General features: G+C 37.9%; 2 protein-coding genes across 3 annotated transcripts; both read right to left on the minus strand.

Moving 5' to 3' along the window:
- Positions 1-2,930: 2,930 nt before the first annotated feature.
- Positions 2,931-13,235, minus strand: LOC106087080 (ornithine decarboxylase 1). The gene is made up of 7 exons (XM_013251987.2): positions 13,021-13,235; positions 12,427-12,676; positions 12,240-12,363; positions 11,995-12,168; positions 11,677-11,925; positions 3,184-3,255; positions 2,931-3,116 (listed from the first exon to the last, which is right to left on the minus strand). Exons 1-7 carry the CDS (start codon positions 13,193-13,195, stop codon positions 2,970-2,972), a joined length of 1,191 nt encoding a protein of 396 aa, XP_013107441.1. The 5' UTR covers positions 13,196-13,235; the 3' UTR covers positions 2,931-2,969.
- Positions 13,236-18,707: 5,472 nt separating this feature from the next.
- On the minus strand, positions 18,708-55,768 carry LOC106087084 (chondroadherin-like protein). 2 transcript variants are annotated; one of them, XM_013251990.2, is made up of 9 exons: positions 55,255-55,768; positions 32,313-32,994; positions 32,013-32,235; positions 31,818-31,954; positions 31,472-31,624; positions 31,210-31,390; positions 25,157-25,296; positions 24,838-25,050; positions 18,708-24,773 (listed from the first exon to the last, which is right to left on the minus strand). In XM_013251990.2, exons 2-9 carry the CDS (start codon positions 32,743-32,745, stop codon positions 24,751-24,753), a joined length of 1,503 nt encoding a protein of 500 aa, XP_013107444.1. In that variant the 5' UTR covers positions 32,746-32,994; positions 55,255-55,768; the 3' UTR covers positions 18,708-24,750. The 2 variants fall into 2 exon arrangements, with proteins under 2 accessions (XP_013107444.1, XP_013107443.1); XM_013251989.2 differs by having other exon boundaries at positions 18,708-25,050.
- Positions 55,769-72,089: the final 16,321 nt, after the last annotated feature.

The raw sequence follows: 72,089 nt of genomic DNA on the forward strand, positions 1-72,089 counted from the left end.
GAGAAAGGTTTTTTATTTACCAAACTAGTACCACTGATTTGTCATACAATTTACATAATTTTCAACATGCGTCCCGAACTTTGTATCCATAATACTTTTTTACAACGCTGATATTATAAATACCTCCAAATTGCTACCGGAAAAAGTATTTGTGCATGCTTATTTCGGGGAATCCCGTATTGAGCCAAAAATAAGCTTCGTCGTAAAATGCAAGAAGCGTGCGACGAACTTTCTTAACAGACGCATTTCACATTTCGATAATGAAATTCAATAATTTGCAAGCATTTTTCGTTTGTAAAACGATTCATGGTTAAATTATAGACCACTGAAGATGTTTGACAGTGAAAAAAAACGAAACGTGCGTGAGCTGTTTGCACCAGTGTTGCCAAAAAGATAATAGCTAAAAGATCACCCTTTAGCTTCCATTTAAACCGATCTCTCGATTTCACGTCTGGATCCCATGGAAGCCTCAATATTTATCCGATTTGCTAAAATTTTGCACGTGGTCTTCTTTTACGACTTTCAACAGCTGTATCAAGTACGATCCAAATCGGAATTAAACCTGATGTAGCTCCCATATAAACCGATCTCTCGGTTATGCTTGTTCGGTTCCTAGAAGCTTTCAATGAAGCTGAGAAGCATGAAGTTAATATTCTTACTCCTCTTGGTAACTCCGATCACTGTATTGTTTCAGCATCTTTTCCGTATTCTGCTCTTCGTACTGCTTCCTCCCCAGTCCCGAAGCGGTCAATATTTTTGTACGAAAAAGCACGTTGGGCTGAGCTCAATGGATTCTTTCCGCATTTTAATTTGAAACTGTGTTTTCTAGATGACGATATAAATGCTACTGCTGAAATGATTTTTATTGGAATCCGGACATTTATTCCAGTTAACACTATAACGGCTAAATCAGATGACAAAAGTTGGTGTAACCATGCATGTAGAGATGCTGTCAGATCGAAAGAGGTGGTGATGGATAAAAATGCCAATACTGAACTGCTGCACAAGCAGGCAAGATCTTCGTGTGCCTTATTGCTTAGGCGCGAAAATTTTCTTTACGAACAGTGCCTACGTACTAAGGTTCTTGCTTCTACACCTGGAAGTAAGAACTTCTGGTCGTTCGTGAAAAGGGTAAAAGGTAGTTCTTCATTTATCCCAACTCTTGTTAAGGATGATCAAACGATCATTGACCCGGTCACTGACTGGGTCAAACGTTTACTGACCCAGTTGGCTGATATATTTGCAGGGAACTGTTCCCTGCCGGATAGCTATCAACACTCCCCTTAATCGAAAATGTATCTGGCTTCATGCCCCAGATTTTTTTTCGAACTCGTGGAGTTGAAAGGGTTCTTGAGAATCTAGACGTAAATAATTCCCCGAGCCCGTATGGCATATCAACACTTGTCTTGCTCAAGTGTTCTTCTACTCTTGCTCCTCCATTAAACAAACTTTTCAAACTTGCCTACCGTGCGATTCTTCCCGGCGCGTTGGAAGGTTGCAAACGTTCAGCCAATACCCAAGAAGGGTGAGGCCAACAACCCTTCGAATTAGCGGCCAATTGCGATATTGAGGTTAATCACCATCTTGTGAGGTATTTAGAGTCTAATGGCCTTCTTAGCGAGCAGCAGTATGGGTTCCTCATGGCGCTTCTATCGGATCGTTGGAGTCGCTCAATCTACCAGTCTGGTGAGATTGTGGCTCCGGATATCTCCAAGGCATTTGATTGGCTCTGGCATGTTGCACTATCTACTCATTTGCGAACGACAGTAATCTCTGCCATTCGTACTCATTCAACCATAGGCCGAGTCTTCGAGAGATTGAGGACAAGAGGCGGGTTATGGACGATACACTCTAACAGGATTTGCTGACCATTTCTGAGTGCACGGAGGACTCAATGCTGTTTGTTGTTACACAAACGATTCGCTGACCCATTACGATAATCTTTGTCTATCAACGGTATAGATGTTGAGCAATCAGAAGCTCTTGATGTTCTGAGCATAAAAATACTTAACATGTATTTAAAGTGTCGAAAGAAGCGTTTAAGTGCTGAGGTTTTCTTAAACGGTGTAAGAATAACTTCATTTCTTCTGATCTTCTTAACATCCATACCACTTTCATAAGGCCAAAAATGACATGTATGGCCTGGAGCTGCAAAATCTTCCCTGAAGCTACTGGACCGTGTACAGAGAAGAACAATGACGTTGATTGGGGACTGTAGGGTATCCAACTCTTTTGACTCCCTTGATTATTGTCGCAATGTGGGTTGTTTGGCGCTGTTCTTTTGTACTTTCATGGTGCGTGTTCGTCTGATATTCGTCTTCTTATTCCTGATGTAAGGATGTTTGTCAGGGATACTAGACATTCCAAGAACTCACACCCGTTTGTAATTGATTGGCCAGCGGACCGCACAATGCATTATAGAGAGAATTCTTATTTCGCTCGAAACGTTCGTATGTGGAATCGACTTCCGGCTAATGTTTTTCCCACTCACTATGACATTCAGAGATTTAAGACAAATGTCAATAAACACGAAGTCCACCGTAGCGCAGAGGTTAGCATGTCCGTCTATGACGCTGAACGCCTGGGTTCAATTCCTGGCAGGAATGCTGGCGACATTTGTGAGGTACTTTGTAATGTAAAAACTTCCCCGCAAAGAGGTGTCGCTCTGCGGCACGCCGACTCGGCTATGAAAAGGAGGTCCCTTATCATTGAGCTCAAAATTGAATCGGACAGCACACCTTGGTTTGTGAGAAGTTTGCCCCAGTTCCTAAATGGAATGTTCATGGACAAATTTGAAATTTTTCAAAAAACACTACATCCTTTCTTGTCTATATTTCATGCATTACTTTAGCGGTTTAATGGGAGTTTTAGAGGCACGAACGGGTTGCACGAATACTTTTACTGGCAAGTGTATATTAAAAAAAGACAAATCCTCTTGAAATGCACATTATATTTTCGTTTTGTTTTAGTCATATTTTTGTTTTATCAAAATAAAGAACTTTAGGTAATGCAAAACCATTGAAAGGACTAGCTATGGGTAAGGTGTATGCTCCCATATTAGGAAAGGCCAAAAAGTCACCACACTTCAAATCGGGAAGTTGTACATCTTCAGCAATCTGTAACATAAGTTAAAATATTATTCATAGGAAGTACTAGATGCCTTTGACTGTGAGTGCTCATTACCTTGTCCAGAGCATCGCAGGTGGGCCCCCAAATAAGCGAGTTGAACTTAGGCACAATTGCATCTTCTTCGTTCTGAAAATATATATCGAAAATAAGTATTAAAATATTTTTTTATCTAAAGGGAAAGGTTATGGAACAAGGGTAATATTTTACTTTAGTGAGGAACTAAAGTAAAAAAGTCTTCAAAAAATAAAGTTTCAATTAAATTGTCTATAAAACGCAAACTATCAATTAAATATTTGTAAAGACTAAATTCAATGAACCAAGAATTCTGTTTAAAGTCTTTTTTGACATGATGCACTGAAATCGAAATTTTGTGTTCGTTTGTCCAAAAAAATGTAACCCCACCACCGGGTGTATTGTTCGTTTGTAATGGTGTTACCTACAAAGAGTGGAACAATGTTGCTATTCTTACGCCGTGCCAAGTCTACGGTGGAGAATGTCGCACTTAAAATCAGCATATATCATTCAAGTATTTTTTTTTTTTGAACAAGAGAAGAAGAAGTGATATTTGTTGAATGTTTGGAAAAAAGCTGCAAAATATTAAAAAAAAGTATATAAAAATGGGAAAAAGCTAAGGGCATATTAGATGCATTGCTAGAAAGTTCTTCATCCGAAGACGAGGATGCGATTTTTATCGTATTATTTGGTCGAAATGACAACATAGCACATATGAACATGTTCGATTAAAAATGTAACACTATGAGACGGTTGAGACGAAATTTTCAAAATGTTGTCCCGCAAAGGTGTAACATTAGTGTAACATTTTTTCAGAATCAAAATCACCATTAGATTTACTTGCAATATTCAGATAGTTTAACGTGATCATTTGACGAAAATAGTGCACTTTATATTTCATTATCAGAAGGGGGTTGCGTGAGGGATTGCCCTGTCATTGAACACCAAACCCGCATGTAGCGCGATCTGGTAATATAGGGTTTCAAATGGAAGGCAGAACGAACATGAAATAAAAGTAAGACGTCAAGTGTTTGGGGGTCATGCCTTTTTCTTAAACCACCTATCATGACAATGAGGGTTTTACAAGTAGAGTACAAGTAGTAGAGTACGAGCTGGATTCAATCAAAAGACAACAACCGACATGTAGCCTTACTATCAAAATATGGGGCAAAAATTCAAGGTAGAGTAGGAATTTTGGCGAAATTTTGTGCCAACAATCTCAAGGGCCTCCAAACATGCTTGAAAAGACATTTTGCCGATTTAAAAAAAGCTGGTGTAAATGCGTCAAGTTTCTAGCGCTTGCCCCTCCTTCAGTTACCACCAAATAAACATATAACCAGATAATAACAATATGGGGCATAAATTAAGGAAAGAGGCGTACGAATCCCACAAATAATAAATGGAAATAAAAAAAAAAACAATTGAATGCTAAACATTGTAAAAGTCATTGCGTAATATTTCAGTCCGTTCGTATGCCCATTCGCCTTGTAGGGGCTCAAGAAGCAAAATCGGTAGATCGGTTTATATGGGAGCTGTATCAAGCTAAAGATCGATTCAGACCATATTAGACACGTATGTTGAAGGTCATGGGAGAAGTCGTTGTGCAAAATTTCTGCTAAATCGGATGAGAATCTGCGCCCTAAAAGTCAAGAAGTTGTGACCCATGATCGGTTTATGTGACAGCTATAACAGGTTAGGAACCGATTTCAACCATACTTAGCACAGTTGTTGGCAGTGATACCAAAACACCACGTGCAGAAATCGGACAGGAATTGCGCCCTCTAGAGGCTCAAAAATTCAAGACCCAAGATCGGTTTATATGGCAGCTATATCCGGTTAAGAACCGATTTGAACCATATTACACAGTTCTTGGAAGTGATACCAAAACACCACATGCAAAATTCCAGTTAAATTGGACGAGAATTGCGCCACCTAGAGGCTCAAGAATTCAAGGCCCAAGCAGCTATATCAAAACATGGATCGATTTGGCCCATATATAATCCCAACCGATCTACACTAATAAAAAGTATTTGTGCAAAATTTCAAGCGCCTAGCTTTACTCCTTCGAAAGTATGCGTGCTTTCGACAGACGGACGGCCGGACATGGCTAGATCGACTTAGAATGTCATGACGATCAAGACTATATAAACTTTATGGGGTCTTAGACATATATTTCGAGGTATTACAAACACAATGACGAAATTAGTATACCCCCATCCTATGGTGGAGAGTATACAAAAAAGTAAAAACGTGTTAAATTTGGATACCCACCATCATGGATAAATTACCCATCCTGTTTCATAACAACTTCACTACCATATCCATAGTAATATGCAATTTGGGGCTAGTCGTGATCATATTTGCTTCATGTCCCGAGAACTCTTATGCAAGAAATCGGACAACAAATCCGTTTTTTGTGGGATTAAGATCCTTAATTGGAAGATCGGTCTATATGACAGCTATATCTAAATATAGACTGATCTGGACCATATGTTGGTTGGATGACGACAGGCTTAATACAAGTCACTGCGTCAAATTCCAGCGAAATCGGATAATAAATGCAGCTTTTATGGGTTTAAGACCCTAAATCGGCAGATTGGTCTATATGGCAGCTATATCTGAATAAAGACCGATCCGACCCATATTTGAGTCGGATATAGGGAGGCTTTAATCAATACACTATTTCAAATTTCAGCGAAATCGGATAATAATTGCGGCTTTAATGGGCTTAAGACCATAAATCGGTAGATTGGCCTATACGGCAGCTTAAAAAAATATATGTATCTAAATATAGTCCAATCTGAACAATATTTGAGTTGGATGTTGGGAGGCTTAAAACAACTCACTGTTTCTAGTTTCACAAAAAACGCAACTCACTATCGCTAGTGTCAACATCGGAAAATAAATGCTCCTGTTACGGGCTTAACACCATAAAACGGTATAACGGTCTTTATAGCATCTCTTTGTAAATATGGTCCGATATGTGCCATATTCGCCTTGAAAATCGGGATCCTAGTAAAACTTCCTATTTCAAATTTAGGCGAAATCGGATAAAAAATGTGGCTTTTACGGTCATAAGACCCTTAATCGCAAGGTCGATCTATAGCTATATCCAAATATAGTTCGATTTGGCCCATTCAATAACTTATCCTGCGTAAAGAAGAAATACGAGTCTGCGCAAACTCAATATCTCAACTTTTAAAGACTCTATCGTGATTGCAACTGACTGAAATGGATATTTCGATGTGTTGCAAACGGAATGGCTAAATGGATAAACCCTTTATCATTTGTCCCATATCCTATCAACCCGAAGCCTTTCGTGTCGACGCAGTCCGAGTTAAGGGAGTGGGTGACGAATGTGCATGCAACATTAAGTAACAGCGATACGGTCGGTAGGACGATAAAAGTCCTATGGGGGATCCAGATCCTGAGAAGACGAGGCTATTGCTGAAAGGAAGTAAGAAGGAGGTCAGTATAGCTATTGGTATCATAACGGGACACATAGGACTACGAGCTCATGTAAAATCGGTGCGGCAAGTGATAGCATGTGTAGGGCATGCGGAGAAGATGATGAGACGTTAGAGCATTTCCAATGTCATTGCCCGGCTTTCGCGTCTAACGGATACCGGCACTTAGGTTGGACACAATACCAGACATGAACCAACTTAGGGGAGCGGTATTGAAAACAATAAAGGATTTTTTAAGTAGCACGGAATTCCTAACTTAAAATTATCTTTTTGGGGTTATTTTACACTTTTTATAGCGCACAACAAGCCGATTATTGGCTTAGGTGTATGCCCATAGTGGCATGGGCGAATTAATATCTGCACCCTCTTTTCAACCTAACCTAACCTATGGTGGTGGGTATAAAAACATTTTGGGCTAAGTGCCTGGGCGGCTGCATAATCTTAACCTTTTGAAATATGCATTGCATTCAATCGAACGGTATTGGCAAGTTGTGTATACCAAAAATGTGAAGTATATTTGAAGTCAAGATACACCCACGGGAACCTGAAGATTAGATTGTAAATAAAAATAAATTTGTATTCTATGTATTGTAGAAGGCACAGCGGAGAGTGCTTGGATGGGCTAGTGATGTGTGAATTTCTCTTTCCAAATGAGCTTAATGATAGACAATTTTATGCAATGAAAAAATGAAAGCCACAGGATATTCACCACACCAACCATGATTTGACGCGTTTCAGTCGACAACCTTTGGGATTAGATTACCACCCGTGAATCATAATTCATTCATGTGAATACGTTATTTTTTCGATTTTCAGGGTCATATTGACTTGATATTGCGTTTTCGTGCCGGTTTAAGAAAGTGGGTCAATTGGCCATCAATTGCTGATAAAACCTATTAATTTGCACTACGAAAATAATGGTCTAGACGTTATTTTTTGGCAACTCATGGCATTTATATTGTATACGACTAAATTTGAATGCTACTAGAAAAAATGAAAGGACCAAGACAGGTGTTTTTACTGATAAAATCTAAATCTAAAGTGGCGAAAAGTATAATTGCAGTTTTGAAACGTAGTAAACAAAACAAAAAAACATCATACCAAAACAAAACAGTCCAAATATAATCAAACAATCGAAACTGAATCAATAGCTGAAACCAATTTAAGTAATAAAATTAAAATGACATAACAAAATATTCCATATTTCTTAGAGATTTTTGTGAATAAAATTCTTAACTTTGCAAAATATTTTTGGTATTAATATAACCTTCACCATAGAATGGGGGTATACTAATCTAGTCAATCCATTTTTAACACCTCGATCCCTGTTCCTAACTCTAATACTTGGTTTACGGTGGTATAAAGTTTGACTCCACAAAGTTTCACCACCAAACCCATATAGAAAATATGTCCCAAACAAAGCTTTTGGGGCCTATTTCTGTTCTTTTGGGATCAAGCCCTCATTCTAAATAAGTTTCTACTAAAGTGAATTTTTGAAAATAATTTTGCCAGCGGCGCTTACTGGCATCTCCCAAAATAAAAAAAATCAAAAATCGTCGTTTTCTGCAACGTGCAATAAAAATGAAAAATTATATTCAGAAAATTAACTGATGCACAGTGGAATAGAATCGAAAAAACTAGTAAAAAAAATATGCCATTTGAGAACGGATAGAGACAACTCTTTCAAATTTGAAGTAGTGAGTGCTCAGCAGTTGACGCACCACGTTTCCTCAATAAAACGATTTCCATATCTGACAAGGTCAAATACTTAGAAGTGATTTTGGATAGGAAATTTAATTGGGAGTGTCACATTCAGGAGCGTACTGAGAAGGCTCACAGATGTTGGGCACTATGTAGACGGGCCGTAGGCTCGAAATGGGGCCTGAATCCAAACTACGCCTCAATAATTTGGTGGACTGCTATGGAGTAAAAGTTCAACATAAGGACAATACAACTGGTTCAGAGAACATGTTGTCTTGGCATAGGCGGAGCGATGATGAGACTAAAGGCGATGAGAGAATGGCTGCATACACAACAAATGACAGCGGCATACTCCAATCGGCTGACCCAACTGCTTCATGAAAGCACTCCTTGTTCCCATGATGGCGCAGTGGAAAACTATTGCAATGCAAATTTTGCCCATGAAGATTCCACTAAGGAACAGGGGCAAACTTCTCACATATCAATGAGTGCAGTCCGATTCAAGTTTAAGCTCAATGATAAGGGGCCTCCTTTTATAGCCGAGTCCGAACGGCGTGCCGCAGTGCGACACCTCTTTGAAGAGAAGTTTTACATGACATGGTCTCGGCCTCGCCAGGATTCGAACCCAGGCGTTTAGCGTCATAGGCGGTGGCATCCAATCTATTGTCCAGTCCATGCAAAATTCCGCGAAATTCGTACTTGGTTACCGAAAACTTCCCCCGGAAACCCATGTTGCCAGCATTAGGAGGGGAAAACCACCGCTGAAAATGTTTTCTGATGGTCTCGCCAGGATTCGAACCCAGGCGTTCAGCGTCATAGGCGGACATGCTAACCTCAGCGCTACAGGACATCCAAACTATTGCCCAGTCCATGGAAAATTCCGCGAAATCCGTACTTGGGTACCGGACGCCTCCCCAAGAAACCCATGGAACGCCAATTGTGTGGATATGCTACTGAAGCCTAGAATGCGGCATTTGGATCAACCCTGCAATCAGTAGCAACGCTCTAGATAAAGGAGAGGTATCGGGAGAAAAGGAGAAAGGAGAAACGTCTATTCCGCAGAAAGAAAAAGGAAATGGAAAGACGTGAGTGTGAGCGAATTGAAATGTACAGGAGTCAGAATGAAGTCCGGAAATTCTACCAAAGAATTAAACATCAAACCGATGGCTTTGATGCAGGCACATCCTCCTGCAGAGACAAACTAGGAAATCTGGTAACTGACACAGATAACATGCTGAGGATTTGAAAAAACATTTTACCCAACTGCTAGTGTCCGACGTTGGCGGCGACGAGGATACCGCAGAACCAATCAATGATGATGGTACAGAAAGTTTACCTCCAAGTCAGAATGAGGTCCTAGTAGCAGTGACCCGACTAAAGAACAACAAGGCAGCACGAGCCCATGGGTTAACCGCTGAACTATTTAAGACCGGAGGCGACACTCTGATAAGGCGTATGCATCAGCTTATCTGCGCAATCTGGCTAGAACAACGCATATCTAATGATTGGATTCTCAGCATACTATATCCCGTACACAAGAAAGACGGTATGTGCCAACTACAGAGGAATAAGTCTCCTCCCCCTAACATAAAAGATACTCTCCAACGTACTGTGTGAAAGATTAAAACCTAAAGTCAATGAGATGATTGGGCCCTATCAATGCGGCTTTAGACCTGGTAAATCCACCCTGGACTAAATATTTACACTGCGCCAAATACTGGAAAAGAACCGAGAAGGACAAATCAACACCTACCAACTCTTTGATGACTACAAAGCCGCTTTCGATACCCTTTAATAAGACTCTCCAGGATGACACATGCTACTCGCCTATGCCGACTACATCGACATCATAGGTCGGTCACTGGGAATCGAAAGAGAGTCAGTCAAAATGCGTCTGGCAGTAAATGGAGATAAGACGAAATGGATGGTTTCAACTCAAAAATCACCATGTACAACTGAGCAGATAAAGAAAATGGAGAAAGTTGAGAACCACAACTTTGAGATAGTCAGCAACTTTATCTATCTCGGCATCGCCGTAACCGAAACGAATGACACCAGTTTTGAGATAAAGCGAAGAATAATGCTGGCAAACAGATGCTAATTTACATTAAGTAAGCAGTTTGGAAACAAGGCCACCTCTCGACTGACGAAGATTACACTGATACTCCCCGTGTTGTTATATGGTTCTCGGGCATGGGTACTTATGAAACCAGATGAGGCAGTGCTTGGAGTATTTGAGAGAAAGATTCTTCGTTTGCCTTAATGGAGAATATAGGCGTCGTATGAACCACGAGCTGTATGACGACGAAAGCATAGTCACACGCATCAAAATACAACGGTTGCGTTGGATAGGTCATGTTGTCAGAATGGATAAATAAGCTCCAGCAAAGAAGTCTTATCAAGGCAAAGATGGTGGTACACGCAAATCGGGAAGACCAAAAGCCAGATGAAAAGATCAAGTGGTGTGAGACACCTCGAAGCTTGGTGTCAGAGATTTTAGAATGAGCGCAGATGTATCTACGTTTGTAATTGTTTTCTTGTGTCAAAATTTCTACGTCCTTAAAGTGTGGAAAGTCCTGTCAAACTGCAATGAGCGGCAAGTGCCGTCTTTTGTTCTATGGGTTTGTAAGACAGTTTTTTATCCAATTTGTGGGCCGAAATTCGATATTTTAGTTTTGTACTTGTGGTGTCTACATATGCCATTGGGAATGAGTTAGATTAGGTTAGGTTGAAAAGAGGGTGCAGATATTAATCCGCCCCATGCCACTATGGACATACACCTAAGCCAGTAATCGGCTTGTTGTGCGCTCTAAAACAATAAACTAACATCTAAAAAGAAAAATTTAAGTTAGGAATTCCGTGCTTCTTACAGAATCCTTAATTGTTTGCTTGAGTTACCTTCATTTCCATTGCATTGTATCTTATAAACTACATTAGACTTATTTTCTATATCTATTTTAGTCTTTGTACTGCTAAAGAGATTGCCTACGGTGATGTTGCTTTTAAATGCTAATCTGTAGTTATTCTCGTCATAAGTATCCTAGTTTTCTAGGCGTTCCGAAAAACCAGGGATGTAAGTTGTAGATTTGAATATCTTTGGCAATTTTTCCTTCTCTATGTTGGAAGATTTTTCCCTTATGTGTTTGATAAGACTGTTTATGGTTTTGTTTGGAAAACCCTTTAATATGAGGACTTGTCGTATTTTCTGCTCGTTCTCGTTGTAAAAAATGGTGTCACTGATTTTAAAAAACCTCTCTATGAAATTTGTTGCTGTATTAATGTTTATCCGTTTCTGTTTTTGGTCGTTTTCGTAATCCCAATTTTTGTTTTCTAACACTTGGTAAAACTTACTTTATGTTTTACTTACCACAAAGTGTACCACCTCCGCATGTTGGTGGTCATAGAGAATGCAATTAAATGAACCATAAACACCATCATTTAGGTAATACATTTTCGTCAATAGCTTTCCGTTAGGTAATCTGGCCTCACGCTTGGCATGAATCTTACAAATCAAAGTGTATGCCGCGGCAACAAAATATCTGCCGGGTTCGGCGATAATGTTTACTTTATCATCGGGAAAATGTCGCAATACTGATTTATTCACTATCTCGGCGATCTAAAAGAGAAACGAATGATTGGAATTAATAATGAAATGTATTACGAAGTAAGTGCTTGAGTTCAATACTCTATAGAATTTCTTATCATCACTGCCTGGAAAGCCGCCACCAATGTCCAACAGATTCATATTGTAGCCGAGCAATGAACCGAATTTGAAAAGATTCTTGGCTATAGTTATAGCACGATCATAGGCAGGCAAATCATTGCAGCCAGAGCCCACATGGAAACTTGTGCCAATGACCTTGATCGATATATAAGCACAAGAGTTAGCAGAATATAATTGTTAGTTCAAAATGATTTTGAAGGAATTACCTTTAAATTCAAACTCTTGGCCAGTAAAATTAAAGCGGTGGCATCTTTCTCTGCATCACATCCAAACTTATCACCCAAAGGGCATTGGGCATCTTTGGCCTCACAACGAAAACGTATAACCAAGCTTGAAAATGTTATAAATGTTTTTAATATTTTTTTATAAAATTTTCGGAAACACTGGACTTACTTTGATTCTGGGAAATTTTTATGCAATTTATAAATTTCAAATTCTGTATCGACGGTACTTGTCATTACCCCCATCTGTTGGGCATATTCCAAATGTGATACTGGTTTGCAAGGTTGGGCAAATATAATGCGATCTGGTGAGACCCCTAGATCCAGTATTTGTTTTATTTCTCCCTTGGAAGCACAATCAAAGTTGGTGCCCAAATCTGCCAAGACCTTAACCACGTGGGGATCATCATTGCATTTCACCGCTTTGAAGAAAAATTACCATCAGTATCATCATCAAAAATATTGAAATTTCATCTTAAGGGAAAATTTCACAGAAATTTTGTCTTTGGAGAAATTTCACTAAAATAAGATATTTTTCGAGAAAATTTCAATGAAATTTGTCTTAAAGAAAGTTTCACAGACATTTTGTCTTTAGAGATAGTTTCACTGAAATTTTTTTCTTTTGAGAAAGTTTCACTGAAATTGTGAAAATATGGGTCTGGGTTTGTCTGTGAGTTTATTTAATGTTGGTAGTTTATAGAAAAAAAAACTAAATTTTTTAATAACTTTTCCTCAATCCTATAGCTTTAGTGTATTTTATATATACCATAATAGGGTTTGATGCGCGGCATTGCCCTATTCCACATTTCATATTTCTCTTTTAACTTATTGAGATCACATATGAATAAAGCTTCATCTTTATTTTGCAAATTTTGTTCTTTAATCACTTGTTTCAAACTAATATCGTTTTCGTACACATTTATTTCATTTTCTTTGAACATTTTGTCCGTTTGCGCTATTCGTATTGATGCTCTTGGTCTACGATTTGTTAAAAGACTATTTCGAATATGTTCAGATTACCACAAAGTGAGATTTTCACCATAGAGATCAACAAAGGTTATCACTTTGACGCGTCTAAGCTGAGCTAATGTAGTTGTGTCGATCGGCCAACTAAGTCAATCCAAAGGTTTGCTTGACTAACTGATAAATTTAATAAATTGGAGCCCTACATTGAGAAAAGAAGTTTGTAATTGAGTCATTGTTTTATTTTAGTTTTGTGTTATTGAAATTTTGCAATTAAACAGGGTAGATGGCACGAAGTGTAATCAATTGAAACGACAAAATTTTTTGTGTGAGAATATTTTTTTAGTGATTTGTAGTGACGAAAATGTGTAAATGCAAATAAAATTTCAGAATCCATTCACTTGTGTTCGATTTGACACCCTTGACTATTAATCTGAGTCGGTCAAAAAACGAATGTAATCTGCCGGTATTTTGGTCCATTCCCGTACAATGGCTTGCTTTTTAGTCCTTACCGTGCTCTCTAAAATGGTCTCAAATAGGAAAGACCATCAGATTGACATCTGGCGAATTTGGCAGTCACTCTGTGGACGAAATAAAGTGCGGAACATGATTTTTTTGAAAATACATTCTTATTCTATTTTAATTCAACATAATTACTTTGATTAAGTTACATTAGCAATATCGGGTTTTCCAATAAGGACTTGAAAACTTTTTTGTAACGCTTGTAACGTGTGCTGTGTGACTTGTGGTACAGTCCTGCTGAAACCACATGTCGTTTAGGTTCATATCTTCCAATTCAGGCCGTAAATAATCAGCGAGTATGGTGTGATAGCGTTCTCCATACACGGCAACGTGGCGATTGTCATCGACGTCGAAGAAGTATGGCCCAATGATGCCGCCGGCATACAAACCACATCAAATCGTTATGTTTTGTGGACGCATATTTTGCAAAACCAATAAGAAAAAAAAATAGAGTTAACACACAATGGAGTTAGTAGCGGTCGCCGACTAGGAATTTCAGTAGTAAATTTTTATGATTTGCAGACGTTGGTCGTTCGCGTGCATTCACAAACTAAATTGTGAAGTCCCTATTAGAAAGTCCTTTATTTGTTTGTTGGGAGGCAACGTTAGCGCAAAGGTTTGCATGTTCGCCTACGACACTGAAGGCTTGGGATCGAATCCTGGCGAATACAACAGAAGCAAAATTTCAGCGGTGGTTACCCCTCCTAATGCTGGCAACATTTGTGAGGTATTTTGCCATGTAAAAACTTCTCCCCAAAGAGGAGTCGCACTGTGGCGGCCCTTATCATTTGCTCATGAAGATTCGATTTAGGAGCAGGGGGAAATTTTTCACATATCACTGAGTGCTGTCCGATTCAAATTTGAAGCTCAATAATAAGGGGCCCCCTTTAGCATTAGGAGGGGATAACAACCTCTGCAAAATTTTTCTGATGTTCGAGGATTCCAACCCATGCGTTCAGCGTTATAGGCGGATATGCCAACCTATGCGCTACGGTGGCCTCGATTATACAGGGATGGTATTATCTGCTGTCATTCTTTACACGCAAAAAAATAATTCTTTTGACGTAAAGAAAATGTTCGCAAAGTAAACTCTTTTCTGAAAAACGTTGGACTTTGTTAACGATAAAAGTACATGTTTTTTGCGATAAATTCTTGCAAGAATTTGTGACAAATATAAAGTTAAAGTTACGCTATAAACTATTTACTTTGTGATAGATATTTCTCTATCGTGCAAATGTTACTAAACAATATATGTGCCTTAGAAATTCTTGTTGTGTTTTCTTGTGCCTGGCAGCCATTTGTGTGTTGCTCTAATGATTTTTGTTATTGAACATACCAAAATTTTTGCACCGAAATTTTAAAAATTGTAAATTTCTGAGTTTACCATCCGCAGTCGTCCGAGCTGCTCAATATACTCTTTGCTCAGTTAAAACAAAAAACTAAAATGTTGTGTGTGAGAATGTATCTATAGCAGTGACGAGCACATAATTGCAACTATTTTCAAATCTATGGGTCTGCTTGGGACTATTTTCTGTGTATGTACAAACAATTTGCAATAGAGTGAGTATTTTTGTCATCCTCTGATCTATACGCTCAAATCTTACCCTTTCTCTCCAGTAGGAGAGACACATGAGAATAATTTTTGGTCCAGCGCACGAATAATCGTTTGCGGCTATCAAGACACTTTTGCAATTAAAGGATTTTTGGTTCTACAATAAAAGGAAGGTTCTTTTGCCGTAGACAAAGCTATCAATAATACAAGCAGTACCTGCCTCATTCTTTATCAGCATGGCTATAAGTCGGATATCTACAGTATCCTTCAGTGCCCTAGTAAGCGTTGTCTCTGAACGTGTTGTAATGTCCTAATGTTAAATTTTTTCTCCATAGCCGTCCACCCAACTACTGAGGGGTAAGATAGTATTGCTGATGGTAATGCTCCTATAAAGCCGGTAGACTATTATGCATTTTAGGCCTCCTTTTGTCCTGGCACACTTCCTATATCACTTTCAAGTATTTGACCGAGTCGTATATAAAAATATTTCTCAAAGAAATTAGAACCTAAAGTGGAACTCCTTCTGACTGTCAGTGCGGAACATACACTGATAGGAAAAATATGTTGAAAAATCATGCACTAATGTTGGCATTATCATACACAGACGTTGTTGGAAATATCGTCAAAAAGTGGGCATGATTTGTGAAAACGCCTTGTTGTTTCATACACCGACTGTTGTGAACATTATCCCTGCGGAATGTATATTTATAAAAACTTTAAGTTTAAACGACTGTTAAAACATTGCGTGTGTATAGGCGGCAGTGGAGCAATGTGGTAAGGCGTTTATAAACACGCAATGGGATTAATGGAACACAGGTTCGATACTCAGCGACACACAAAAACTTTTTGCAATCTTCTAAAAAATGGTGCACTAGAGGTTGTCAGAATGTGAACGACTGTGGACGTTTTCTTCAACACAACTGTTGTTGGCTTATAAACATTTGTGGTTGATCTAATAGCATCTGTGTGTTGATTTACTTTTATGAATGTGGCAACGTTGTCAACGCCATGCTTGATTTTTTCTATGGGTGTACACACAGCAGATGTTCTATAGTCTTCCTCTTCAACTTCCGCACAACTTCTCCAAAAGTCCTTACTTGTAACCTTCAGTCTGTCAGCATGTTTCCCAACCACAAGACTGACTGAAACGTCTGTTCTAGACAGCAAAGCGGCAAACCTATTAAATTCTAGAGAGGACCACATAATTTCAGAGTGTTCACAACCCCAACTTTTGTGACTATCTGTCAATCGTAGACCTTCGGGTCTAATCCTGAAGACTACGCTCACATGTCGCTAGAGGCAAACCCACAAATTCCGGTTCTCCTGAAATGTGCAAAGTAGTTCTTAGTCACGCAAGCTCGTCTGTTGTACAATTCCTTGGGCTATCTCTGTGGCAGCACCCAAAACAGGTGAATTTTGAGCTGCTCAGCTGTCTCGTCTTTAAATTAAAGAAATATATTCCCCATAGATTTAATGGATGCCTGGCAGTTTGAGAAGATATTTATGCCAGTGTCGTTATAACATTATATTTAAGCCATTCCACTGTTTCTTTAATTGAAACGATCTTCGCTTGTCTTATCGATATGACCAGTTCTAGCTCGTTAGAAGTCAACCAAAGCCCACCTGGCCGTCTAATTTGAATCTATCCGCATAGGAGTCTAAATAACTTTAATACCAGGGATATCGTAGTTGAAATCGGTTCTATCAGGATAATGGTACAGCACTTTGTTTTATCCAAAAGCAGGTCAGGCAGTGTGTAAACTATACTGCCTGGAACATCGGGTATTGTATCAAGGATAACACAGTATCAGCTTCCTTTCCCTCCCTTTCTCGCAGCAATTTGTCTAGCCACAATGTTCAGAGGCATTAGGTGTAGCATTAAATTCAGTGCATCAGATGGTGCCGTCCTCAGTGTGGCTGTGATGCACAAACAAGCCATACTTAATATATAACATTAGGTTGAGACTACAAAACCATATATTGTTGCATTATAGGTATAACAACTGCAGTATATACCCAGATCATGTCACACGGTTTAAACCCCCAAATTTTACCAATGTCTCTCTTGAAGGTGTATAAAGGCAAAGGTTGTCTTTCTTGCCCTTTCCAAAATGTTTGTTTTGAAGTTCAACTTCCTGTCCCGCAAAACACCCAGGTATTCTGTCGTGTGTATTAAGTAAATCGTCCTTGGTTAACTCCCCAATTCCAAATGAACATAGTCCTCCAGAAGTGGCAGGTGAACAGAGTCATCCCGCTTCATTTCACCATATTTCTGTTCCAGGACAGATTCAACTGAAGAACTAGCGGTCTTAACTCCGGTATCTTATATCTCCAAGTGAAAAGCAGCCTTTAACCCATTTCTCGTAGCTAATTTTCACACTAAGAGATTACTTTATGATGGTATCTGCCAACTTACCTTCCAATGAAACTCAAATGAAACAATTATTTTTTTTTACTCCGCTCTAAAGTTTATTGGATTTACTCATCTTCATCACTTGCAAGATTCCGTTTTAATATATATTTGGTGTATATTGTTGTAATAATAATAAAAAAGGAATATTTTATAAAGTACATACTTAATATCAAATAAAATTTTATAAAAACATCACTGCTGACTGTGTATGTTAATATAAAGCGAGATTATAAACTCTCAACATGCTGACCCAATTGATATATGCTTGAGTTGAGTAATTTCGGTTTATATTAAATATAAATAAAGTTATATTAGCTTAAATTTAATTTAAAGCTTATAGAGTTAAAACTAAATTATATGAAAAAACAGAAATAAAACACCTATCAAAGGAATATAAAGTAGGAATATGAGTTTCTTTTGTAACAACTAAAAATTTATATAGAACTTATTTTTTAAAAAGTTGATGAAAAACTTTGTACAATCATTTGTTCGCTTTGAGTATTATTTGCTGACCCTTTTTTGTTAAAACAAACAAATGATTTAGCAAGTTTTTTTTTGATAATTTATAACTTAAAAAAAATCTTAACAAAAATAAATAGCTCTAATATGTATATATGAAAAATAAAAAAATATTTTTTTTTTGTTTATAAAAATTTTATAAATTTTAACAATACTCGCTTGTATTTGCTTGAAAAATATTTGCTTTTAGTTGTGAGTTCTTAAAAAGCCCCGTTATATTTTTTCATGTTTCTCGATTGATGTGGCACTTAAGATGATATGTTTCGTTTCAAAATATTTTTTTTTCTTTATAAATTTAATTTCGGTAATGTGATATGTATTGTTTGGTGAAGCTGTAATAGCGTAATTTTTTTAACTAACAATATTTTTCAAAAATAGTGTTTTTCTTCTTGTTCTTTTACTTTTTGTTATCCTTTCAAAATGAGCTACAAACCACTTTTGTTTTCTTCTTTTTTGTCTTAAATCAGTTCTTCTTATAACTATATTTTTTTTTATCTCAAGCAGTTTGTTTTTTACTACTTTCCCTTGAAGTTGGGGAGGTTTTTTTGTATCGGTTTTCTGAACTGCTTTATTATTATTATTTTTTTTTTTTGCTTAAACAAAAATATATATTCAAAAATTCTTGCATTTCGTTTTGAAGTGTCGATTTTAGTACATTTACTTGTAAACATTAAGATTGGATTGGTTTTTTTTATAAATTCTTGCTAAAATTTAAGAATTAGAAACACTTTTGATAGTGCAACCCAAATCAAAAACCATAGGAAAATGATTGTATCTCACAACAACGATGACATTTAGATTTAAGTTTATATTTCAATAAAAAAGGAGTTTACACTGACATTGGAGGGTGTAAGAAGGAATACAGTGTAGGCTATTGTTTTTAAGCATTTTAGTTTTTTTAAGGATTACAATCACAAACATCTTTTGAAAACCTTTTTAAACTTTTGCAAGACTATTGAAGATATGTTCTCTATTTTTGTGGTATCTTTCTGAGAAATAATTTTTCAGATAAAAGGGAAATATGTTGTACAAAATTATATTCAAGCTGGCAGTTTTGGATATTACATTATAAAAAGGAAACCTGTTGGCATAATGGTATGATTATAATCAAAGTTCTGAAGTTATTCCCATATAATTTTATTTAACAAAATCCATTAATAAAGAAGCGTCATTCTATTCTATTATAAAAGAATAGAGAATATACAAGACTATTAAATTTTACGACAAACAAAATACTTTTCTTACGAAGTTTTCCTTTATTCCTACTGTGTAACAGTTTGCTTCAACATATCAAACTTCGGCCATAAACGTAGCATTATTCAACGTAACTATCTATGTTTATTGTAAACTCTTATACAGCTTCGCCTACTGTAAAACGACCTTTCTTTTCTTGTAAAACAAAAACTATTTAATGGCCAAGGTGTTCGCATAGTCGCAAACGATTATTCTTTTAACGGGCCAATATTTATTTTCTTGTGTCTCTCCTACTAAAGAGATCATGTAGACCAGAGATGACCAAAATAGTTCACACTATTGCACTTTACTGAGTACGCACACTAGAAAATAATCGCAACCAAGCCCATGGGCTTGCAAATAATTGCAATTGTGTTCTGGTCACTAATATAGATACATTCTCACACACAAAAAAGGAATAATTTTTTTTTGACTTGGCAAAGACAGATGCAGACGATGAAGTGGGAAGGTGACAATTTTTAAAGTTTCGCCTTAAGTAAACAAGTACTTAGATGGATATACAATAAATGTAATTGTATACCATAAATTACCAACAGAGATCTGCTTATAAATGGTAATAATTTGAGTTCGAATTATGTTCCCATATTAAATTGAACTTGGCATCCTTGGCATATGCACAATACATATGTATAAGCATAACATTAAATTAATTTATGAGCAAAATTTATGAGCACCCTAGTTGAAACATGTTTTACATATCAACGTTTTTCGCAAAAGAAGTTTACTTTAACGAAGACAGAATGTGTGTCCCATTAGCCGAAAACAGAAAAGCCTTCCAAGCGCATCGATTTTCTGCGCTCCTTTTATAATTTAAGACACCAAGTTTCGAGATGTCTCCTACCATTTGATTTCCATTGGGCTTTTGGTCTTCCCGGTTTGCGTGTTTGCCTTCAAAATACTGCTTTGCTGGATTTTCTGCATTCATTCTGACAACATGATCTAGAAAACGCAGCCGTTGTATTTTGATACGTGTAAGAAAAGAAGTTTACTTATCGAAAATTTTCTTTATGTGAAACGATTTATTTTTTTTTTTTCGTTTTATGAAGGTGAGTTCTTCCGGAAGCCAGTTTGACCCATTGTGAGATAGGAATTATAGTGAGAAGGTAAATAATAAATGTAAGAGTCCAGATCAGACCTTGAGGCGAGATAGGTAGTTAAGAGGATAGTAGATATAAGAGGATAGTAGGGAGAGAGCTTATCCGTCACATCGAAATGTATGTTAATCTCCGGAGGAGTAACGTTTAATGTCCACCTAAGTGCCTACTTGGTGTGTACCCGGCAGTGGTTCTGCGCCTCTACTCACACATGATCGCGTATGTAAGACCTCGTCTCTTCCTTGCCGAAACCTTCTTATCTTGGTTTTGTATCTTGGAAAAACACCTGAAGATATGTCTGCAAGATTTCTTATTCGGAAAATATGCCTCCCCAGATGATAAGCATATGCCTTTGTAGGCTCGGACATGAAAAAACAATCGAACACTTATTGTTTCATCAGTACCAAGACAGCTTCTGCAGTTGTTGTTGTTGTAGCAGTATGTTGTACACTGAGTAGGTAGCCATTGCTGATGAAGGACTCAATTGAGCCTATACGGTACGTATAACCGGCTGCCAATAACCCCAGATGATAAGCCTTTGCCTCTGCAGACTCGGAAATGAACAAAAGAAGTGCTCGATTGTCTCATCCTCGAGAAAACAAATCCATTAGTCGATGGTAGACCGGAGTTCCTGGTAGTTCGGCATATATGTATAGATTACCACCTCGCCATCTCCTATATTATGTTCAGTAACTCAACAAATGGCATGATTGCCAGTCCTGTGAGTGGCTTGTTCGTCGTGGACGAGACCTTGGTTCGCCTACTCGTTTCCTGAAATACCATTGTGCCCGTGCACTCAAGTAATCACTATATGATGAGCCTAAAGTCCATTCAGGGATAAAATTCCCTCCCAGGATTTTTCCTGATGACAAGGAACATCCTTCCATACTACTTTAAAATTGTTGGGGTTTTATGATTTCGATTGCCTATAATTTCCTGATGATTTTGCTCTCATACATTGTTTATTTATGTTTGAAGTGAAATCAAAAGCGCTAGGATTTAAATGTTATCCCAAATTGTTTCTTATATATGACAACTATTTCTTCTATTGTTTACAATATTCATTTAAATTTAATCTACGCCATTTTCAAGTGTAATTTAGAATATTCGGGTTGAAATTCAGGAATTCCATTTGTTATTCATTTTAAATTTAGAAATTCATTTGTTATTCAGAAATTTCATTTGAAATTCTGATATATTAAATTCAGAATGTTCCATTTGAAATTCAGGGTATTTCAATTGAAGTTCAGATATTCCATTTGAAATTAATATGTTTTCCATTCAGAACATTTAATTAAAATTCAGAGTATTTTAATTGAAATTCAGAATATTTTAATTAAAATTCAGAAAAAAATTCCCTAAACTATGTAATAATTTAAAGATGTTATGATTCAGGGAGAAGCCATATCCCTGCAATATATCTGTGTTGGACGTTAGGCGTTTTCTTCTTTCTTATGTCAAAATTGTATTGTTCGTATATTTTTAAATTATTATTATTTTTTTTAATTGTTCTTCTTATTTTGGTGCATAGATTAATTTGTTATGATCTCTGTAATCTCAGAAAATAAATAAATGCAGATCGCATGACCAAAACATTTATAAAATATCATAAAATTCAAGGAAAATTGTTCTGAAATACACAAATATTCTAAATTTCAATTGAAAAATTCTGAGGTTCATTTGAAATATTTTTAATATTTTTTGAATTTCAATTTAATTAATCAGAATTTCATTTGAAACATTCTATTTTTTTCTAATCTTTAATGAATGATAGAAAACAAAGAAAAACTTTTGTTTAATTTTTGACTGGACAATACTCTAAAATTGTCCTATCATTTAGAGTTTGGTATGATTTATATATTTAAATTCATTACAATTTTTAATTTGATTTCAATTTACTCTTGTACACATGAAATAACAATGAAATTTTTAAATAGGAGAAAGAAATTCTGATGTCCAATGTTGAATATAAATTCGTTTAATATTGAATAACAGTTCGGTATTTTGGGTTTGTTAAGATCCATTTATGTTATAGGCTTATTATTTCAATTTACTACCGCACACTTAAATAAGCAACATATTTTCGAAATTGGGCATTATAATCCAAAGAAGTTATGATTCAAATATTGATTAGCAATTCGTTTCATAGAATAATCAAAAAATAAAATTTTCTTTTCGCTTTCTTCAATATGATTTAATTATTGTTAAACTCTTGCATATATACATTGGCACTATTGCTTCTACCTAAGCTTGAAATATGCTAAATTCAAATGTTCACACATACAGTGGCACAGATACCTCAACTCGAGCTTAATGACCAAGCGAATGCAACACCCAAAGAAGAGATTGTTAAATGACTTTTTATAATACTGGGAACCATGGCGAAAAATTTTAGCAACGACCGATATTTGGCAAGAAAACTTTTTCGTTCGAAAAATTCCTTTCTTACAACATGTTTTTTCGGTTGGGTATGAAGACTTTCCTGTGCCACTGTATATTATATCAATTCGTTGAATATTAATTTGTTTAAATTTGAATTACAATCCCCTAATACAGACTAGCATACAAGATCTTCAACGATTTTTAATAGAACATGAATTGATATCCGATATTAAAAATATACGTCTATCTTTGTTAAATGTCCTCTTCAAAATTGCGTACACCTTGAGTGCTTTCTATTATCCTTGAAATAAAACATTTATCCGAAAAAAATAAAAGTTACAGTTATTCTGTTTTTTTTCTTAATGATTTTGCTATATTCAATCAATAATTGTATGGAGTTTGGGTTGTTTTAAAAATTCTCTCCAGCGTTTTAGTCTCGGGGATTAAATTGTGTATGAATTGATATTGTATGATTGCATATGAATTGATATATAAAATCCAAAATATCTTCTGTTTCACATTATATCACATTCTAAGACAACTAATAGGACCCCGAAATATTATGGTTAGTTAAATAGATCAATTTTGTATGAAGTTTGGAATGGAAACCCTTTAAAGTTTAAAATGGTATATGAATTGATACCGAAAATCGCAAAAATTGTCCTGTTTTGTTACTGCCTCTTTTTTACAATATTTTGGTGCACATAATGTATGCATATGCTTGTAAATAATTTCTATGGGAAGGGAATTTATTTGGTTGACATGGTTGTCATTTTTCATTAAATTTATTTTAATTAAGTTTTGTGTACAACATTTCAATATCCAGCTTGAATAATTAATCTTGCACAATACATAACCTTTTATGTTATTTTTGTTGGTTTTCCCACCTTAAGTTTAGTGATATGTTTTCGATAAGATTTTCAAAAGGATTCTTTTTCACCAGGGTATTTTCTGTGAGCATTTGCGGAATCCCTTAACTGCGAGTTAATGTTGCTAATGTTGTTTTCTTCTGCCTAACATCTAATGATATGCCTTTCGATATATATATAGAGTTTCTTTAAAGTAAGGTTTTCTTTGAATTTAGGGTTATCGGTGTAAAGTAAGTGATTCGGTACGTTAATATTTTCAAAAATTTGCAACCATTTATCCCTAGGAGTTACTTGATTGTTATACATACAAACTAGCATGTATATATGTATGTATGTATATAGCGTGTATATGTATATGGTATATATATACCATAAATAGTTTAAACTTAAACATTAACTTAGCCTTACAGAGATGTTACATTAAATTGCACATTTATAATTTTTGTTTTGTTTTTTAAAGTGATTTCACAAAGAGATGTCTTACACATAAATGTCTATATTAGTAATAGAGATTTATCAAAAAGGAAACAAATAGATTTTGTCTACATACTAATAAAATTAAAAAAGAAGTAAAAAAAATAAAATAAATGAATATCTTCCATATTTTTTGTTGAGAACAGCAATAGCAATGCTCCTTATCTATATCTATGACAATTGTTTTGCCTTGTCTTTGGTTTTGTAAAATGTCTTCCTTTAGATTTTTAGTCTATTATTGATATGTATTATTTTTCATTTTCTTTGAGTCAAGTTGTTTGTTGCTGTTTGTTGTTGTTGTTGTTCTATTGGTAGATGTCGGTTGAACGGAAAATGTTGCAACATTTTCTTTTGTTTTGCTTAATTTTGTTTGTTTTTCTTTTTTTTTTTTGTTTGTTTGGTTTGGTGTTTCTCATAGAGTTCATATTGGTGTGATAGTTGGATTAGTGTCTGTTTACCACTTCCACCACATGATTCCTTTAAAAAGTACACAAAAACGTCACAAGCATATTTACTGGCAGTAAACGCCATAACAACACACCATTTGTGTCCAGTAAATCACTTGCTTCACTCGCCGACAGACCGGCACAGTGCATTTTCTCCAGTGGCATGGCCTGCACATAATACTCTCGATTCTCGACGGGCATATGGCAGACCGGTTTCTTTTTCTGGGCCATTTCATCGTCCTTGTTCTTGAGATCCTGCAGCAGTTTGGGGAACCATGTTAGCTCGCAAGAGCAGGTCAGTGGATTATCTACAAAACGAGCAATGTCAAATTGAAAATTGTTTAAATTTGGTAAGGGTTTGTCATTAGTGGGGAGGGTTGGGCATGGTTTGCCTGCCCACCCCAATGCACTTGCCTGTGATATCAATTATTCTCAGTGTATCGATAATGTGCTCCATTATGTCTTGTGGCAAACGGGTTAGTTTATTATTTTGAATATTTAATGTTTCCAGGGAATTTAAATTTTCAAATATCATGCTAGGTAATACCTTGATACTAAAAGAAATTACTTTTAATTATGTTTTTCTCTTGTTTTTTTCTTTTATATTTTCAGTGAACAAACAAGTGATAAATTGTGAAGGATTTTATTTTTAATTTTTTTTTGTTAATAAGTGCTCGTGAACTACGAAAACCAAACTAAATGGTAATTAGTGCAGAATGTGCTTTAAATGAAACTGTCTGAAATAAAGTGTGACCATTCAAGCTGCTGTATACGAAGTCTAAATGGTGTACAATGTGGTGCATCAATTTAAGGGTGAGTTTTAATTTTTTTCTAAAAAATGCTTTATTTGCTATTTTTTATATTTTAAGTGCTTTATTAGCTTATGGCCTAAGTAGCCAATGCTATATAGCAAAGCTATCTTGTATTTACTTGCTTGATTTATTAAAACTTGATTGATTTGATTGAAAACAAAAGTATGTTTTATCAAAAAGGTAGTATCTTCTTCCTATATAATGCCAATTTAAAGCGTATTCAGTTTGATTGACCAAATATTTGTATATCTATTAACGAGGATATTCGATTACATTGTGACCTTTTGTGATTTTCATACATTATGAAATGATGCTGTTGCGAAAATGCTACATAATTTATGTATGCCTGAAATTTAGGTATGCCTACACAATATCTTAATTTAAAACATGTAAAAGCATGTTAAGTCCAGCTAGTCCGAATCCAATGTAGCCTTCATCATCGATCACATTTGTTTAGTTCCTGGAATTGTTTTATACCACCACCGGAGGATTAGGTTATAATCATTTTGTCATTTCGTTTGCAACACATTGAAATATTCATTCCGACTGATAAAAATATAAATATATTCTTGGTCGTCTCAAAAATCTATGACGATCTAGCAATGACCGTCCGTCCGTCAGTTTAGATCACGCCATAGTCTTAAAAAAAGATATTGATCTAAAACTTTGCTCAGATCCCTTTTTTCTCCATAGACAGGTTAAGTTCGAAGATGAGCTATATCGTTCTATATGGACGCAACATCAATATATAGGTTATGGGGCTTATAAAAAGATCTTGGGCTTATAAAAGTTGTATTTGTTATCGGGTTTGAGTGAAAGTTAAGATCTTCGACATCCGTGCCGAAAATGATCCAGATTGGTCTGTATCTTGATATAGTCCCCATATAGACCGTGTTTTACCTTCTAGGGTTCGGGTTTAGTGTTTCAGGCTTATAAAAGCTGAATTTATTATCCGATTTGGCTAAAATTGAAACAATGATTTGTGTTTGGATCCTCAACATCCGTGCTGTATATGGTAAAATCGGTCTATATTTTAATATAGCCCCTATATGGAAGGATCTCCCTATTAAGGGACTTAGGTTCATAAAATTATCCGATTTGGCTGAAATTTGGCACAACGATTTTTCTTTTGACCTTCAACATACGTGCCAAATATGGCCTGAATGGCCATGCCACTATGGACATACACCTAAGCCAGAAATTGGCTTGTTGTGCGCCCTAAAAACTATAAATTAACCTCTAAAAAGAAAATTTTAAATTTGGAATTCCGTGCTACTTACAAAATCCTTAATTGTTTTCAATACCAAATTGGTTCATTTCTGGTATTGTGTCTCCACCTAAGTGCCGGTATCTGTTACACGCGAAAACCGGGCAATTACAAAGGAAATGGTCCAACGTCTCATCATCTTCCCAGCATACTCTACACATGTTATCACTTGCCGTACCGATTTTACATAAGTGAGCTCGTAGTCCTATGCGTCCCGTTATAATACCAATAGCTAACAGACCTCCTTCTTACTTCCTTTCAGTAATAGCCTCGTCTTCTCACGATCTGGATCCCCCATTGGATTTTCGCCGTCCTACCGACCGTTTCCCTGTTCCATAATGTTGCATGGCATTCGTCGGCCACTCCCTTAACTCGGACTGCGTCGACCCGAAAGGCTTCGGGTCAACCAAGTTTATTAAGGGCAGTCCTCTGGCCTTCATAGCTAAATCGTCTGACCTTTCAAACTATGCGAGTTTTGCCATCCTCAGAGAAGGCGTTAATCTCCTTCATAGACTCCCAGACTGTTCGTGACCTTACCGTCCTGGTAGTTATACGATTAAGGTGTTCACACTCGACGTCCTCGCGTTAGCACCACACCATTTCACGCATTCGGTGATCGCCTGGATCTCCGCCTACAGGACCGTATTATGGTCAGGCAGTTTTAAACAGATCTCAGTCCCTGGGTTCCCCAGGCCAACTCTGTCCTCTAGCTTTGATCCATCCGTGTAACATAATCTTCCAGATGGCAATAATAGGGTTCCGTCAATCCAATACTGTGCCGATGGCAGCAGTGCCTCGCCCTCGACTTCAAGGTTCATTTCAGGTATCCGATCTGAAACCTCTCCCCTTTCTTCCAGGTTTCTTATCGTCGCCTCGATTATACCTCGATGGTATGAGCTGCTCCCATCCTCAATCCATTCTCCCATTGTCTTAAGTCTCATAGCCGCAGTGGCTGCCTCACACTTAATCTGTATGTCAATGGGTCGGATATCTAGAATAGTCTCCAGTGCCCTAGTGGGCGTGGTCCTCATCGCTCCGCCTATATTCTCTGAACATGTTGTATGGTCACTATGTTGCACTTTGTCTCCATAGCAGTCCACCAAACTACTGAGGCGTAAGTAAGTATTGTTCTAATCACTCTCCTGTAGAGCCAGTGAACTATCCTCGGAGCCAGGTCCCATTTCGAGCCTACGGTCTGTTTACATAGTTTCCAACATCTGTGAGCCTTCGCAGTACGCTCCTGAATGGGACACTTCCAATTCAGTTTCCAGTCCAAGATCACACCTTAGTATTTGACCTTGTCAGACATCGAATCGAGGAAACGTGGTGCGTTCAATTGGCCCACCTTCGTCTTCCTCGTAAACAGGCATATTTTTAGTCTTCTCTGTGTTAACATTGAGACCCTTGGGGCTAGCCCAGTCATATGCAATAAGCAAGACCTTTTGGGCCCTTCTGCATTGCTCCTTCGGATCCTTACACCTTAGAAGTATTATAACATCGTCTGCGTAGCAGACGGGTTCAAATCCCTCCTCAGTCAGCATCCGTAATAGGTCATTTAAGATGGTCACCCATAGGAGTGGCGATAAAAGATCGGTGTATATGAGAGCTATATCAGGTTATAGACCGGCTCTGACCATACATGATAACCGTTGGAGGTCATAAGAAGAATCATCGTGCAAATTTTCAACCAATTTTGCACGATGAGGTTCAATAGATATAAGTTTTGCTTTAGACAATTGTTAAATTAACACATCGATCATGACAATACGTAGTTCAAAATAATAGTATAATCAGGTAAGACTATTAATAAATAAAAACGCCACAAGATTTTTATGGAAGCTTAATCAGGTTTACAGCGATTCAAACCAATTCGACCGAAGTTATAACAAAACTCATGTATGTTTTTAGCCAAAGCGGAGAAAACACGTTCTCAAGAATCCAAATCGGAAGATCGGTTTATGTGGTAACTCCAAGTAAACAAGGCCACATTTGGCCTATTCAAAATATTAACTAATGAATATGAAGTATTCTTGCAAAATTTAGAGTTCATTGCTAAACTCTCAAACCGTTTTTTTTAATATAATGTGCTTAAAAATTTTGAAAATGGTGCCTAGGAGTAAAGACATTGGGCTTCTCAACACATTAATCCACATAAGTTATCAATTACAACATTGAAAACAAATTTGGTTGAAGATTTGTAATCTACTCTTAAAGACTTGCAAGGACATTTCATTGGAGTCCCATATTGCCATGATCGGTTTACATGTCCTTTTGGAGTTGGGGTGGACGCCCAGACTTTGGTCCCAAATAAAAAAATCTCATTCGTACTCTTTTCTTAATGACTTTACATTGGAGTATATTTTATCCTGATCGGCCTACATGATCTTTAAGCGTGCAATGTCCCTCCAGACTCTTGGATCCAAATAATGATATCCGATTCGCACTCTACTCTCAAAGGCCGTTCCATATTGTCCCGAGTTGTCTACTTAAACTCAGTTAAAATATCAGATTGGCATGTCCCGTATCTCCCATATCTCTCAAATCGAACGACACTGGGCCTACATGTTCCTTTGGGGCTGAAGTGGCTTTTAAACTCTTGGCACCAAATGTTAATATCAGTTCCAATTCTTCTCTAAATGACCCTCCATGGAGTTCTATATTATCCCAATCGGCTATGGGTGTCCTTTTGAATGGACACCCTCCAGACTCTTGACACCATATATTAATATAAGATTCGAACTCTACTCTCAAAGACTGTTCATTTGAGTCCCATATCGATTTTTCTATATTTACTCTCAAAGACTTTTAATTTGAATTTTATATTTTTCCGATAGACTTACATGCCCTTTCGGAAGTGTTCTTTGGAGGTGGGTAGAGGACCATCTAATATAGATATCAAATTCGTATCTATTGTCGAAGACCATTTCCATTTGAGGTTCATATTGTCCCGATCGGCCTACATAACCTTAGTAGGCGTGCTTTGGATTGCCCCCAGATATTTGGTCTCTAATATTAATAACAGATACTTAACCCACTCTACTGTCAATGACATACTAATTTTAGACCATTCTAAGACACCCCAATCATCAAAAAAAACTTCAGCCAAGAGGACAATTAGAACAAAGCAAGGAATCTTAAGATGAGTATATCGTAGAAGAAGATTGGGTGGGCAGGTTTCAAATGGTATTATAACTTAATGCAATTGTTTCTAACACCCAGAAGGAATGGAGATAGACCCATTAATAAGAATACGAATGGGCTCCGAATTACTTTCTATTTCTTTTTAGCTTTGTCCGTTTGTCTATTTGTGCTTCTATTTTTCTGTTCAATTTATTTTGTGTACAAGGTTAGTTTAGGATGAAGGGGTTGCCCACCATACACTGAAAACAAAAGTTGGCCCAAAATTTAAGATTTTTATGCCCTCCATTATAGGAGTGGGGTAAACTAATTTCGTCATTCTGTTTGTAACTCCTCGAAATATTCATCTAAGACCCCACAAAGTATTGGGTTGCCCAAAAAGTAATTGCGGATTTTTTAAAAGAAGTAAATGCATTTTTAATAAAACTTAGAATGAACTTTAATCAAATATACTTTTTTTACACTTTTTTTCTAAAGCACGCTAAAAGTAACAGCTGATAACTGACAGAAGAAAGAATGCAATTACAGAGTCACAAGCTGTGACAAAATTTCTCAACGCCGACTATATGAAAAATCCGCAATTACTTTTTGAGCAACCAATACATATATTCCTGATCGTCATATATCATATCATATATTCGTGACATTATAAGTCCGTCTGTCCGTCCATCCGTCTTTCAGTCGAAAGCGCGTTTACTTTCGAAAGAGTAAAGCCATCTGATTGCACAAATACTTCGTATTAGTATAGGTCGGTTGGGATAGTAAATGGGCCATATCGATCCATATTTTGGATCGCTACGATCAAATATTTGGATATTTGATCGTAGCGTACGGCCATATAAACCGATCTTGGGTCTTGAGCTACTAGCATTGCATTGTAATTCTTATACATTATCCTTTGTTTTATCCTTCCTTTATTATCCTTTGTTTGCCTAAAAAGAAAACCGGGAAAAGAACTCGACAAATGTGATCCATTTAAGATTCGGCCAGGCCGAACTTAGCACGCTTTTATTTGTTTATCATATTTTAACTTTAACTTTGAAGGTTGATATTGAATTGATTTTTTATAAATTTTGACCAAAATCTTTCTCACTAATGTATGTACCTTGCCGCTTAAACAGCTTTAATATTTTTTGTTTACATGTGCTCGTAACTAATCAATTTTGCCTGTCAGTTCTAATCCTAATTAATAAAATTGTGTGGTGCAAATAAAAAAACAAGTAATAAAATTTTGGTGACGTAAAACTCACTCATTTTTCTGAAGATTAAGGAAGGTCAATGAATCACCATAACCGCTAAAGGCATCATCACTTATAACGCTGATATTGTTATTTCTTAAATCCAAGTGACGTAAACGATGCAAAGGACGCAAGGCCTCACTGGGTATGGCCTGCAAATTGTTGTCGCCCAAACGAAGATATTGGAGATTTTCTGAAATTTTGTTAAAAAATTATTAAAAAAATCTTTAAAGTCCAGAATCTTTGATGTTTGAATTTTTGGACGCATAAAAACCTTCCAGATCCTTAAAGGCATCCTTGTCAATAGTAACAATTTTATTGCCCTCCAGTTCCAAGGAGTTGAGAAGTTTCAAATGAGAAAATACATTGGCGGGAACCTCAGTAATCATGTTATGGGCCAAGATCAAAGAATCCAAATTCTCAAGACCTAAGGGAATAAATGGAAGAATATGTTGTAATGTTTTCCATAACAGTTGCAGCCAATTCTTATAATTCTTTGTCACACGAGTGGTGAGTTTCCGTATGAAAATCAAACAATCAAATTTTATTATTACAAAAGTGGTGTTTGATTTCAACTTATCCGAGTAAAGCCGAGTTAGTAGAGTTGGCTGTTTACTTACCTGCAAAATCGCCTTCTCGTATAATTCGGATTTTATTCTCTTGAACTTCCAATTTCTTCAAATTATCCAAAATAGACAAGGCCTGCTGGGGAATTATGGTTAACTCATTGCCACCCAAATTTAAACGTTTAAGGCGTCTTAAAGAAAAAATAAACAAAAATTAATAACTTTCTGATTTGAAAAGGTTATACTTACTTTTCTAAGCCTCGGAATGCTTCCGGTTCCACATTGTTTATCTTATTCTCATATAGCGTAAGAATTTCCAAAGTATCCAAACCCTCAAAGGCATTATTGTGAACCACAGTGATTTTATTGTGATTCAAATTCAAAATCAATAAATGATAGAGATGCTTGAGAGCCGTGGATGGTACCGATTTCATTTGATTCAGAGAAACATCCAGTTGAGTGAGACCCTTACCTGAGGAAAAACCAGATGAACACAGATATAAAACAAGAATTGAAAGGTTAAAATCGGGAAGAATGCCTAATACTTACCCAAAGAGCTGAGAGAATTCTCCTCGATGGCCGCCAAACTGCTATTGTGAATTGTCAAATGACGTATGTCCAAAGCCAAAAATAGGAAACCCTGTAGCTTGGGCAAATTATTATGGCGCAACTTCAAATAGAAAATAATGGGACTTTTGCCCTTAAGTGTGCTCATCGATTTGGTAATGTGACTAAGATCCGTAGTCTCGCACAAAATGTCCAGGCCATTCTTCTTCACGGTACACACACAGGGAGATATTTCACTTTGCTCGGGACAGACTTGCTGCTGTGCAGCATTACTCTGAGCAGCCACTGGTTGCCAAAATAGCAGTGTTGACGATGTCAACAGAATTAAAGCAGCGGCTCTTGCAATAGACGAGACCGAAGATGATCGTAGCGTACGTGTTAAACTTTCTGAGGGCATTTTGTCAACTAAACCCATGATGATGATGAGTGCCGGGTATTTACGTTGATATGGTGGAAATTTGAAATTGTTCCACTCTCGCTTTGTGCACACCCTCTTCCGCTTCTTCGACTAATCTCTAATCCAATCCACCTTTATTTCTATATTCTGCTCAGCTCTTATGGGGCTTGGGATCTCCTCTCTGGAATGTTTCTCTCTTTGGGATTTATTTAATTCAAAAACGTTCGTCTATTTTCAATTATGTTAAATGGCCGTTGGCTGACTGACCTGGGGGAAGAAAAAAAAGTGAGAAAGAAGATTAGTTGAAAAAATCTAATTAAATTAATTCGTTTATATTCTACGACGAGGTATTATTTAAAATGCAATAACTTTCAAATGCACATTGGGTTTGAAGCTAAGGGAAAACTAAACAAGTAAAAACGTGCTAAGTTTGGCCGGGCTGGGCCAAATACTGGGTATATATTGGGTTGCCCAAAAAGTAATTGCGGATTTTTCATATAGTGGGCGTTGACAAATTTTTTTACAGCTTGTGACTCTGTAATTGCATTCCTTCTTCTGTCAGTTATCAGCTGTTACTTTTAGCTTGCTTTAGAAAAAAGTGTAAAAAAAGTATATTTGATTAAAGTTCATTCTAAGTTTTATTAAAAATGCATTTACTTTCTTTTAAAATATCCGCAATTACTTTTTGGGCAACCCAATAGTATTTGGCCCAGCCCGGCCAAACTTAGCACGTTTTTACTTGTTTTGGACCGTTTATGTCAATATCTCTTCATAGGCAAACAATGAATAATAGATAAAAGTTGTCTTGCATATGTTTTATTTTGCAACTTTTCTGGAAAATTTCAAAAAATCGCAAGATTTTTTAAAAATAATTTTTCCAAATAAATTTTCAAAACATCGTACGATTTTTGAAAATATTTCTCGTTTGAGGCGAAAAATCCCATTATTTATGCACATATTTTTGACTGCAGCATTTTTTGGCGAGTTTAAAATTTTTTTTTATTTTTTAATAGCTTTAGGAAAGTTAAAAAAAAAACACATAAAATTCAGAAAAATGCATTAAATCTTTCTTTTAAATGGTCTTTCCGCTTAATCCATTGTTGGCACACTCTTTCCAACATTTCGGCCGGTATCTCACGAATCAATGCTTCAATGTTGTCTTCCAATGCGTCAATTGAAGCGGGCTTGTCTGTATAGACATGAGCTTTATCATAGCTCCAAAAAAAGTAGTCTAAAGGCGTTAAATTGCACGATCTTGGCGGCCAATTGACTGGTCCCGAACCTATAATAGAATATTCACCGAACTCGCCTCTCAATAAGTCCATTGTTACACGTGCTGTGTTGCATGTGCACCCGTCTGTTTGAAACCACATGTCATGTAAAAAAAAATTGGATATTATTTCACGGTGACGCTCACCATTCATAGTTACGTAACGATTCGTAGCATCTTTGAAGAAGTACGGTCCAATGACGTCATCAGCCCATAATCTGCACCAAACTGTGACTTTTTATACCCTACATTACCACTGTGGTACAGGGTATTATAAGTTTGAGCATTTGTTTCCAACGCTAAGTAGGAGAAGAGCTAGACCCATTAATAAGTATACCGATCGACCCGAGAGTCACTTTCAGTTTCGATTTAGCCATGTCCGTCTGTGAGTCCATGTATTCTTGTAATCAAGGTACAGGTCGTAAAAAAATTTTCAAACCATCCGTTCGAAAAAAGTCGGGTAAGTGTAGGATATTATATTTCTGGATGCATAGGTAGCTCTTGCATTGCTTCTGGCTGATCTTCACTCAAAAATCGTCAATTCTGCTTATTTACGTACCCATTGAGCCAAAAATGAGCCCCGTCGCTGAACACAATTATTCGATAAAAAAATGGATCTTCGGCCAACTTTCCAAGATCCCATTTACCAAAAATTCTGAGTTGCGGTAGGTCGTTCGGCTTCAACACTTGCATCAGCTGTATTTTGGAAGGCTTCACACCTAAATCATTCCGCATTACTTTCCTCGTTGTTGAGTAACAGAGGACATTGGTGGTTTGATGTCCAACAATGTAAATTTGGTGCGAAATTTAGTCGCAATAGCCGAAATAGCCATCAGTATCTATTAAACTGACAATAAAATAGAAGAATCGCGCGATGAACTTTCTTAACAGAATACGCATTTTGATAATAAAATAAAACAAATAATTTACAAGCATTGTTCGTTTGTAGACGATTCACGGTTGAGTTGTAGACTAAACTGAAGATGTTTGACGTGGAAACAAAACATGAAACGTTAGTGAGCTGTTCAAACCAGCATTGCCAAAAAAAATAATAGCTAAAAACAATAGATTTTTGAAAATATGTTTTTGCTTGCGGCGTTTGTTTCTTTTTACATGGTGGTCTAATCTAATTATTCCGTTTGTAACACCTCGAATATTCATCTGCGAACACATAAAGTATATATATTATTGATCGTTTTAGCATTCAAAGTCGATGTACGTTCGCCCATTTGTGGAAATCACGATAGCGGTTTGACGCGTTGAGCTAACCGCTCGAAATTTTGCACAGATACTTCTAATTGATGTAAGTCGTTGGGGATTCCAAGTGGATCATATCTGATTCGGATATAAATACTCTATAAAGTAATCCTTCGACTTGTTTTCTTGAGCACTTACAATCTGCAAAAATTATCCAATTGAGCTGAAATTTCACACATACTGTTTCGTTACAACGATCGTGTCAAATATGGTCCAAATTGGTCTATAACGTGATATGCCTCCCATATAAATGGATCTCTTAGGTTGGCCATAGTATTTCGTTACGAACAATGATTACGCCAAGTATAAGTTAATGGCCCACCACCCCACCAATATCATAACTCCTACTTTATATTTGGTCTGCACATGCTCTGCGATTCAAAGCATGACAGCAGTACAACTAAGCCGACATGTGCGCGCAACTCATCAAGCGGTATTAGCACTGCCCCCAAGCTTTGATTCGCAGAGCATAAGCAGTCCAAATATATAGCGTTGGAGTAATGATATTGGTTGGGTGGTGTGTCATGAACTTATACGAGGGCTGGTATATAATTTTTTGGTCTAATAACCCATCAAATCGACGTTTTGGCCGGTCAATAAGGCGCGGGCCTGAGCCGATGGGTAAGAGCCAAAGAAATTTTTGAATTTCTCCCAAGACTTTAGGCAATCAAATTGTGCTGTTCCGCTCAGAATTGACCGCCTTCCGGTGCTCAAGCGGAACAGTCGCCACATGACAAATTTTACCGAAAAACAAAGGCGGCTATTACCTTCGCTTTTTCCACGAAACACCTTTCGTTGGATTTGGGTCGACTTTGAAGACTCACACGATCGTTTTTTTTTATATCCACCACCATAGGATTGGGGTACACTAATCTAGTCATTCCGGTTGTAATACCTCGATATATAGATCTGCGATTCACTAAAGTATATATATTCTGCATCGTTTCGATATTCTCAGTCGATCTAGCCATGTCCGTCTGTCGAAATCACGATAGCGGTCGAACGCGTAAAGCTAACCGCTTGAAATTTTGAACAGATAGTTCTTATGGATGTAGGTTATTGGGGATTACAAATAGGCCATATGGGTTCAGATTTGGATATAGCCCCCATATAAAGCGATCCCCGGATTTGACTTCTTGAGCCCCTAAAATCCTCAATTTTCATCCGATTTGGCTGAAATGTGTAACAAAGGCTTGAGTTATAACTTCCAACATACATGCCAAATATGATCAAAATCGGACATAAACGGACATAGCCCCATATAAACTGATCCCGGATTTGACTTCTTGAGCCCCTAGAAGCCTTATTTTTCATCCGATTTGGCGAATCGGTCTATAAACAGACACAGCCCCCATATAAACCGATCCCCCGATTTGACTTCTCAATTTTCATCAGACTTGGCTGAAATTTGGTACAAAGACTCGAGTTATAACTTCCAGCATCCATGCCAAGTATGATCCAAATCGTGCCAAGTATGATCATGTGCCCCTAGAAGCCTAAATTTGCATACGATTTAGCTAAAATTTGGAACAAAGACTTGAGTTATAACTTGCAACATCCATGCCGAGTATGATCCGAATTGGGTCTATAATCAGATATAACCCCAATATAAAGGGTGATTTTTTTGAGGTTAGGATTTTCATGCATTAGTATTTGACAGATCACGTGGGATTTCAGACATGGTGTCAAAGAGAAAGATGCTCAGTATGCTTTGATATTTCATCATGAATAGACTTACTAACGAGCAACGCTTGCAAATCATTGAATTTTATTACCAAAATCAGTGTTCGGTTCGAAATGTGTTCATTCACCGTAACGTTGCGTCCAACAGCATCTTTGAAAAAATACGGTCCAATGATTCCACCAGCGTACAAACCACACCAAACAGTGCATTTTTCGGGATGCATGGGCAGTTCTTGAACGGCTTCTGGTTGCTCTTCACTCCAAATGCGGCAATTTTGCTTATTTACGTAGCCATTCAACCAGAAATGAGCCTCATCGCTGAACGGTGAATGAACACATTTCGAACCGAACACTGATTTTGGTAATAAAATTCAATGATTTGCAAGCGTTGCTCGTTAGTAAGTCTATTCATGATGAAATGTCAAAGCATACTGAGCATCTTTCTCTTTGACACCATGTCTGAAATCCCACGTGATCTGTCAAATACTAATGCATGAAAATCCTAACCTCAAAAAAATGACCCTTTATAAACCGATCCCTGGATTTGACTTCCCCTAGAAGCCTCAATATTTGATACAAAGACTTAAGTTATGACTTCCAACATCCATGCCAAGTATGATCCGAATTGGGTCTATAAACAGATATAGCCCCCATATAAACCGATTCCCGGATTTGACTTCTTCAGCCCTTAGAAATCTAAATTTTCACTGATTCGGTTGAAATTTGGCTCAAAAACCTATCTTTGGACTTACAACATCAGTGCCAAGTTTTATCCGAATCGGTCAATATAGCTATATAGGCCCCCCTAAGTGCCTTGAGACCAAAATAATTCAAATACAAACTCAGTTAATTAAGGTAGATTTTTAGCGGAATACTTGGTGGTGGGTAGTCAAGATTCGGCTAGGTCCAACTTTGCACGCTTTTACTTGTTTTTGTTTCGGGCTCATACTCATAGATGCACGATTCGCTATTTGTGATGATCTTATAAACGTATTGTAAAGCACCGTAATCGTATTTTCTCAACATTTCTTCGCACTAATCGACACGAGCCTTTTTCGGAGCGATTGTCAAATTATGCGGAATCCAACGAGGACAAACCTTTTTTAGGGTCAGATGTTCATGCATTATCGAATGTACTATGGTGGTAGAAGAAATACCCAAGGATGCCTCTATCTCACCCCGTTTCCAAGGGGTCAACAACAACACAAATGCTGGTCGTACGTCATAACGTGGTGAGTACGATTATGCTAGATAATGTAGAACTATCCAATGGAAATTTCTGATTGGATTTGGAAACAATTAGTATTGCCTTGACCAAAAGCTTTTATAACAGCCCTCGTACCAACAAAGAGTTATCGCAATCGGTTATTTGGGTTTGTGTTGTGTAAAACTGCAACAATTTGTGAACCTTAGCCGAATGTGTTGTGGTCATTATCAAATTGTCAATAAAGTTATTTTTCCTTAATATTCTGGTTGATAGCATTTATAAGTGGAAAAGAAAATGTTTCATATGTGCCTAAATTATCGTCTTATTTGTAATTGTATTTCTACATTAGAAGTCCCTACATGAGAAGTCCCTCTGGGATCCATGGATAATTACCTTACATAATTCAGCTTTTGGTTATTGACAGTGTATATATTAACATGTTGGCACAGTTCACTTTATCCAAGAAACCACTAAGCAATTTGCAATTTGACGTTGCTTCATTTAAAGGAAGCTGTGCTGTTATATATTCACATATTGACACACTTTAAATAAAAAAAACAAGTTAAACGTGCTAAGTTCCATGGATCGCATTGTCAAGTTACTTGTCCGATGTCTCTTTATAGGCAAAAAATGGATAATGACTACGAATTGCTATGCTATTGGAGCCATATTAGGTTTTTGACCCATTTAGGTTTGGATGTTGGAGATCATAGTAGAAAACATTGTGCAAAATTTCACCCAAGTCGGATAGAGTTGGTTAAATAGAGATGTTAAATCGGTAGATCAGTTCATATGGGCGCTATATCATGTTGAAAGTCATAGGAAAAGTCGCTTTGCTAAATTTTACCCAAGTCAAAATAGAACTGCTCCATTTAAGGACTCAAGAAGTACAATCGGGAGATTGGTTTTTAAAGCAGTTAGATCAGGTTATTGACCGATACTCGGCATAGTTTCAGCTAAATCGGATGATAACTGCGAATTCTAGAAGCTCAAGAAGTCAAAATCCGAGATCGGTTTATATCTCATCCATGTCAAAACATTAAATTAAATTTAAATTAAATTAAATTTCCTTGGTATATCAATCCTCTTTGTGGATGGCATAGTTCCTCATAAATGCCGCCAGCATAAAATTTTTTTTTTCTTAGAATTTTTTCAATCTGTATCAGAAAAGTTTTCCTTATTTTTTGAAAATCGGACCTCAAATGAAGATTTGATAGCCCAAAAATTTTTCGAAATTCCAAGTCGCCCGGACCACCTGGGATCTTTTGCATGTGATCTCGATTACACAACAGCTCTAACCATTTCAAAGAGTTAATTCTATCCGTTCTCAAATGGCATATTTTTTAAAAGGTGGTTTTTTAGCTATTATCTTTTTGGCAACACTAGTTTAAACGGCTCACGCACGTTTTGTGTTTTGTTTCACTGTTTGTTAAGTTTGGTCTATAATTAAACCATGAATCGTCTTGCGAACGAATAACGCGTGCAAATTATTTAATTTTATTATCAAAATGCGTTCTCTGTTGAGATAGTTCATCGTGCGCTTCTTCCATTGAACGACGAAGCTCATTTTTGGCTCAATGGGTACGTAAATAAGCGAAATTTTCGATTTTGGAGTGAAAAAGCCAGACGAATTGCAGCAGCCACCAATGCGTCCAGAAAAAGTCACAGCTAGGTGCGGTTAATGGGCTGTTGCCATCATTGGACCGTACTTCTTCAAAGATGATGCGTAACTGATAAGTAACTGATAATGATGAGCGCTATCGTGTGATGATATACAACTTTTTTACCCAAAATGCAGCAGCTGGACTTGCATGACATGTGGTTTCAACAAGCCGGCGCCACATGCCACACAGTATGCGTAACAATGGACTGTTTGAGAGGCGAGTTCGGTGACCATTTTATTTCACGTTCGAGGGCAGTCAATTAGACGCCTAGATCGTGCGATTTAAGGCCTTTAGACTATTTTTTGTGGGGCTATGTTAAGGCTCATGTCTAAACATGCAAGCCCGCTTCAATTGACGCATCGGAAGACATTTGAACCATTATTTCGTGAGATACCGGCCGAGATGTTGGAAAGAGTATGTCAAAATTGGACTAAGCGGATAGACCATATGAGGCTCAGTCACGGCCAATATACGCTTGAAATAACCTTCAAACATTCAATTATATGGACCTTATTATCGATTCAAATAAAGATTTCATGCATTTTTCTGAATGTTATGTTTTTTTTTAACTTTCCTATAGCTCATAGAAAAAATTACCCTTTAACAGTTTTATCCGTTTTATTCCACTGTGCGTTGGTTGTCACAATAGAAAGGCTTATTAAACTTCAATGGAGTGTAGAACCATCAGCATTGGGTAAGCAAAAAATTGGTTGAGGCAACGAATCTGTTTTCTGTATGTACAGTAAAAAATTTGTATGCTGGCTTCAAAAAAACGTAAAAAACCTACCCAAACTTGACAATTGCTATCCATATTGAAGGGGTAAAAAAAATTTGATTCGGTAAATTAACCACTCTTTAAGTACATAAGCGATATGTACTTAAGAGAGATATAAACTTAAAGTCCTGATTGCTCACCAAAATAACAGCTTATTGTTGAAATGAACGTTCAAATACCTTAAATCCATCACGTTCTTCCATTTAGGCTGGTGGGCAATCGCCCATTTTGTGCACATTTTAAACTTCATAAGAAATTTGTTGACATAAAAATGTTCTTTTAATTTAAGCACATGATGATGAGTCTACTAGTCTTTCGTTAACAACCACTAAATATTCTAAGGAACATTGCTTTAATTGGAGGACGTAGATGTTTTAATCTACGTCCTCCTTAAAAATTTCCAAGAAGCGCTTATTAGATAATTTGAACATGTTTCTCCCCACATTAAACATTTTCTTCTACGAAACGATATGCCCACAAACACACGTATCCTAATAGTCCTGTAAAATGGAATATAACATCCTTAAAAGTACGGGCGGGAAAAACACTGTGCAACAACTACAATAAATGAGAGCGCTACAACATGTATAAATAATAAAACCCCAAACGGATGAACACACGGACGAGTGGTGAGACGGACAGTTGGACTGACTTGATTTTCGGTGATACTCTGTTGGGAATTTCAGCGATGATGGTGATGCGGTTAGATGATGGTGTGGATAATGTATTACGCTCCGACAACGAAACGATATGAGGTGGGCTGAGCTGAGATGAAAACTAAACGTTTTGTGTAGAATAATGCTTGAAATTCATCATTCACGTATTTCTCACACGTTTTCGCAGCTTTTTTTATTTGTTACTTTTCGGTTTTTTTTGTTGTGATGATGATGCTGTTGGTTGTCGAACAAAAAACAGAATTTAAATTGGTCCAATAAAGATGTGATCCATCGCATATAATATGCTGCAGTGCCGTGATTATTGTCGACGGGTGGGACTTTTAGTGTGTACTTTTGTATTGCTTTTTTCATTTTCGTCTTTTTCCTTGCATTATTTAGTTTGGAGTGTAGCTGTTTTCATATTCAACTGAATTAAGTATTTATGAATTGTGTTTTTTCTCTCTTTATTTTGTTATTATTATTTACTATGATTAGGGGCGTTTTAGGTGGTGTCTGTAGTTCTTTCACCTCTCAGTGAATTGATGGGATAGTAGACGTATGAATTAATAAGAATATATTGAAAATCTAATTTTAAACGGCACCTGTTTTTTTTTCTGGGGGTACGGTACTGAGCTATCAGTGTTTGTATTTAGTTTGGAATATCCCGTGTTATTAATTACAGTGTTCGAATGGAAAAAAGGACAGCATTTGTGTAATGGTTCAATATCAACCTAAAACTCTTAACTAAATAAGTATGTTGCGCTATTTCATTCCTACGGAAAATTTAATCCAAATTTTATTTTCGTTGAAAATGTTGGTTAATTTTTTTTTTTTTAAATTTTGTCATTAAAAGAAGCCTCCAGTTCATTTATCTTGTTTTATGCTACTTTATTTTGTTGTTGGATTAATTTGTCCAGCTGAAACCAATATAGGATTTGTTTTTGTTTCTATTTAAAATAGAAAGCAAACATTTTTTTGCTATATTTTCTATGTGCATAAAATTCTATTTCTATCATTATATCATTAAACTTTTTAGCCACAGTCAAAGTCATTCCATCTTTCATGCATTTCGTGTTGTGACTTATTTCCCATTACAACTCCTTTAATGCAAAGCGATGATACGTAACGATCTTATACTTGTGCTGTCCGATTCAAGTTTTAAGCTTAATGATAAGAGACCTCCACTTTATAGCCGAGTCCGACCGCGTGCCGCAGTGCGATACCTCTTTCGGGAGAAGTTTTACATGGCTGCCATACTAAATGGTACAGTACTTCCCAAATGTCGCTAGCATTAGGAGGGGATAACCATCGCTGAAAATTTTCATGATGTTCTCGCCAGGATTCGGACATAGACGGACATGCAAACCTCTGCTCTAGGGTGGCCTCCAATGGATGTAAAGATTTAAATTTTATCTTCTGTAAATTTAAATTTTTATCTTCTTTGTGTTTTTATAAACCAAAAACATAATATTTTGTTAAGTTTTATAAGTAAAACGTTTGTCTTTAAACCTATAAGTAATTTTCTAGCATATACTCCTTTTCCCCAATTAAATTTTTACATTCATGCTTACATCTCCTCCCCAAGCCTCCATTACTTGTCATTGCATAATAAATTCAAATAACATCCAATTACGTCAAATTTGCCACAAAGATGAAACATGCAACATGTAAAAATCTCAGACATGCCACTTCACTCATAAATGGCTGAAAGGCACTATTGGGATGCGCATATATACTTCACTCTATATTCTCAAGAGAATGTCAGTGATGCCAACGCTTTTATTTTTATTTTAAATTGAGTACCACATTTTTCACTGATTTCTCTTAATGAACTCCAATGAAATTTGCAATATTTTTTCCATAAATACTTACGGCCGTATTCAAAAAACTTAATGTAAACTTGAAATAGGTTTATTTGATCGATTTTCTTTATAGAACAGTCAAATAAACCTTTTTGACAGATTTTCTTTATAGAACTGTCAAATAAACATTTTTTAAGGCTTCATTAAGTTTTGTGAATATGGTCGTTAATTGAGGGTAGTTTGTATGTCGTATAACAAATATAATTAATAAAGTTCGACTATAATTGTTATCTGTGGCATTAGAGAAAATTACGCACCTAATAAACGACCAATGAAATATATCAATTATTTGACTAATTATGAAGACATATTGGTTGAAATGAATGCTGGTAATAATGAGATATCATTACTTTGTATAGCAAACAATAATCGATAGTTAAGTAAATTTAAGAATGAAAGAACGAAGTTTTATGCAGGTTAAGGAACATTGGTCCTGCTTGTACTATGTATTCTTGACACAGTTGCAGGAGGGCCATACTGGATAAATTATACCACTTTACGATAAAATTATGTCAAAAGGGGATTGACAATGGAATTGAACATCAAAATAATTGAGTCGTACAATGGTATTTTTTTATGAAATTAGGAAAGATACAACATAAGGACATTCTCGTATCTTTCAGAACCACACTGGAAAAACAAACACAGCTGGACTACTGCACTGCTGCATAGACCTTCACATAATTTGCTAGCATATGACACCCAGGTACAGGGTGCGCCAGAGAATCTGACTTATTTGAAACGTCAATAAAAACCAAACTACTTCAATTATTGTTTTAAATCCCTTTTTTTGAGAATACAATATCCTGACTTTTTTCATGCAGTCATGAAAATGACATCGAGTAAATGGCGAGCCCATTGCGCATACACTGATTACGTTGATTTTGGATATTCATGTCCACTCTTTGCAGCATATCAATCGGTATGTTGACAATGGCTTCTTAAATGTTGTTGTTGAGGTGTGCTATGATCCGTGGGAGGTCAACATAAACCAGGGATTTCAAATAACGCCATAAAAAGAAACCGTACGGACTCAAATCTGGAGAGCAAGCCGGCTATTGGAGGTCGCCTCAGAGAGAGAGAGAGAGAGAGAGTGAGAGAGAGAGATGGAGATGAAGCGTTCGGGCAAATGTTCTCGCATTTTGACGGGCAACAAAATCGCGTTCAGTTAATTCTTGCTTCACAGCTAATTTATAGGGAAGAAATTTAAGGTCTTGATGGAGAATTCGTCGAACAGTAGTGTCAGAAATTTCCACAGCAGCTGCGTGTTTGGTAGCCGAACGCTGGGGATAACGCACAACTGGCTACCTATCTCTTTCGACATTTTCGAGAGTTCTCATGGTCGGTTGAAGTCCATTTCTGGGTTAAGCAACACTTCCACACTCCCGAAATGAGTTAACCCATGATAGAATCGAATTACGGCCAGGAACAAATCTTTGAGGAGGAATTTCAAAGCGCGTGTGGAATGTACGCGGCGTAGAAACAAGTGAATGACCGAAGAAAAGTTCTCGATGGCGAAGTTCCGCTACTTCCTAGACCAGAGCATGGTGGGGATTGACTGGTGAGAGAAACATACTTGGGGACTTCCCTTCCAGATGCATTCCATCTCGATCCCCTCCCCGCCCAATTCACCGCTCGGCAGTTTTTTCAAAAAGCAAGTGCGGAAGGCACTTTGCTTAGCAACAAGTGAGCTACCGTAAGAAATGAAGCTCTAGATGGCGAAATGCCGCTGCTCCCTAGACCAGAGTATGGTGGCAATTGACTGGAGAGAGAAACATACTTGGGGACTTCCCCCTCCAGATGCATTCCCTCTCGACCAACTCCCCGCCCAACACACCACTCGGGAGTTTTTCAAATAAGTAAATTTCTCTGGCGATCTCTGTATATACGAATGGCTTCAGATGAGTTGCGGAGTTGGTAAAGGTGTCCTCCTCGCAGTTCTTTTTCGAGTAGAATAAAATACGAAAGACCATATTTAAGCAGCATCACACAATGGAGCGTCTCAGAATGTTTGTGGACAATACGTCGCCTCTTGTATAATACCTCTAACAGCTAAAAAGATCTTCAGACGACATCAGTCGCAACGCCGCTAAAAAGGATATTTTCTGTGACTACCTAATACAAGCATAGATCAGGTGAAATAGAACTAAGACAGGGTCGATATGCTAATGCACCCCACCACAAAAAACATCTATCGAATGATTCTTTTCTGATTACTCAGAATGGATGAAACTGGTTGAGACTCATCGCAATACTCACTAGCTACAGGCTTATTAAAAATCACTCATCTCGACTGAAACTTTATTACTACCACTATCTGAGCAGTAACAATGTGGAAAAGTAGAAGACACTTGAAGAGTTCTTAGTTCTTCTTCAGCGCCAATATTACGTTTTACGACCTTACGTTTAAAGACCTCACTGAGAAAACAGAGATTAACCTGGGAGATCTTCTAAAATACCTTAACTGCTGACATAATGCGGGGCAGAGGGACGAACATAGATCGACATAAAATGTCAAGACGATCAAGAATATATACTTTATCGGCTCGCAGATCAATATTTCGAGATGTAACAAACGGAATGACTAGATTGGTATACCGCCATTCTGTGGTGGTGGGTATAATAAACAAGTAAAAGCGTGCTAAGTTCGGCCGGGCCGAATCTTATATACCCTCCACCATGGATCGCATTTGTCGAGTTCTTTTCCCGGCATCTCTTCTGAGGCAAAAAAAAAGGATATAAGAAAAGATTTGCTCTGCTATTAGAGTGATATCAAGATATGGTCCGGTTTGGACCACAATTAAATTATATGTTGGAGACCTGTGTAAAATGTCAGCCAATTCGAATAAGAATTGCGCCCTTTGTGGGCTCAAGAAGTAAAATAGAGAGATCGATTTATATGGGAGCTGTATCGGGCTATTGTCCGATTCAGACCATAATAAACACGTATGTTAATGGTCATGAGAGAATCCGTCGTACAAAATTTCAGTCAAATCGGATAATAATTGCGACCTCTAGAGGCTCAAGAAGTCAAGATCCCAGATCAGTTTATATGGCAGCTATATCAGGTTATGAACCGACGTGTACTTTATTTGACATAGTTGTTGAAAGTAACAAAAAAACGTCTTGCGAAATTTCAGCCAAATCGGATAGGAATTGCGCCCTCTAGAAGCTCAAGAAATCAAGTCCCCAGATCTGTTTATATGACAGCTATATCAGGTTATGGACCGATTTGAACCATATTTGGCACAGTTGTTGGATATCATAACAAAATACTACGTGCCAAAATTCATTCAAATTGGATAAGAATTGCGCCCTCTAGAGGCTCAAGAAGTCAAGACCCAAGATCGGTTTATATGGCAGCTATATCAGGTTATGGACCGATTTGAACCATACTTGTCACAGTTGTTGGATATCATAACAAAACACGTCGTGCAAAATTTCATTCCAATCGGATAAGAATTGCGCATTCTAGAGGCTCAAGAAGTCAAGACCCAAGATCGGTTTATATGGCAGCTATATCAGGTTATGGACCGATTTGAACCATACTTGTCACAGTTGTTGGATATCATAACAAAACACGTCGTGCAAAATTTCATTCGAATCGGATAAGAATTGCGCACTCTAGAGGCTCAAGAAGTCAAGACCCAAGATCGGTTTATATGGCAGCTATATCAAAACATGGACCGATATGGCCCATTTACAATACCGACCTACACTAATAAGAAGTATTTGTGCAAAATTTCAAGCGGCTATCTTTACTCCTTCGGAAGTTAGCGTGCTTTCGACAGACAGACGGACGGACGGACGGTCGGACGGACGGACGGACAGACGGACGGACATGGCTAGATCGACATAAAATGTCACGACGATCAAGAATATATATACTTTATGGGGTCTCAGACGAATATTTCGAGTAGTTACAAACAGAATGACGAAATTATGGTGGAGGGTATAAAAATAATAAAAACGCATTAAGTTCGGTCATGCCGAACTCTTGATATCACAATATGATACCTGAACCAAATATGGTCCAAATCGACGGCCAGATCGATCCGGTCGTGACAATATTTGAAAATAATGTTAAGGGGCTTAGGAAAACTAACTGTGTGAAGTGTCATCAAAATTGGCCAATTAATCAGGGTTTTATGTGCTGAATGCTTATGACGTGATATGAGGCAACCGCAGAGGTTGACATTACAATATGATTCCTGAACCAAATATGATCCAAATCGACCTGGTCAGATCGATCCGGTCGTGGCAATATTTGAAGAGAATGTTGAGGGGCTTAGGAAAACTCGCTGTGTGAAATTTCATCAAAATTGGCCAATTAATCCGGGTTTTATGTGCTGAATGCTTATGACGGGATATGAGGCAACCGCAGAGGTTGACATCACAATATGATTCCTGAACCAAATATGATCCAAATCGACCTGGTCAGGTCGATCCGGCCGTGGCAATATTTGAAAAGAATGTTGAGGGGCTTAGGAAAACTCACTGTTTGAAATTGCATCAAAATTTGCCAATTAATGATATGAGGCAATTAATTAATGATATAGGGCAACCGCAGATGTTAGAATGTCCGCCTATGACGCTGAACGTCTGGGTTAATTCCCGGCGTTTGATAAAGTTTGCCATTAGACTCACTTGGACGTTTTTTTCCATTGCGATACTACAAGAATAAGAGAAGCAAGATCCATTCCAGTTCCTGCCGTTGAACTATACAGATCGCTTTAGAAAGCCCAACAACTTGTGAATGTTCTTATCCGGTAAATCGGACGATTTCTTAAATAAATGAAAACCTAAATTGGAACTCCTTCTGATGCCAGTGCGGGACAAAACAGCAGATGTTCAATAGTCTCTTTTTTTACCAAAAAATATACTTTTTCCACATTTTTTGACTTCCAAAATGTATAACTTTTTACTGAATTATCCGTTGTGGACACTTTTAGCGGCAAAGTCATTGATATTTTTGCTAACGATTTCGCTAATACCTCAACTCTAACCATTCCTAATTTCAAAAATATACCACCATCCGTTCTCACACAGCATATGTTTTTCTATTTTTTTCGGTTCCATCCCACTGTGCGCCGTTGAATCTCGGCATAAAATAGCTTGACACTTTAATTAGAAGGCACTCATCGATATGAGAGAAGTATTCCCTGTTCCTTAATGTTCGTGGGAAATTTAGCATGTGCTGAAGACCCTTAATCGGCAGATCGGTCTATATGACAGCTACAGTGGCACAGATATGTCTACATACCTTTTCATAAATATGACTTATTTAAAGTAATAGTAACGTAGTTGAGATAGCATTTTGCCCAAAAAATTTTAATAAATTATAATACTGGGTCCATGGAAAACAAATTCAGCAACAATAGATATTTGGCAGAAAAACTTTTTCGTAAATAAGTTTCGTTTGTTAAAACGTATTTTTTGAGTGAGGTATGTAGAGTCTACATTGAGAACCCAGGAATTGAGATCTTTTTAAGAAGGCCTGACCATAATACGGTCCTGCAGGGAAAGATCCGGGCGATCACGGAATTTGTGAGGTGGTGTGGTACTAACATCTTTACGGACAGTGAAATGGCCATAAGAGCAATAACAACCAGGACGGTAAGGTCACCAGCAGTCTTTCAGTGTAAGAAGGAGATTAACTCTTTCTCGAGAATGGTACAATCCGCATCGTTTGGATGCCGGGCCATAACGGAGTAAAGGTGAATGAAAGCGTAGACGATTTGGCGGTGAAGGCTAGAGAAATGCCGTCGATAAACTTGGTTAACCCGAAGCCTTTCGTGTCGACGCAGTCCTATTTAAGGGCGTGGGTGACAAACGTAACATTGTGGGACAGCGAAACTGTCGGTAGCACGGCGACAATCCAATGGGGTGATCCGGATCGTGAGAGGACGAGGCTATTACTGAAAAGAAGTAAGAAGGAGGTCAATATAGCTTTTGGTGTCATAACGGGACACATAGGACTTCGAGCTCACTTATGCAAAATCGGTGCGGCAAGTGATGGCATGTGAAGGGCATGTAGGGAAGATGATGAGACGTTTGAGTATTTCCTTTGTCATTGCCCGGCTTTCGCGGCTAATAGAACCCGGTACTTAGGTGAGGACACGATACCAGATATGAACCAACTTAAGGGAGTGGTATGGAAAACCATCATGGATTTTTTAAGTAGCATGGAATTCCTAACTTAAAATTTTCTTTTTCGAGTTTACTTTTTAGTTTTTAGAGCGCACAACCAGAAGATTACTGGCTAAGGTGTATGTCTATTGTGGCATGGGGCAGATTATGTATGTAGACCTATGTCGACTTTTCTATGTCATTGTTAATCAAAATTAAGTCCGATTAGGCCAATTTGAGAACTTAACTGGGGTAACTTTTTAAGGCTATAGCGTTATTACAAAAAGCGAACCGACGGACGGACAGACACCTTGGAATTTTACGACGATCAAAAGCATATGTATACTTTGTATGGTCAGAGATTGATATTTCGAAGTTTTGCAAATGGATTGACAAAATGAATATAGCCCCTATCCTATCGTGTTGGGTATAAAAGTTCTTAATACCAAATAAAAAATCATTCTCAAAAGGAAATGTTTCCCTAAATAGTTCAAAAATTGATCATTCAATTAAGGTCTTTATTAGTGTGCATATCTTTAAAGTTTCAAATAGGGTGTCAAGCCTATGTATACTGGTACATACATATAAACTTAATATGCTCGCTGATCCGAAGTGACAGAAATGAAATAACGAGATTACTGCATCCCAATCCCACGTTAATGGGGATAATGATTTGCAGCCTTTTTTCCATATTCCATCAGCTTATCTGACAGAAACAAGCTTTGATTCTTATAAATTTTTACACTGTTCCAAAGAACCCACTCCTCTTACTTACAACCTGCTTCATTTCCCCAAAACCGGTTTTTCTACACCCAAAGTCTCCTTAACACCATGTGTTTTTATCAAGAATGATTTGCCTTTTTTGTGTGTATCAGAAGTAAGCAACACTTAATCCCTTGCAGCCAACACCAGTAGTAAATATCCTTTGGCAGCTTTCACACTTTAAGACACACATATACATACATATGTATGTGCATATGCATAACATATGATGTGAGCAAAAAAACAAGTAAAAATGTGCTAAACTCGGCCGGGTCGAATATTGGTTACCCACCACCATGGATTCCGATAAAAAGTTACCCTTATTAACTCAGTTTGTATTTGAATTCTTTTGTAAATAATCAAACCGGGTATTGATTGAGGCTTCTAGGAGTTCAAGTAGCCAAATATGAGGATCGGTTTGCATGGGGTCTGTATCAGTAAATAGACCGATTCGGATCATACTTAGCACGGATTTTTGTCTTTATGACAAGGTTCAGCCAAATTAAATGAGAAATGAGGCTACTAGGAGCTCAAAAGGTCAAAACCAGGGTTAAGTTCATATGGGAGTTATATCAGCATGTAAACCAATTCAAATCATAGTTGACATAGATGTTGGAGGTCATAACGGAAGTCTGTGTGCCGAATTTTAGCCAAATCAGGTGAAAATTGAGACCATTGAGGGTTCAAAAAGGCAAACCGTGGTTCGGTTTCTATGGAAGCTATATCCAAATCTGAATCGATAGGGCCGATTTGCAATCCTCAACGACCTTCATCCATAAGAAGTATCGGTGCAAAATTAATTTCAATCGCATATTTTAGATCGTTCGACCGCTATCATGATTGCGACAGACGGACATGGCTAGATCGACTTAGAATGTCATATATATATAGTTTGATAGAAATAAATAAAGAGTGATTTTTTAAGAACTATAGAAAAAATTAAAAAAAACGCATAAAATTCAGAAAAATGCATAAAATATTTATTTGAATCGATAGTACGGTCCATACCGCTTAGTCCAATTTTGGCATACTCTTTTCAACATTTCGGCCGGTATCCCACGAATTAATGCTTCAATCTTGTCTTCCAATGCGTCAATTAAAGCGGGCTTGTCTGTTAAGACATGAGCTTTAACATAGCCCAACAAAAAATTGCCTTAAGGAGTCAAAGTGCACGATCTATGCGGCCAATTGACCAGTCGCGTTGTTACGCGTGCTGTTTGACATGTGGCAACGACTTGTTGAAACCAAATGTCATCCAAGTTAAGCTCTTGCATTTTAGGCAAAAAAAGTTGGATATCATCTCACGATAGCGCTCACCATTCACAGTTACTTTGCGATTCACATCATCTTTGAAGAAGTACGGTCCAATGATGCCACCAGCCCATAAACCGCACCAAACTGTGACTTCTTCTGGATGCATTGGTAACTCTTGCAATGCTTCAGGCTGATCTTCACTCTAAAGTAGACAATTCTGCTTATTTACATACCCAATGAGTAAAAATGAGCTTCGTCGGTCAATGGAAGAAACGCGCGATGAACTTTCTTAACAGAGCACGCATCTTATGGACCGTTTGTATGTTTTTTTGTTTGTTCCGTATAGGCGCAAAAACGGTTGAACCGATTACCTTGAAATTTTCACAGATTGTGTATTTTTGTCTAGAAGGAAACATAGGCTATATAATTTTTTGATATCGGGAGGGGGGCGGACCCTCCCCCTTACCCCAAAAGTACTACTCAAAAATAAAAGTGGACCGATCGGGACAATATGAGATTCAAATGAAAGGTATTCAAGAGTAGAGCGCGAATTTCATAATAAAAGTTGGGTCCATGTACCTGGGGGGCCACCCCAACCCCTTAAAATAGGTTTATTTGACGATCATGACAATATGGGACTCAAATTAAAGTTATTCGGGTGGAGATTACGAATATGGTCAGGAAGTAGGAATAGGCTTTATAATTTATTAATAACGGAGGGGGGGCCTCCACCGTTACCCCAAAAACACCACCCACTATCAAAAGTGGATCGATAAGGACAATATGTATATCCAATGAAAAGTATGCGGGAGTAGATAACGAATCAGGCATACACAATCATGTCAAAGTATAGGGGGTCATCTACCCCCAAAAAACGCCTAAAATGGACACAATAGCCAATCACGGATATATGAGACTTGGTTTCTTTGTTCCGTGTAGACTGCAAAACGGCTGAACCGATTTTCTCGAAATTTTCGCATATTGTGTTGGTTGGTCTGGAAGGAAACATATAATTTTTCGGTATCGGAGGGGGGGCGGACCCTCCCCCTTATGCCAAAAACACAACCCAGAATCAAAAGTGGACCGAACGGACAATATAGGTATCACATTAAAGGTATTGGATAGTGGAATATGAATATGGTATTAAAATATGAGTCTAAGTACCCATCGGGCCATCCCAACCCCTAAACTCCCCCAAACAGACATATTAGACGTTCATTTCAATATGGGGCTCAAATAAAAGGTATTGGGGAGTAGATTTCGAATGTGGCATACAAAATCAGATGGAAATATAGGGGGTCACGCCACCCCTCAAAAACGACATTAGACCCATTTTGACTATATGATACTTGGCTGAACCGATTTTCTTAACATTTTCATAGATTGTGTACGTTTGTCTGGAAGGAAACATAGGCTATATAATTTTTAGATATCGGTTGGAGGCGGACCCTCCCCCTTACCCCAAAAACGCCACCCATATCCGAAAGTGGTCCGATGAGCACAATAAGGGTATCAAATAAAAGGTATTGGAGACCAAAAAAGGAATATGATATTAAAATTTGGATCCAAGTACCCAGCCTCAAAAGCACCCCCTAAACTGAACTTCATTTCCGTTGGGAATAAAGAACGAATTTGATATGCATTTTCAATGCAAAGTGCCGCTGGCCGCCCCTGTCCCAAAACACCCTTCAAACGGTTCATATCTACCGGCCATGGCAATAGGTGGCTCAAACTAAAGGGATTTGGAAGTGCAGCACAAATTTGATACCCATATTTGAGTCGAAATGTCTGAGGTGCCATCCCTCCCCTAATGAGAACATTACCCTAAGGCAGAATATTACCACCAGCAACCGAGAAGGGCAAATTCTCACACATCAATGAGTGCTTCCCGATTCAAGTTTAAACTCACTGTAAGCGACCTTTTTTTGTAGACGAGTCCGAACGGCGTTCCTCAGTGCGACACCTCTTTAGGGAAAATCTTTTAAATGACCATGCAAGGCATTGTACCTCTCAAATGTCGCCAACATTGCAAATTTTGCCCATGAGCATTCCACTAAGGAACAGGGGCAAACTTCTCACATATCAATGAGTGCAGCCGATTCAAGTTTAAGCTCAATGATAAGGGGCTTCCTTTTTATAGCCGAGTCCGAACGGCGTGCCACAGTGCGACACCTCTTTGGAGAGAAATTTTACATGGCATAGTACCTCACAAATGTTGCCAACCAACGCTGAAAATTTCTTCTGATGGTCTCGCCAGAATTCGAACCCAGGCGTTCAGCGTCATAGGCGGACATGCTAACCTCTGCGCTACGGTGGCCTCCACGGTGGTCGCCAACATTAAGAGGGGATAAACACCGCTTTGTCGGATGTTCTTGCCAGGATTCGAACGCGTTAGGCGTCATAGGCTACAATGGCACGAATTCGATATGCGCATTCAGGGCGAAGTGTTCCCACCCTAAAAAGATATTAGAGAGTTAAAGAAGGTGAAGCGGAGCGATCCTTTAGTAATTTGCAAGCTCTGTTCGTTTGTTAGACGATTCATGGTTAAATTATAGACCAAACTAAAGATGAGCTGTTTCCACCTTTACTTTACAGGGTCTCAGATCAATATTTCGAGGTGTTACAAACGGAATAAGCAAATTAGTATACCCCTATCCTATGGTGGTGGGTATAAAAAACACAATGGCATTATGGCCCACATTTGACATCCTTTTTGCCTTGAACATCGATAGCAGATCAAAAAAAGTAATGTAAGCAGAAAGCAACAATTTTTTATAGCAAAATTCCAAATTTCCATACTTTGTTTTAGTAAGGCTATGGTCTTACACTATTAAATTTCATACATTAATGTCCATCAATAAAAAGAAGGCCTATGAATTGTAAGGTATTAATGCAAGTGTTAGTTGCCAAATAAATAATCACTTTAGCTGTGAACAGACTGTTAAATAAACATATTGTCGATGACTGACATGCCGAGCCATGAAGTGATGCAAGCAGCAGGATTAGAAATGGAAAGAATGAAGCCATATTTTTGGAAATTATTATTTGAATGCATAAATTATGAGTTTGAAGCGTTAAAAAACGACGTCTCGTGAATTGTTTTCACAAACCAAAAAAGGGCCTGTTTTCGGGACTGTATATAACTCCCACTTTTTCGAACCCAAGCACTAAATATTCAACACACAGACGTAAGCTCTTTGAACCTTAGGGGGGATATATATGTGTGTGTGCGTGCTTGTTGTTCCTTTATGGCTCTGTAGGGCAACAGATACACTCTGCTGTTGCGCGTAAACTCCGCAATGTAAGTCGTGGCGTTTGAATATTTGATGCTTGGTCGGTGGGTCGGTCGGTCGGTAGGTCGTTCGACCAACTGTTTTTGTGATTTGTGTATGTATAACAAGTTGTGGCGGGAAAATCGATGAGAAAACCACCCCCCTAGACTCATACGTTAACAAAACATGCTCTTCAACTTTTCGCTTGCTCTCCGCTTACCCCCTTGAAAAGGATGTACAGGAATGTTGTACTACTAGCACACTTTTGCTTTTGCCTTAGTTTCGTGTTTTTAGGCTCCTTTTTACCTTCGGCTGTTTTGTTTTTTTGCCAACAGCAGTAATTGTTGAATCTAATAAAACTATGATTTCATGGTGGGTTCTTTTTTCCCCTATAGCTTGGGGGTCTAAACGACTATAAAGAATGCAAATACCATTAATTATAATCATGGTGTTGCTTCAGTCCGTGGTAATTGTAGGCTTGGTCGCAGAGAGAGAGTCAAGTGTGGATGAAGAGGTAAACTTGCAACATTTATTGTTATTTTTAGGACATTTCCAACATGTGGTGGTTTTTCTTTGGTTTTTCCTTTAAAGTATGTTTGTTAGTGTGTGTGTGTTAGTATGTTTTTTTCCCAAGGAAAATTCATACTTCTGCGTAGGAGGTGTACATACATGGAGTCGCAAGGCTTTTATTTCATTTTTTTTGCATTATTTCAGTTTGTGTTTCACATTCATTCACCTGTGTATTTTTTTTTTTCTATCGACTGACTGACTAGCTGACTGAGTTGTTTTATTTTAATGATGAGTAGATGATTTCGTTGTTTGTTTTACTTCTCGAGGAGGGAGATTTATAATCATAGATACATAGAGGACACGATGTCGTCTACACTGTTTTATATAATTTTTCACATTCACTGCTACTTAGACTTCATTTTATGTTTAATTCGATTCTTGAGAATTTTCTTTGCAATAACAAAAACTATTAGCGAAACTTTTTATAATAATTTTTTTTTTCAAAATCACTAGAATTTATTTTCTGTAAATTTTTATCCACCAGTGGCTGCTTGAGGTTTTTGATTTAGAAAATCAAATTAACTTTTTTTTAATTTTATTTATTTGTCCTCTATTCTGTCCCGAGCAATGGGTCCCTTATGTTAAAAAGGATTTATTTCTTTTGTAAAAAAAGCGAATTCCTTCAGTTGTCCTTTTTTTGCTCTTTTGCCTGCAGTTCGAAATTACAACACGCGCGTACAACCGTTAACAACGTACTAAGAGATGGTTGGCATTCATCCAACAGTTTGCTTGGATAACATCTCATAAAGCTTTTACAAAGTTTGCTCTTGGAAAAGCTTTTTTTCTTTCTCTCCTTTTGATAGTTGTTGCCAAAGGGGGACTGTTACATATGAATAACTGTAATCTCTGTCAAATGCTCCATTTAATAGGTCGGTTTTTTACACACACACCACTATGGAATAGGTGGTGGGAATAATAACACCTTTACATATCGATCTGCGAATCTATAAAATATATATATATATATATATTCTTTTCGTCTTGACATTTCGGGTCAATGTAGACATGTTCGACCATTCGTCCGGCTGGTCAAATAAGGATAGAGCTTAAACGAACGAAGTTGGTCACTTGAAATTTTGCACAGATAGTTTTTATTGATGTAGGTCGTTAGGAAATGTTGATGAACCATATCTTATCAGAGTTGTATAAAGTTCACATATCTTATATATAAAGAGTGAGGAAGGGCAAAAGTCGGGCCATGCCAACTATATAATACCCCACACCTACCCTGTAAGTACAGTGTGGGAGCTAATTTTGATAGACTTCTGCGGATCTTTTCAGATGGGTTAATAATCCGTATCAAATTTCGAGCAAATATGTTCAAACTGTAATAACTACAGTTGCCAAATGCCATCATTATTGCAAATTAATCGAAATCGGACGAACATACGTATGTGATCTATATCTAAATCTGAACCGATTTTGACCAAACTTCTCAGATATTGTGGTAGTTGTCGAGGAAAGCGTTGTACAAAGTTTTGGAAAGATTCGTCAATAAATTCGATTGCTCTAGAAGTGAAAATCAGGCGATATATGTATATGGCACTTATCTGAACCGATTTCTATAAAATTCACCAATAACGTCGACAGTCATAAGAAAATCCCTCCTGCCAGATTACGAGAGAATCTGTTAACAAATGAACACTTCATTGCAATATTTCTCAAAATCGTACGAACGTATATATGGGAGTTATATCTAAATCGGAGCCGATTTCGAGCAAACTCAGATATTGTGGTAGTCATCGAGGAAAGCATTGTGCAAAATTTTGGCAAGATTGGTCAATAAATGCACTTGCAGTGGCTCTAGAAGTTAAAATCGGGTGATATATATATATGAGAGCTATATCTAAATCTGAACCGATTTCCATGAAATTGACCAGTAATATCGAGAGTCAAGAGAGAATCCTGCTAAATTTCGAGAGAATCGGTTAACAAATGACAATTTTATTGCATTATTCCTGCAAATCGGGCGAACATATATTTGGAGCTGTATCCAAATCTGATCCGATTTTTTATATCCTCCACCAAAGGACGGGGGTATACTAATTTCGTCATTCTGTTTGTAACACCTAGAAATATGCGTCTGAGACCCCATAAAGTATATATTTTGGGTTGTAAAATAATTGCGGATTTTTTAAAAGAAAATAAATGCATTTTTAATAAAACTTAGAATGAACTTTAATCAAATATATATAAAAGTAGCAGCTGATAACTGACAGAAGAAAGAATGCAATTACAGAGTCACAAGCTGTGAAAAAATTTGTCAACGCCGACTATATGAAAAATCCGCAATTACTTTTTGGGCAACCCAATATATTCTTGATCGTCATGTCATTTTAAGTCGATCTAGCCATGTCCGTCTGTCTTTCGAAAGCACGCTAACCTTCGAAGGAGTAAATCTAGCCGCTTGAAATTTTCCATAATTACTTTTTATTACTGTAGTTCGGTTGGTATTGTAAATTGGCCAAATCGGTCAATGTTTTAATATAACTGCCATATAAACCGATCTGGGATCTTGACTTCTTGAGACTCTAGAGGGCGTAATTCTCGTCCGATTTGACTGAAATTTTGGACATGGTGTTTTGGTATCACTTCCAACAACTTCGCTAAGTATGGTTCAAATCGGTTCATGTTTAGATATAGCTGCCATATAAACCGAACTTGGGTCTTGACTTCTTGAGCCTCTAGAGGGCGCAATTCTCGTGCGATTTTACTGAAATTTTGCACGTATTGTCTTGGTATCACTTCCAACAACGGTGTTAAGCATGATTCAAATCGGTTCATAATCTGGTACAGCTGCCATATAAACCGATCTTGTGTCTTGACTTCTTTAGCCGCTGAAGGGCGCAATTCTCATCCGATTTGGTTGAAATTTTGCATGAGGTGTTTTGTAATGATTTTCAATAACGGTGCTAAGTATGGCGCTTATATAGCTCTCATATAAACCGATCTTGGATCTTGACTTCTTGAGCCTCTAGAGGGCGCAATTCTCATCCGATTTGGCAGAAATTTTGTACAACAGCTTCTCTCATGACGTTCAATATACTTGTCTAATCAATCAATAGCTTGATACAGCTTCCATATAAACCTATCTCCCGATTTTGCTTCAAGGCGCAATTCTTATCCGAATGAACTGAAATATTACACAATGACTTCTACAATGTTCAGCATTCATTTATGGTCCGAATCGGACTATAACTTATATAGCTCCAATAGCACAGCAGTTCTTATTCAATATTCTTTGTTTGTCTAAAAAGAGATACCGCTCATAGAACTCGACAAATGCGATCCATGGTGAAGGGTATATAAGATTCGGCCCGGCCGAACTTAGCACGCGCTTACTTCGTCCCAAATATTGATCTCAATTTAATTTATATCCCATATTGCCCAATCGACCCATAATTCGTTTTGTGGTGTTGCCAAATTTGGATATCACCTTTTTTTCTTTACTCCCAATGGCCTTTAATTTGCTTCCTATATTGTCCCGTTTGACCAATATGTCCCTTTATCCTTATGGGGTTATTTGGTAACCCCAAATTTGAATAAAAGATTCGCACTGTACTTAATTTGAGTCCAATATTGTCCTGGTCTATCAATATTTCTCTTTGGTGGTTGCTTGGGGGTGGACGACCCTCAAACACTTAGCCCTAAATTAAAATATCCGATCAATTACCTCGTTATTGCTGTTACTGCTTGAATCGTTTGAGGTATTTATGTCTGGCAAATATGCCAACCACAATTAAAATGGCGCTTTTGTTGTAAAATCAAAACGGTCTACACTATCGACACAAATTTTAAACAGAAGGTGAAAAAAGTCCTAAATGATCGATTTTATTAAAACCCCGTTTACACTGATAATTAAATTCGGATTTAAGGCTTTCGTCAGCTGATTGTAAAAAAGGGATTTAAAGAGCAGTGTAGACAGGGTTTAAAAACCAAAATTTGGCACTAATTTTTTGGCGGTTTGGGGGCGATATAAATTTTACTAACTAGACCAAAAGCGACGTCTATGCTTCTAAATATAAACAGCTTGGGATGTTGTCTTAACTATCTAAAGCAGTAGTGGATAACGGGATGTCTGAGATATGGATAAGAGCAATTATTATGGTTTATGCCTGAGGTATGCAGGTGTGACAGCGCCATCTTCAGTATACATTTAGTTCAGACTCTGTATCGGAAATAAACGGTTTGGATAAATAACAACCGCTTCTATTAATATATCACAGTGTATGGAGAGGGCGTGGTGCAACTTCCGCTTATCTTGGACATGCACTATTTTCGTCAGCCTTACCGATATAAACAGCATTATCGTTGTATACAGTGCTACTATGCCTACAGCCTTACCTTGGGTACAGTATTATCGTTATATAAGCATTACCGTGCTACAGCATTACCCTCCTGCACTGCAATACCGTTAATACAGCCTTACCGGCCGCACCACTTCCGTTTGATACAGTATTACAGTATCTCACAGCACTACCGATGTATACAGATTACAGTTTTACCGCGTTACCATTGGATACAGTGCTACAGTCATGTACAGCGTTACCGTGATGTACAGCGCTACGGTTCGGTACAGTGTTACCGTTCGGTTCAGCGTTACCATTATACACAGCTATGCTGTTGTTTACAAACTTACTGTTGCTATTTATTCTTGGTTTTGTAGAAGGCTTGTCTTCTTGTTTTTGTTGTTTGGCAATTTTGTTATTTCTGTCTGAAAATAGCTCTTATTAAATAAATTACGTGATATTGAAAAGATGCAAAAGATTTGTTGTACATTATTTTATTGATCTCAAAGTTCTTTTTTGATACAAACAAGTTATTTTTTAGTTTATTAGTTGTTCTTTATATTTAAAATAAAAAAGAAATTTGTTAAATAGGACTGCATTATTTCTTGTATTTAATTTGGAAAATACACTACATCCCATCTGAAAACCTCCACCTATGTCCATAAAATACGTTCAGAATTTGATATAGCTCCAAATTGGTACATATAGTGTTGGTGTAGGGTATTATATAGTCAGCACCGCCCGATTTTAGGCACCCGCATTGGAGAGTGCATCGTAAAAATCTAAGACAATTTAACGATGTCCGTGTGTCTGTCCGTCAGTCCGCCTGTCTGTTGTAATCACTCTAGAGCCTTAAAAAATTGAGATATTTAGCTGAAATTTGGCACAGATACGTATTTTTGATGCACGCTGGTTTAGTTCTTGAACGGGCCAAATCGGACCATATTTGGATATAGCTGCTATATGGGCCGATCTGACGATGAAGGGTCTAATGCCCATAAATGATTTATTTTTTTTTATCAGATTTAGGCGAAATTTGAAACAGTGAGTAGTTTTACGCCTCCCGCTCTCCGATCTAATCTGACTACATTTAGATATAGCTGCCATATAGACCGATCTCCCGATAAAGGGCTGAAGTCCATAAACTTTATTTTTGAACCGATTTCGCTGAAATTTGAAACAGTGAGTTGCCTCCCAACATAGAACCCAAATATGGTTCAGATCGAGCTATATTTAGATATAGCTGCCATATAGACCGATCTGCTGATTAAGGGTCTGAAGCCCAAAAAAGCTTTATTTATTACCCGATTTCGCTGAAATTTGAAACAGTGGGTTATTTCAAGCCTTCTGACATCTGAATTATATATGGTTAAGATCGGACAATATTTAGATATAGCTACCATATAAACCGATCTCCCGATAAAGGGCCTGAAGACCATAAAAGCTTTATTTATTACCAGATTTCGCTAAAATTTGAGACAATGAGTAGTTAAGGGCTTCCCGACAACTGACCCAAATATGGTTAAGATCGGACAATATTTAGATATTGCTACCATATAGACCGATCTCCCGATAAAGGGTCTGATGATCATAAAACATTTATTTATTACCCGATGTTGCTGAAATTTGAAACAATGAGTAACTTAAGGCTTCCCGACAACTGACCCAAATATGGTTCAGATCGGACAATATTTAGATATAGCTACCATGTAGACCGATCTCCCGATAAAGGGTCTGAAGGCCATAAAAGCTTTATTTTTTATTCGATTTCGCTGAAATATGGAACTATGCGCAGTTTTAAGCCTCTCAACATCCGACCCAAATGTTGTATAGATCGGACTATATTTAGATAAAGCTGCCATATAGATCGATCTCCAGAAAAAGGATCTGAAGCCCATAAAAGCTTTATTTTCTAACCGATTTCGTTGAAATTTCAAACGGTGGGTAGTTTTACGCCTCCCAACATAGGACCTAAATATGGTTCAGATCGGACAATATTCAGATATAGCTGCGATATTGACCGATCAGCCGATAAAAGGTCTGAAACCCATAAAAGCTCTATTTATTACCCGATTTCGTTGAAATTTTAAACAGTGGGTAGTTTTAGGTCTCCCGACGTCCGTCCCAAATATGGTTTGTATCGAACAATATTTAGACATAGCTGTCATATAGACCGATATGCCGATAAAGGGTCTGAAGCTCATAAAGGCTTTATTTTGTTATCCGATTTTGTTGGAATTTGAAATACAAAATTCAACAATGACTTATATTTATTAGACACTCAGTGTTCGCACCGAATTCAGGTGCATAAGTTATCCAATTTTCACCCGAGGTGGTGGGTATCCAAAGTTCGGCCCGGCCGAACTTAATGCCTTTTTTTGTTTACCTATCAGTTATACACACACACTAACAACACAAACAAAAAACCACCACCATTTATATGGTATTTCTCTGCAGGAACGTGCAAAACTTATCATACATATCGAATATATTATGACTTGCGCTTCAACATAAGAACTTGTTCATGTATTCTACGTTCGTTACTTGAATACCATGCAAAAAATAAATTAAGAATGGAATTATGAAAAAATTCCTTAAACAGATTTTTGTGTATTTCTTTTTGACCATCTTACCATCTTAAAATCCCAATTAAATTGTTGTGGCCCGACTCCCTTATTCAAATATGTATGTACGCTTGCATATCTATGCTTAACGTTGATATTAATTAGTTGACAGTTACAACACGTTTCACATTTCAATCATAGGCGGTGGCAACAAATTACAGACTCCATCGTCTAAATATAAAGTACAAAAAACTTTCTACAATTACAGCTACTAAAGCTTTGAGCAACCCATTCCAAATCTCTTTCTGTTTCTGGTTAAATGGTGACACCACTTCCTTTACTCATTCACAGGAGATTCACAATTCGAGATGAATCACGTGTCAGGTAAATTCGATTCCCTTTACGGCACAACCACCAAACACGGTGTAGCAATTTCTGCCACCAAAAATAATTGCTACAATAACCAGACCACCAGACTAACTACCACACCAAAGCGAGTACATGCCAACACCATGTATTTCAAAGTTTTTCTTTGATACAAGTTCCTAGGGGGAAACTTGATTTGAGAAGCTGTCAAAATTTTGGCATTTTCCCAGGGAAAAGTGAAAATTTTCATTAAGAACAATGGCAAAAAGCAGAAAACCCGAAGGAGGTGAGCGAGGTCACAACGTGTTGATTGTCTTCCGATTACTCTGACATTGTAAAACATGTCTTTAGCATCCTTTCTTCAGCATTCAGTTTGATAAGGCAGCAGCGATAGCATCTCGCTTCGTTTTTCTTCCTGTGGGGCAACACCCATCCTTCCACACCTACGCAACCCCCACCCAAACTGCGAAGCAATTGCCAAAGATTAAAGGAAAAGTCAATCAGTCTCTTTGTTGGCTGTTGGCATGAGGGGAAGGATTTGCGTTGAGAGCAGAAAGAAAATAAAATTTAAATTACATGTAAATCCTTGTAGATGTTATCCGTATTCTTGGCATTAACGCCCTTCCGTTTGTGCCACCTTGTCTTCTGTTCCTTTCCGGCAACTGCCTTAGCCTACCCATCTACTCACCATTCACATTCAGTGTAATTTGTCTCGATTGAAACAGCAATAACAGTGGCAGGGTTATCATCACACACCATCAGCCTTCTCCCCCTCCTCCTCCTTGTCGTCTGGCTTAAGTCTTAAGTTTCTTCCGCTGATGCCCACTCCTCAAAAGTTACTTGACATGAAGTTGATGTCCTTACTCTGGGTTCTTGGTGTAAACCTTTCTAAGAAGTGCGTATAGGCAAACCATGGAATGTTGCAGCTTTGTTATTGTTATTATTGGTACTCGCTTAAAGCCCCGTTGATTTAGTTGATGTCTCTATTGTTGCCATTTGATGACGAGGGGTCGTGTGCGCAGTTAAGGAAATTGTTACCTTTGCCAGTCACTTTGTAACTAAAGTTCAGAAAATAGATATGACATACAACGACTTCTACAGGGACAGTGTCAAGGGAACATTTTATGTCCTGCGGTGTTTTACGTGAAAGAAGTCTAAGCTTCAGTATTCAGTAAAAATCTTTGCAAGGAAAAGGGGATGTGAAGGTCTTGGCTATATCAGGTTATAGATCGATTCAGACCATATAACGCTTGTATGTTGAAGGTCATAACAGATGAAGCTGTGTACAATTTCAGATAACCACTGCGCCCTCTAGAGGCTTATAAAGTATTATCGGGATATCGGTTTATGTGGGAAGTATTTCAAGTTTGGGACCGATTTTGGCCATACTGGGCACAATTGTTACAAGTCATAGAAAACGTCATAGTAAAAAATTTCAGATAAGAATTGCGCTTTCTAGAGGCTCAAGAATTTTAATCGGGAGATTGGATTTTATGGGAGTTATATCGAAATTACAAGCTTTACTCCTTCGAAAATTGACGTGCTTTTAACTGATAGACAGTCGGAAGGACGGAAATATCAATGTAGACCAATATTTCGATGTATTACAAACGGATTGACGAAGTGAGTATAGCCCCATCCTATGGTGAAGGTAATTAAAAGACATTTAGTGCGGTCGGGCCGAGCATGGGTACCCACCACCTAAGATAGATTTGTATTAACCACATTTCGTGAAAATCCGGTGAAAAATTCATAATTTTTTAACTCACTTCAGGTATTTTGAAATATGGATCTGGATGAAACTCGGCACTAACATTGATAGGTTTAATACAACGCATTGTTCCAAATCAAATTGTTCAGTCAAATCGAGCGATAAATGGGTAAATGGGTCTTATATGAGTTCATGTTAGGAGACCAGTCTATATGGCAGCTATATCCAAAGATAGTCTGACCAAGACCATCTCCGTAAAGATTGTGTAGGGGTCTAATAACAATTTCAGCAAAATCGGGTAATAAATACGTAATTAATAGGTGAAAGACCTTTAGTCGGGATATACTGGGGCTATATCCAATTATGTTACGATCCGAATCATACCTTTAGACGGAAGATCGGTTTATACTGGGGCTATATCCAAACATGTTCCGATCCGAACATTACACTACCATATGGGTTACGTTCTCAAGATCAACCAGATCGCAGAGGAACCACCTCCCCAGAAAGAAAAGCCTGCGTCCGTACATACCCGGACATGAACATCGCAAGTGTTTGATAGTCTCCGCCCATTCTCATCAAGATAAACCCAGCAAAAGTCATTGTGCTGTATTTTCATCCACAATGTCCGGTCATGACATCTCGCCACTGATCCCGCACTGACCATCTATTATGTTGAGTAGCTCAACAAATGGCACGTTGACAAAACCGGTGACTAGTTCGCGCGGCGCAGATACACCCCTCCTGGCGCATTCGTCCGCTCCGTCATACCCTGGCATCCTAACATGTACAGGAACCCATATCAGCGTCACATCATGGAGCCGGAGCCAATCTAGGGACTCCAAATCCGGGACATACCACGGCATTGAACTTCACCATTATGTTCACTTGAATCCTGAGTTTTCATGGCGGTAGATCCCATACCAGAATTTCTCTTGCAGCTACTTGGCACCGAACTCTGTGTGAAAGACCCCCCAATCCAATCTCTGACTCCATCTTGGAGCCATCAGTTAAGATCGAGGTCTCATCCCTTCAAAACAGCATGCCCCTTCCAATCATTCCTCCCGGGAAAACGAATCTTGAATGTTCTAATGCCAATCGGTACCGGTGCCTGATTGTCGGAGGTCCTCCTCATCAACAGCATCCGGAATGGAACTGTGGCCGCACATGTCCTCCTTTAACAAGCCGAGCTCCACCAGTCTTAGCACCACCTTGGTAGCGCAGTTTCGAATATAGGCCTCAATATGCCGCATATCTAGCAACGCCTTCAGACCTGCCTGTGGTGCAAATCTCAGTGCCCCTGTGACTCCGACGCAGGCCATTCTCTGGACCGTCTTGTACTCCCTCGTACGAGACCTCCATGCCAGTTGGAGTAGACCCCCAATCCAATCCCTGACTCCATCTTGAAGCCATCAGTTAAGATCGAGGTCTCGTCCCCTGAAATGCAGCATTCGCCCTTCATTCATCCCTCCTGGGAAAACCAATCCTGAATGTCCTAATGCCAACCGGTATCGGTGCCTGATTGTCAGAGATCCTTCTCAGTTTATTCTCCCCATCAGTAACACCTAGAGTGAAACTGTGGGCCCCACCTGCCCTTCTTTAGTAAGCCGAGCTCCCCCAGTCTTACCGCGACCTTGGTAGCGCTGTTCCGAATATGGTCCTCAATGTGCCGTATATCTAGCAACGCCTTCAGACCTGCCTGCGGTGCAAATCTCAGTGCCCCTGTGACTCCGACGCAGGCTAGTCTCTGGACCGTCTGGTACTCCCTCGTACGAGACCTCCATACCAGTTTCCTAGGTCTGTATTACTCTTACAATGGCCGTACAGATCAAATAAATCATTTTGGAGGTTACCCGTCACTTCCTATCGAACATACTGCTGCAGGAGTGAAAAACGCACAGTGCTTTATGACTCCTTCTCCGTATTCCTCTTCCAAGATAGCTTTGAATCGAGGACTATGCCAAGGTTCTATCTATTCTTCATGGTAATCCCATCTAAGAACGGGAGTTTTAACTCCGGTATCTTTTATCTGCGAGTGAAGAGCACCAGCCCGCAGCCCGCAGCCCATTGCGATAATCTCCTCAGTGACCCTTCAATGATTTCACTAATCGTCGATAGAAAACTGCCTCGGACCAGCAATACGACATGCTATCTCCACCGAGTTCCAACAGGATTTCATTCATCACGAGTTTCCACAGAATCGGCGAGAACACTTGTTTGTCACCCGCTTTCTGACCACACTATCTCCTAGGCTCGCATTAATTATCCCGCCACAAAACATATTGTTAATCCACTAGGAAATAATAGTGTGGATCCCCGTGCGGTCCAATGTGGCGACTTTTGATCCCATCTCCACGCTATTCAAGGCCCCCTCAATATCAAAGAAGGCCACCTCAGTGTACTCCTTCTGCCGGAGGGACCTCTCGTACCACTTCGTGAAGAACCGCTTCCATCGACCTGTCCTTGAAGTATGTGTGTTGTTAGTCCCCAACGCGGATTAAATAAGATGGTCTCACGTGAACAGCTGTTAACAGCCGGCCAGGTTTGACGGTATTAAGATGTCAGATTTTTGTTTACATTCTCTTTGTTGATATCTTCTTTCTCGCATATTGTCTGCTCATTTACGCACACGTACACAGACACGCACACAAATTTCTTTGTGTGTGTTGGCAAAACGTCGATCAGCTTGATGACAAGATGGCGGATTGCACCATATGATTTGTGGTTGTTGTTCAAAGGAGACTACCTTTTATTGTTTCGCCGTGGTCTTTTCCTATCTCACCTTCAAATCTATCAATATTTCCAGTGTTTTGAGTTAAAAACAGACTAATGGGCCTATATCCCTTCGTCATACTGTGGTTGTTTATTTTTCCCGCCTTAGGGATAAAGACCATTCTGACCTCCTCCATGTCCTTGGTATGTAGGACCATGCCAGGCTCGACCGGAAAACCTGTTCTAGCCAGGGCACAGTGAGTTGAAGAGACTCATGCAGCAGTGCCGGGATAATATCGTCCGGTCCGGCCGATTTAAATGTCCGGACAGTGCGAACTGCCCACACTATCTTCTTCTCGTCAACAGTGTCCTTGATGAGGTCATCCACCAAAGCCACATACGTAGGTATTACAATATCTTGATCGCTGATCTCTTCCTGGCCGCCCGGAAAATGTGTTTCCATCAGAAGTTCTACCGTCTCCTGACCTCTAAAAGCCGTATTTCTTGTAAGTCGGTGATTACCTTTATTGTTTGGTTGTGTTGGGTACTGTGCCAAACCTGGCCCTTAAACGTTTTTACGAAGACGGCTCTGAAAACACATGCCGCCATGCGTTAAAACTTGCCCAAATTCGATCAGACTCAACCCATCGGCATTTTCCTTTCTGTGGAAGGTTTCTAATTGCTTGCTTGCTCAAAGATATCAAGCAATCATTCCGTTACGAACATTTTTCTCCAACCTTCGCCTTTGTGAACAGTCGTAGTTGCCACCTAGTTTTTGTTAAGCTTTTTTACCAGCTTAGCTAAAGAGGTAGGCTCCACACCTTCCTCAGCGGACTTATTGCAATCCAGGAAAGGATTGTCCATGATTGCTGGATTTCGATAACTCTTGACTCGTGGCCAAATCGCTTGCCCCTGGTATGGGGTGATTGGTGCCTAAGAACTTTTATATCTTTTTCTTTCTCGCCCTTCCGACTTTTTAGGTTGTTACATGACAATTGGTCGGCGGGGAATAGGATTCCCTAAGGAGGGTTACGTACAACTTCACTTCCGCTAAGATAAATCCCGTTCAATTTCTTCCCCATCCGCAAGTACCCGTTAGGCGATTTACACCTTGGGGCATGCCCACTTAAGATACTTATTGTACAATTTCCCACATTTGTTATACTTCCCCGTTCTCAACTAATCATTTCTCTCGATTGTACTGTATAAATATTCACATCTTATGAAGTCTTAATGTCAAGCAAAAAAAGAAAACCCAAACAATAACCAACGATGCCACTGCAACAACCAAAGAAACAATGTTTGTAACCGAGGCCAAAATGTTCACAAACGCCAGCAACAGCACCAACAACAACAAAGAATTCGAAAAAGCCTCAAGAACAAAGAAAGCGTGGTTGGTTTCATCCTTCGATCAGTGAGTGAGCGGTAAATGCAAAGTTGTTTCGTTGACACAAGTGAGTTGGTAAATGGAAGCGCGTATTAGATTGTAACGAAAAATTTACCATGTAGTTTTCAAAAAGCTTATCACGCCTAAACTGCAGTTTAAAGGGATAATTGCAATAAAAAATCGTATTTTTGGGGCTCCGGTCTGGGGCCCTTAATTACCCATTTGTCCACCCAAGTAAAATGATGGTGAATATGGGCAATGTGTTACTCTTATTAAAGGAAAGGAACACGAATATGGGAAAAAGAGCACCCCCTAAGTGCAAAGGGATTGGAAACGCTTATTCGTTACATTTCTGAACCAGTAAAGAAAGACAAAAGTCGGGCGGTGCCGACTGTATAATACCCCACACCTACCCTATAAGTACAAAGTGGGAGCTATATCTAATTCTGATCCAATTTTGACGGGCCTCGGCGGATGTTTTCTGATGGATTATTAAACAATCCGTATCAAATTTCGAGCATTGACAAATGAAAACATTAAGGCAAAGTACCTAAAATTTTACGAACATACATTTGTGAGCTTTATCTAAATCTGAACCGATTTCGACTAATCGAAATGTAGTAGTCGTCGAGGAAAGCGTTGTGAAAAATTTTGACAAGATTGGTCAATAAATGCGCTTGAACTGGCTCTAGATGTGCAAAACGGGCGATATTTATACATATTCTAGCCGAACCAGGCACGCTCCGCTGCGCCTTCTTTAACTTTATATGGGACAAATTTTTGCTTTGAATATTTATTTTCGTCAATTTAAGAGCTTTTTGCGAATACCAGCTACGATAATAGTAAATGTATATCGCTTGACTAACAGTATAGCAATATATATGCCTTTATCTCAATCCCATATGATCTTTATTGGTCTATGAAATCGCTCGGAAGGTTTAGGGTCATTTAAGATTGGATGTTAGATGTACTCCATTCTTAAAAAACTTTATTTGAGCCCGATATTCTCATGATGTCCGATTTAAAAGTGTTTTCGGTTGTGAGGTAGTCCCCCAGACACTTGATCCTGAAAATATATTAGCATCGTGCTCTAATCTCAAATATCATTTATTTGTACCCCAAATTCCCATGATCTCAAAATTGCATATCTAATTCATTTTCTAATCGTAAATACCTTTAATTTAAACCTATTATTGCCAAAGTCAAGAAATAAGTCTGGTTTGTGGTATTGGCCCCAAAAACTATCAATATCGAGCTCCACCCTCTATAAGACCCAAATTGTCATGGTGAGCAAATACGTCCTATTTGGGAGTTGTTATGGGGGTGTGACGTCCCCTAGACAGTTGGTCCCGAATGTTGATATCAGATTCATGGTCTACTCCCCAATAACTTTAATTTGAGCCTCATATTCACATAGTCGCCAAACATGACCGGTTTGGGGGGTGTTTTTGGGTGATGCGGCGGCCACTCTGTGACTTGAAAATATACATCAGATTCGTGTTCTACTCTACAATACCTCTTATTTGAGCCCCATATTGCAATGGCCAGCAAATACGTCCTATTTGGGTGGTGTTATGGGCGTGGGTGGCCCCCGTAGACGCTTTTTCCGAATATTGATATCAAATTCATGTTTTACTCCCAAAGACCTTCCATTTGAGCCCCATATTGCTATGGTCGACAATTTGTCCTCCTTGGGGGTGTTTTTGAGGAGGGTCGGTTCCACAAACACCTGGACCCACATTTGGATATCAGATTCGTATTCTACACTCAAATACCTATTATTTGAGACCCATATTGCCATAGTCAGTAAATAAGTCCTTTTTGGCTGATGTCTTGGGGAAACTTTGTCCCATATTTGGGTATAAGATTCGTATTCTACTCGCAAATACCTTTCATTTAAGTTCCATATTGCCATGGTCGGTAAATATGTCCGATTTAGGGGTGTTTTGGGGGTTGGGGTGGTTCCCCACACACTTGGTCCGATAATTGGATATCAGATACGTTTTCTTATCTTATTCTTATTCAATACCTTTCGTTTGAGTGTCATATTGTCGTGATTGGTCTAAATATATGTTTGGTAGGATTTAGGGTGGGGCGGCCCCCCTAGGTACCGCATTCGAAATTTGGATACTAAATTTTTTTGTTTTTAGGTTACTATAAGAGAGTTAATAAAATTTCGCTTAAATCGCACCCCCCATCTCCGATATCTGGCATTTCTGAAAATTAGGGTAAGGGGAAGGGTCCGCCCCCTTCCGATATCAAAACATTTAGTACTCTTTTTCACCACGTGATCGTTATGCACCATCTGTGAAAATTTCAAGAAAATCGGTTCAGTCTATACGGAACATACATACAAACAAACAAACACAAATTCATTTTGATATATATGATATATAAGAGGAAGCTATATTTAAAACTGAACCGATTTCTATGAAATTTACCTGTTATATTAATAGTCATATAAAAATCTTTCCTGCTCAATTTAGAGAGAATCGGTTAACAAATGACCACATTATTGTAATATTTCTAAAAATCGCACGAACATATATATGGGAGCTATATCCAAATATGAACCGATTTCTATTAAATTTGCCATTATTGTTGAGAGAAAATCTTTCCTGCCAATTTCGAGTGAATTGGTTAACAAATGACCACTTTATTGCGAAAATTGCGACCTTTATTTTGTACACAAACAAACATGGACAGATGGGCATAGCTAAGTCGAATCAAAGAGTGATTCTGAGTCGATCGTGGTGATTATCAATGGGTGTAGCTCTCTTTCCTCTGGGTGTTACAAACAAATGCAGTATATTATAATACTCTGTATCACAGTAATGATGTAGGATATGAAAAAGGGTAATTTAAGAAAAATAAAACTTCGATATTTTCTCCTTCGAAGGTATTATTAATGAAGTGGTGCGAAAACAATGTTTCACCTGCGGCGTTTTTTGCTAACAAAGACAACACTTTTTGCTAAAAAAAAAATCGCGTGGTTTTTCTTCTCTCTTCCCCCAATTTTCCCAAATTTTTCTTTAATTGGGTTCCATATTGTCCATTTATCACAAAATTTCACTTAATTGTTTAAAAGAGGCCCAGACCTGAGCCCCAAAACAAAAATTAATATTCCTCTTCATGGGGTCATTTATCGCCCATTTTTCATAAACTGAAGTTCTGCTAAAGATTTCCATTACACTCTCATATACATTCCATATGCTTATTATATGCCCTGACTTGAAGCTTTAGCTCGTAGACACGTGGCAGCAACACCATGCATGCCTTCTCTCATCTCATGCCAAGTTTTACATCAAATTTCACAGTTGGTTGCTTCGGTTGGTCGCTCTGACGGTTGACATCATGGCTTTCGCAGCAGCAGCAGCTGCAGAGTGACAAAGGCCATATAACCCATTCTTCAATTACCCTTTTCGACACAGTTACAAACACGCACATTCTGCCAGACTTGCGAAAAAGCCGATACAGTTTTAAGTTCATGTGTCATTTATGAACACAAACACTCACACACTCAACCGTAATAAAGCCATAGTAGAACATAAGGCACATTACGATAATCGCATCCTAATTGCAAGAAAATTACTCCCACGTGCTTGTTTTGTAACCTGATCATTGTGTCGTTCATTCTCTCCACATATTGTCCCAGAAGATGCCATGCGGACAGCCTGCCTTCAATCAGTTGCTGGGAGTCCATATTCTTTCACATCTATGTATGAGAGTTTAGTATGGTTCTTGTTGATTGACTTCAATCCTTGCCAGGCAATCATAGTGAAAGATGATTTCTTTTTGGGGGAGACTGGTTTTCTTATTAGACCTTGATATGGTAGTGTTGGCCTGAAAAAGGGTTTACTTCTAAGATTTCAATTAAGGTTTGTCTCAATTTTGACTAATTGAAATTCGAATGCGCATCTGAAGTTTTTAAATTTCATGCAATGGTAGAGTTGGTAAATTAAAATTATGTCG

The sequence above is a fragment of the Stomoxys calcitrans genome, chromosome 5, assembly GCF_963082655.1.
Source record: "Stomoxys calcitrans chromosome 5, idStoCalc2.1, whole genome shotgun sequence".
Classification (NCBI taxonomy): domain Eukaryota; kingdom Metazoa; phylum Arthropoda; class Insecta; order Diptera; family Muscidae; genus Stomoxys; species Stomoxys calcitrans.

Bases quoted from the DNA above. Each gene is read 5' to 3' on its own strand.
- LOC106087080 (XM_013251987.2), bottom strand. From the start codon at position 13,195: ATGTTCAAAGAAAATGAAATAAATGTGTACGAAAACGATATTAGTTTG. The intron at 12,677-13,020 runs GTATATATAAAA...TTTTCTTCAAAG, and splicing joins GCGCATCAAACCCTATTATG to CGGTGAAATGCAATGATGAT. The intron at 3,117-3,183 runs GTAATGAGCACT...CTTATGTTACAG, and splicing joins CCTGCGATGCTCTGGACAAG to ATTGCTGAAGATGTACAACT.
- LOC106087084 (XM_013251989.2), bottom strand. From the start codon at position 32,745: ATGGGTTTAGTTGACAAAATGCCCTCAGAAAGTTTAACACGTACGCTA. The intron at 31,955-32,012 runs GTAAGTATAACC...TTTTTCTTTAAG, and splicing joins GCATTCCGAGGCTTAGAAAA to ACGCCTTAAACGTTTAAATT. The intron at 31,391-31,471 runs GTTTTTATGCGT...ACAAAATTTCAG, and splicing joins TGCCTTTAAGGATCTGGAAG to AAAATCTCCAATATCTTCGT.